The 69,826-nt window shown below is 54.8% G+C and overlaps 3 protein-coding genes across 4 annotated transcripts in view; 1 reads left to right on the top strand and 2 right to left on the bottom strand.

Moving 5' to 3' along the window:
• Positions 1 to 18,175: 18,175 nt before the first annotated feature.
• CDC42 (cell division cycle 42) lies at positions 18,176 to 48,973 on the bottom strand. Its single transcript, XM_080358744.1, has 7 exons — positions 48,909 to 48,973; positions 35,770 to 35,911; positions 29,808 to 29,880; positions 26,501 to 26,610; positions 26,215 to 26,412; positions 20,892 to 20,965; positions 18,176 to 18,292 (listed from the first exon to the last, which is right to left on the bottom strand). Exons 2-7 carry the CDS (start codon positions 35,872 to 35,874, stop codon positions 18,274 to 18,276), a joined length of 579 nt encoding a protein of 192 aa, XP_080214870.1. The 5' UTR covers positions 35,875 to 35,911; positions 48,909 to 48,973; the 3' UTR covers positions 18,176 to 18,273.
• A 10,653-nt stretch (positions 48,974 to 59,626) lies between these two features.
• On the bottom strand, positions 59,627 to 64,044 carry LOC308049205 (uncharacterized protein C1orf50 homolog; the record flags this gene model as incomplete). The annotated part of the gene is made up of 4 exons (XM_080358743.1): positions 59,627 to 60,198; positions 61,407 to 61,538; positions 62,886 to 62,972; positions 63,907 to 64,044. 4 exons carry the CDS (start codon positions 64,042 to 64,044, stop codon positions 60,016 to 60,018), a joined length of 540 nt encoding a protein of 179 aa, XP_080214869.1. The 3' UTR covers positions 59,627 to 60,015.
• Positions 64,045 to 64,249: 205 nt separating this feature from the next.
• The window catches only part of P3H1 (prolyl 3-hydroxylase 1), a 7,693-nt gene continuing 2,116 nt past the window's right edge, over positions 64,250 to 69,826 (top strand). For both annotated transcript variants that reach the window (XM_080358720.1, XM_080358719.1), the window contains exons 1-9: positions 64,250 to 64,709; positions 65,145 to 65,297; positions 65,487 to 65,676; positions 66,095 to 66,226; positions 68,055 to 68,194; positions 68,881 to 68,970; positions 69,078 to 69,130; positions 69,487 to 69,608; positions 69,758 to 69,826. The exon at positions 69,758 to 69,826 is cut by the window's right edge and continues 59 nt beyond it. In XM_080358720.1, coding sequence (XP_080214846.1) covers positions 64,263 to 64,709; positions 65,145 to 65,297; positions 65,487 to 65,676; positions 66,095 to 66,226; positions 68,055 to 68,194; positions 68,881 to 68,970; positions 69,078 to 69,130; positions 69,487 to 69,608; positions 69,758 to 69,826 — 1,396 coding nt within the window. In that variant the 5' untranslated portion in view covers positions 64,250 to 64,262. The remainder of the gene's footprint in view (positions 64,710 to 65,144; positions 65,298 to 65,486; positions 65,677 to 66,094; positions 66,227 to 68,054; positions 68,195 to 68,880; positions 68,971 to 69,077; positions 69,131 to 69,486; positions 69,609 to 69,757) is intronic.

Below are 69,826 nucleotides of genomic sequence, written 5' to 3'. Positions count from 1 at the left end.
GCAGGACAGGTCTGACCCACCTCAAACCCTGGGGCAGTTTTGGGCCCCTCATGCCAAGAAAGGCCTTGAGGTGCTGGAGCGAGTGGAGAGAAGGGAACGGAGCTGGTGAGGGGCTGGAGCACAATGTGATGGAGCGGCTGAGGGACCTGGGGGTTCAGCTGGAGAACAGGAGCTGAGGGGAGACCTTCTGATCTCTGAACTGCCTGAAAGGAGCTTGGAGCCAGGGGGGTCGGGCTCTGCTCCCCAGGAACAAGCGCCAGGAGCAGAGGAAACGGCCTCAAGTTGCGCCAGGGGAGGTTGAGGTTGGATGTGGGAACAATTTCTTCTCCAAAGGGCTGTGGGGCATTGGAACAGGCTGCCCAGGGCAGTGCTGGAGTCACCATCCCTGGAGGGCTGGACAGACGGACATGAGGTTCTCAGGACATGGGGCAGTGCCAGGGCTGCGTAACAGTGGGACTCGATGGTCTTGAGGGTCTTTTCCAACCACAATGATTCTGTGATTCTGCAAGCCCTGACACTGAGACAGCCCTGGGGCAGCCGCCCAGCACCCTCCAGGGTGTCGGGAACAGGGTGGGGGAGCAGCCGGCCGGGTCACGGCAGCACCGAGCACCGTGTCTCAGCAGGTACAGGGGATCCCCAGTGGCCTCACAGAGTCTGCGACCCCATGTGCCAGCTCAATGGTCACAGCTCATGGAGATGGGGACGTGTTTCTCCCACCCAGGACATGTCTGCGGTCACGCTGGGAGCACCCTCTGGAGGAGAGGAGGTGACAGCTGCGCCACTGAGCTTCCACTCCAAGCCCACAGCTCCCATGTGTGGCCAAACCGTGGGTCCCTTCAGGTGCACTGGGACAGGCAGGGACTTGGTTGCCCATCCTGCCCATACCTGCCCAACCAGCCCCACAACCCAGCAGAGGGGTAACCACATGCCACCTGTGGAAACCAGGCTCGCACAGCCTGTCCAGGCAGGGGGACGGACATCCAGAGTCACAGCGCACACACAAACCCCTGGCTCGGTCCCCTGCTGTGAGTGGACGTCTGTCCGGTCCCTGGTCCAACGCATGGCCGAAGACCCCCCAGGGAGCAACGCCTGGCCCGGACACGTTCCCACATGCGCTGCCAAATCCCAGCACTGCCCTGAGCAGGCGATGGAGAGGTCTTGGGGTCAAGCCATTAAGCCTCCGATCTGTTTAAACCCTTAAGCTGCGCTGTGATCTCGGCCAGGCAGCCCCATGCGGGAGCCCGTGGTGGGGTGAGCACTCAACCAGCGACAGCTCCTGCACCCCTCCAGGATGGTGACTCCAGCACTGCCCTGGGCAGCCTGTTCCAATGCCCCACAGCCCTTTGGGGAAGAAATTGTTCCCACATCCAACCTCAACCTCCCCTGGTGCAACTTGAGGCCGTTTCCTCTGCTCCTGGCGCTTGTTCCTGGGGAGCAGAGCCCGACCCCCCTGGCTCCAAGCTCCTTTCAGGCAGGTCAGAGATCAGAAGGTCTCCCCTCAGCTCCTGTTCTCCAGCTGAACCCCCAGGTCCCTCAGCCGCTCCATCACACTTGTGCTCCAGCCCCGCACCAGCCTTCTCAGCTGCTGCCACGTCCCCAGGGCCTCACGCTCAGCAGGGTGGGCAGGAGGAGGAAAGGCGCAGCCATAAAGCGTGAAGCACCCCCTGAGACAGGCCATACAGAGGCCACACCAGTGCTGGCTCAATTTGGGAACGTTGTGGGGGCAGGAGAACTCCAGGGAGAACTCCGACCAGATGTCCACCCTACCCACACAGCATCTTCAGGGAGAAATAAAGAGTCAGGCCAAACCTCCAAAGGCCATGAATGAGCAGAGCCTGACCAGAGCTCCAGCCCCGCTGGGCCTGACCCAGCACCCTGTGCCAACAGCGCTGCGGCCGAGCAGACTGACCCCCAGCACCGCCCAGCCTGCAGACACACACACCGAGTGTATTGTCATCCACTGATGTCCCTTGAAACCAGGGACCTGTCACAACCACTATGCAGGCCCAGGAAAGCTTGGATATACCCAGCCTTCCATTTAGTCTTGGCTTCCGAGCTGCCAGCACTTCTCCAGAACAGCAGAGACCTCCCCAGATGGTCCTTTGCGAACCCAACTCGCCAGGTCTGAGCCTCCAGTGGTAGCCATGATGTGCATCTCTGGTCCTCCAAGCTCTGACAGCACCCAGAGTGACCAAAACGACTGTTTTCCCTTGCAGCGACATCATGACAGATGCAAGCACTCGCTCTGCCCCATCCGTGCCTTCTCCCAGCCCTCGGGAGGGACGCGGGCCAGGAGCCAGCGCGGGCACGCTACGCCAGCAGGTTTAGGGGCTTTTTGGATGGGACACTGTCAAAAGACTGACAGACCCAGCTGCGTACCAGAGCCCAGGTTCTCCAACCTGCTCCCACGAGTGAAAACACGGTGACAAAGACCTTCCCAAAACAGCACCTTGGCCCCAAGATGTCCCCATGGGTCACCAGAGCCAGCAGAAGCTCCTTCAGTGTGTTTGCTTTCATGTTCTGCTCTTCATCCTCATTCTCCAAGACTCCAGGTCCCAGTGCTGGACACACACATCACCCATGGGAAGCTGCAGGATGGCCTGGACACCCGGGGAGCAGCCCTGGTGCCCCCGGCTCTCCTGGGGTCCCACACAGAGCCTTGACACAGCTCCAGCCGAGGCGGGACCCGCAGGGTGCACCGAGCTCCCTCCAGCCCAACATTTGCTGACTCCACCCGACACGGTAATAAAACGCATCTGGCACAGATGGGAAATAACACGGCTGCAGCTCTTGGGCTTCACTATCTGCACGCGATTAGATCTCCCTCCTTGAAGGCGGCTGAGGAAGGGGCTGACTTTGCTCACGACGCCTGCGCAGAATGAGCCTGGAGCAAGTCCTGGCTCTGGGGTTGGGCTGGGACTCTGGCTGGGCTCAGCAAGGCGGGAGCCAGGGTCACCTGCACCTCAAGGACCAACAGCTGCCCAAGCACCACTGCATCGGCTACGCACACGGGCAAGTCCTCGTGCAGATGGGAAAGGTGCTGAATGCCCCCTCCCCTCACAGCAACGGCACCGCTGAGTGACCCAAAGTGATCACGGAGACTGCCCAGAGCTCCGCGGGACAGACACTCTGTCCCCCTTCCCACCCGCCACCCTGGGGCTCTGCACTTTGGGAGGAGTGTCCAAAACCTGAGCTGAGCCCCGCACCGTGCCCCGCAGACCCCGTGTCCAGCCCCGTGGTCCCTGCACCCCTTCGCAGGCAAATCCCGCGGGATTCGAGCAGCAGGTTGAACAAGCAACATGCATTTTGCAGGGTCCTGTGCTAATTTTTAAACACCGTGATAGCAAACTGAATTATTAGCAGGGCGGGAGCCTACCCCGTAAACTCAGTTATCTTCAGCAACCAAACCTGCAATCTCCGCAGAGAATGAAATCAGGTCTGTCAGACCAGGACTATTGTTTTCGAACCCAAATTGCCGTGGGTCGCAGGAGGGGAGAGGAGGCAGAGATCCGAGATCACTCATTGTCTGAGCGTGTTTGTTAAAAAGAGTTTGACAGACTAACCTGTCCTGGAGCCAGAGCAAAACCAGGAGGGAGCAGAGTAAGGGGCAAACACTTAAAAGGAGGGAGGTGGAGGCAGAATGGCGATGCAGAGGCGCCGTGCGCAGGGCAGGGACCTGCCGCAGAGGTCCAGGAAGGACCTGGGCATAAAGGGGATGCCCACAGCACGGGCTGAGGCTTTCCTGCAGTCACGGCCAAGTTCAGCAGCGCACACCAGCGCTGCATGCAGTGCAGGCACGTCCTGCTGTCACCGTGGGCACATCACTCGGCCCAGAGCCTTCCCCGCTCCTCCTGGGGGGAGCAGGGACATGGACACCCACTGCGTGGCAGCAGGCAGCCCCGGGGCGAATCGCCCCCATCACATCTCCAGACGGGGCTCAGGAGCAGGACAGGCTTGGTCAGGGCACGGGGTCAGAGCTCACATTTCCAAAAGCTGCCTCGAGCAACACAGTCCTGTCTCCAAAAGCCACGCTGCTTTCTAGGCACGGCGGCTGAGCCCTGGACAGACACCATGGCCAGATTTACCAAGATATTTCAGCCTCTCAAGATACAGATTAAAGCCTTGGAGGGGTTTTCGGAGGCACCTCAGCACCTGCATCCATCAAGCTCCTGTATTATTGGGGCACCTGGGAAAAGTCTCCTTGGGCGGCCACGTCCCCAGGTTCTCTGTGCTGCTGGGGCGGCTCTTCCACACCCACGAGACACGTCGGCCCAGCAGGTTCGAGCTCCCTCGCTCTCAGGACACAAAAGACACTCCCATCGTTTCACTGAACCCCCAAAAGAGAAGCCCCAGCGCACAAACCTGAGCAGCATCTTCCCTTAAAACAGAAGGTGAAAAGGTCCAGCAGCCAAACCTGGGCAGAGGCAGCAGCGGTGGTTGTGTCCTCCCTGGGACAGGCTTGTCACATCCGCCTCCGCAGCTTCTTTCACCAAAGAGCCACAGAATAATTTTGGTTGGAAAAGCCCTTTAAGATCATCAAGTCCAACCATTAACAATCTCGCTATGCAGCTGCTGGAAGGATGATGCCTGATCTCAGCAGAAAACGGTGGCTTTTGTCTGGAAAGCTTTTCACAACATTTTACACAAATTTAAATTCAATGTTTGCATGCCCACTAGTATGACATTTTAGAGCCACTATTACACAGAATATTTAAATTGCTTTTAACTTCACGATGCCAAGAACATTTAGAAGCGAGTATATTCATTAATATGAACTTCAGGATAGGCGAAACTACTTCATTTATCCACATTCAAATTGGAATTAAATCAGTAAAAGGAGACTCATAGGGACGTCATGCTAACAAAGAAGCGAAACCAACTGAGGTTCCCCAAGGCTGAGAGGTTGAGGGACACAGAGCAGCACTGAGGGGACATGGACAAAGCAGGATGGGGCATCTGGGCAGCGTTGTGCTTGGTTCTGGCTGCCCCAAAACCCAGAGCCAGGCACTGAGGGGCTCAGCGCTTCCCTGTGCAGGGACAGCTCAGGGCGCTTGGGCTGAGCTCAACCCTGAGCCAGGGACACGCAGGGAACCCCAGCACAGCCCGGCGGAGCAAACAAGCCCCACGAGCGCCCTCGCCTCGCTCTGGTTCAGCCGGAGAAGCCAGACCCGCAGAGCCGGGAGCTCCGGCAGCCCAGCTGGACGTGGCTCATCCAGCCGTAAACAGCTCTGCAGTTTCTACACTCCCCGGTACCGATGTTATACAAAGGACCTGGAAATGTAAATGATCGCGCTGGACCTCCAGCCGGTGGCTGCTGGTGCAGACGGGCCCGGCAAATAAAAAACACGCTCTTTCCAGCCCACTCCTTGGCATGGAAACAAGGCCTGGCTCAGCCCTGAGCCGAGCAGCAAAGCTTTTACGTGTTTGCCATCTAGTGGGCTTGGGAAAGGCTGCAGAGAGGAGCTGCCCCATAACCCACAGCCTCGCCAGGACCCGCACCAGACCCCTGCGGTTCACAGAAGCCCAGGCTGTTGGGCTGCAGGAGCTCTGCAGATCCCCAGCCCAGCCCTGCCAGCGCAGGTCACAGAGCAGATCACACAGGATCCCAGGGGGTTTGAATGTCTCAGAGCAGGAGACTCCACACCCGCTCTGGGCAGCCTGGGCCAGGCTCTGGCACCTCCCAGCAAACAAGTTTCTGCTCATGTCCAGATGGAGCCTCCTGTGCTTCAGTCTGTGCCCGTTGCCCCTCACCCTGGCGTTGGGCACCATGAACAGAGTCTGGTCCATCCTCTGACACCCACCCTGAGCTATTGATCCATTGATCAGACCTCTCTCAGCTTCTCTTCTCCAGCTCAACAGCCCCAGCTCTCTCAGTGTCTCCTCATCACAAAGATGCTCCAGAGCCCTCAGCATCTTTGTAGCTCTCGCTGGTTCTTCTCACCAGCCCAGCCTGGCCAGGTCCCTGATGGCAGCGCAGCCTCTGCTGTGTCAGCCCTTCCTCCCAGCTTGTTACCATCAGCAAACTGGCTGAGGGTTCACTCAGTCTCTTCATCCAGGTCACGACTCATCTCACCATGCACTCATCCAGCCCAAACGGGTCTGTGTGCTCACCCTGCACCCCACGGATGCTCTGCCACGGTGCCGAGGCCGTGGGGCTGGACTGGGACCTTGCGAATCACCTGCTGCTGAGAGACAAGACAACATCCATGGGGGCGAGGGGTCGGTACCTACATGGAGCCTGGAAATGCACCCCAGGACACATCACGCAAAGGCAACGATACCGCCTGCGTTACATCTGCTTCGTCTGTTCACGGAAGAGGCTAAATACTATTTTTAGGAATAATATTTTCGTTTTGAAAATCAGCGGTTTCAAGGGAAAAGAGCTTAACGTTTCCAGCATGCTCCCAGCCAGCTTGGCTGCTGGCTCCATTAAAAACCATTCGGGCTGCGTGGACCCACACGGGCCCGCTGCCCCATAGCCCACTCGAGCGTCTTTAGGATTGTAAAGAACAGGGGACATAGAAAGAAAGAAAAACACACGACACCGTGTAATGGCACTTACAAGTAAACTGTTTGAATTTTCACCCGAATAATAATTCCTAAAGAGGGAAAACAAAGTTTGTTCAGCTGTAGTTAAGGTTGAGCAAACATAACACTAATCACTTTTGCTTCGCCTCTTGGAAAAGGCTCTACAAGAGCAAAAACACAACAGTACCAGCGCTCAGCCCCTGGGAAAGCCCCGGAGAACCGGTGCCCTTCGCTCCCCGGGTTTAAGCAGAGCCCACGGCCAGCTCTCCCCACACCCGCCCGGGAGCCTGCAGCACATTTTCACCCTCCAAAAGGCTCCAACCACCCGAGAACCCACAGGAATGGGGCGCACGACTGTTGGCCGAACCCATGGCACACCGAGACTGGTTGAGAAGGCTGGAGCACACGGGATCTGCTGCCTGGCCACGTCCTGATGGGACTCGCCAGCATCTCTCCACGTTGCTCCATCAAACAGGTCTCTCTGGGGACGGGTAGAGCCGGGAAGAGGCAGCTCAAAGGGACCGAAGGCAAAATGAGGGAAGAGGAGGGAAGGAAGCTGTGGTGGGAGGGATTGATGGAAAGGGAGCAATTGCAGAGGGTATGAGATGGATGGAAGGGGTTAGAGGTGCAACGGAACAGGAACAGGGTCAGAGGATACTGGGAAGACACATGAGGAACCACAACCTCAGTGATTTCACAGACGACACCAAGTTGGGTGGGAGTGTTGATCTGCTCAAGGGTGAAAGGCCAAACAGAGGGGTCTGGACCAGCTGGATCAAAGCACTGAGGCCACTTGTCTGAGGTCCAACAAGGATGAGTGCCGGGTCCTGCACGTGGGTCACAACAACCCCATGAACGCTGCAGGTTTGTAGAGGAGCGGCTGGAAAAGGACCTGGGGGTGTTGGTGACAGCGGCTGAACATGAGCCAGTGTGTGCGCACGTGGCCAAAAAGGCCACCAGCATCCTGGCTGGTACCAGCACTGGTGTGGCCAGCAGGGCCAGGGCAGCGACTGTCCCTGTGCTGGGCACAGTGAGGCCAAACCGCCAACCCTGGGGGCAGTTTTGGGCCCTTCACGCCAAGAAAGGCCTTGAGGTGCTTGAGCGAGTGGAGAGAAGGGACCGGAGCTGGTGAGGGGCTGGAGCACAAGTGTGATGGAGCGGCTGAGGGACCTGGGGGTTCAGCTGGAGAACAGGAGCTGAGGGGAGACCTTCTGATCTCTGACCTGCCTGAAAGGAGCTTGGAGCCAGGGGGGTCGGGCTCTGCTCCCCAGGAACAAGCGCCAGGAGCAGAGGAAACGGCCTCAAGTTGCGCCAGGGGAGGTTGAGGTTGGATGTGGGAACAATTTCTTCCCCAAAGGGCTGTGGGGCATTGGAACAGGCTGCCCAGGGCAGTGCTGGAGTCACCATCCCTGGAGGGCTGGACAGACGGACATGAGGTTCTCAGGACATGGGGCAGTGCCGGGGTGGGGAATGGTTGGACTCAATCTTGAGGGTCTTTTCCAACCAAGATGATTCTGTGATTCTGTGACACAGGAGCAGGGAAGGCAGAGGGAGACCAGGAGGAGCTTTTCCCTCCTCCAGCCTCGCAGGGACCTCACACAGCGCTGTGCTCCCTGGGGACGAACCAGAGCAGTGACCCCTCCTCAGAAACACCAGACTGGGCCTAAACCGCAGCCCACAAGGCACAGGTGATGAGCATCCACAGAACGGGGGGAACCTTGCCCACCCCTGCCCCGTAACTACCCCAGATATAACACCCCGTGGTTTATCCCCAGAGCACCCAGCCCCACTGGAGGCCGGGTCTGCACCACCACCCTGGGACCCCACTGCCCCGAGCCCCTTCCAGCTTCACCCCCAGCTCTGGTGACGGTGCCGCAGCCACCCCGCACACAACAGAACGTGAACAAGCATTAAAATGGAAAAGCTCCATCCCAGATGCTGGATTTGACCCCAGGGAAAGTGATGAACAGGGGCAGGGGACAGTGCGGGGGCTTTGCTGCATGACCCCTGCGCTGAGCACCAGTGAGAAAACCCAGATTGGTTCCTGCAGCCAACTCCATCCCCGCGTGTTCCCCCATCGCACGCAGGTGACAAATCACCAGCTTTGTTATTCGAGCACATACCAAATCAGGGTGATCAGTATTTGTCAAATAAAGGGAAGAAAAATATATTGCACAAAACATTTCAAGGTTTATTTTAACAGGGCTTTAAATATCAGTCAGTGCCAGGTTCATAAGCACCTCTTGGGATGGTTGGCTCTGGTTTGCCAGAAGAGACTTATTTTTCTTCTTTTTTTTGTTTTTTCTTTTTTTTCCCCTTCCCTTTTATTTCCTTCGAGTTAATGGAAAGAAAAAGGCCTGTTTCCTCCAGGGGCACGGGCGAGGACGCCTGTCCCGCGGGAGGACAACTCTGTGCTCAGCACCGCGGGGACGAGGCGGCACAGCCCGCGCTGCCCCACGAGCCCGACATGGCAGCTGCAGCTCAGTCCTGCGCACACAGACAGCAGCACCCCTGAACCCCAACCGCAGCACCCCTGAACCCCAACCACAGCACCCCTGAACCCCAACCACAGCACCCCTGAACCACAATCACAGCACTGCTGAACCCCAACCGCAGCATCCCTGAACCCCAACCACAGCACCACTGAACCCCAACCACAGCACCTCTGAACCCAAACCACAGCACCCCTGAACCCCAACCACAGCACCCCTGAACCACAACCACAGCACCCCTGAACCCCAACCACAGCACTGCTGAACCCCAACCACAGCGCCCCTGAACCCCAACCACAGCACCACTGAACCCCAACCACAGCACCTCTGAACCCAAACCACAGCACCCCTGAACCCCAACCACAGCACCCCTGAACCACAACCACAGCACTGCTGAACCCCAACCGCAGCATCCCTGAACCCCAACCACAGCACCACTGAACCCCAACCACAGCGCCCCTGAACCCCAACCACAGCACCCCTGAATGCCAACCACAGCACCGCTGAACCCCAACCACAGCACCCCTGAACCCCAACCACAGCACCGCTGAACCCCAACCACAGCACCTCTGAACCCCAATCACAGCACCTCTGAACCCAAACCACAGCACCTCTGAACCCAAACCAACCACAGCACCGCTGAACCCCAACCACAGCACCTCTGAACCCAAACCACAGCACCTCTGAACCCAAACCAACCACAGCACCGCTGAATCCCAACCGCAGCACTGCTGAACCCCAACCGCAGCACCCCTGAACCCCAACCCCTGCTCACATGCCGCGGGCAGAGCTCCCGGAGGTGCTGTGCCGGATGTGCCGTGCGCCCCGCGGACGCTCACCATGCCCGGCAGAGCCGGCACCCGCGGTCGCCGTCACGGCCACTGGTGTCGGGCGGACTCGCAGCGTCCCTGGAGCTCGGGGACCGACCGCAGACCCAGCACAGCCCCGGATTTATCTGCCCAGGACAAGCGCACGGCTGGTCGTCCTAAGAAGAGGTTGGTGGGCTTGTTTCTTTGCTCTAAAATCAAAAAACCACCTTAAGTGCTCCCCGGTGCTGTAAAACCGCAACACTTGCCTGGTTTCGCCCCCAAGCCCCGCTCCTGATGTGGAACACGTGCAGAGGAATACGGCATCATGGAAAAGGCTTTTCCTTGTGCTTCAGAGCCAGATGTCTGGGTGCTGGAAGCTGCGATTGCTGCTCCACACTCTGGTGAGTTAAGATTGAAGGCAACGCACCATGGGCCAGGCTTCAGAGCCACCCACAGGCAAACCCTGCGGTGAGAAGAGGGTGTGGTGTGTCCCAGCGCCACAGCAGCTGTGCCCACGGTGTCTCTGATTGACTCTAGAGGAGCCACCGAGTCCCTGTCACACAGCGATGCCCATGCCTGCAGAGCTCGGCAGACCCCATCCTCCCCGCCATCTGAGCCAGGACCTGCAGCTGGATTGATCCTCGTTCACTCGCTGTTTGCTGGCACAGGAGGCTCCAGCTCGGGCGCAGGGCTCAACGTCTCCAGGGAGCTGCCACAACCCCTCCTGGGTCACCATCACCCGCCGCTCGGTGGGGACCTCAGCTGCCACCTGCGCGTCCCAGTATCTCCACCACTTGGGATGAAGCCGGGGACGTTGTGCTCCAAGCCAGGCCAAACCAAACTGGATAAAAACAGAGAGTGGTGACCAGGCAACCGTATCACAGCCCGTCCTGCCCACCAGCCCTTCTGCCTCCTCCTGCTTCTTGATTTCAGCAAGCGGAGCGGCTTTTCCTCTGCAGCCACATTGCTCGGGCACGGCCAGAGCTCCTGTCAGCGTAGGGGCACACCGGGGATCCGGCGCTCGCGTCTCCCTGCAGGGAACCAGCAGCAGCTCTTGGCTGCCAGGACGATGCCTCAGCAGTTTCTAAAAGCGGTGCCCGAGTCAGACACTCCCCAGGGGAGAGGAAGAAGCCAGAGTGTGTTTAGAGGATGAGCCTTTCTCATGCTGTGAAAGCATCATATTCCCCCATGCCTGAGGGACAGGATGCATCCAGAGGGACCTGGACAAGCTGGAGAAGTGGTGCCACATGAACCCTCTGAGGTTCAACAAGGCCAAGTGCAAGGTCCTGCACCCCCAGCATCCATCTGGGGATGGAGGGATGTGGAGCAGCCCTGTGGGGAAGGACTCGGAGGTGCTGGGGGCCGTGAGCCACCATATGCGCTCACAGCCCAGAAGCCAGGGGTGCCCTGGGCTGCATCCTCAGCCCCGTGGGCAGCAGGTTTGGGGGGAATCTGCCCCTCTGCCCCGCTCTGGTGAGACCCCTGCAGTGCTGCTCCAGCTCTGGGTCCTCAGCACAGACACACATGGAGCTGCTGCAGAGGGGCTGGAGGAGCCACAGGAATGACCCGAGGCTGGAACAGCTCTGCTGGGGACAGGTGAGAGAGTTGGGGGGTTCGGAAGAGAAGCTCTGGGGAGACCTTAGTGTGGCCTTTCTGGACTTAAAAAGGGCTCATAAGAAAGATGGGGCAGACTTTAAGCAGGGCCCGTTGTGATAGGACAAGAGGTGATGGTTTTAAACTAAAGGAGGGAGATTCAGGCTGGACATGGGGAGGTCCCAGTTGGCTGGAAGTTGGTGAATGTGATGCTCATCTACAGGAAGGATCAGGATGAGGATCTGGAAAATTACAGGCCTGTCTGTCTGACCTCTGAGAGGAGGTTGGAGGATGGAGGGTGCTGGGCTCTGCTCCCCAGGAACAAGCGTCAGGAGCAGAGGAAACGGCCTCAAGTTGCGCCAGGGGAGGTTGAGGGTGGATGTGGGAACAATTTCTTCCCCAAAGGGCTGTGGGGCATTGGAACAGGCTGCCCAGGGCAGTGCTGGAGTCACCATCCCTGGAGGGATGGACAGACGGACATGAGGTTCTCAGGACATGGGGCAGGGACAGGAGTGGGGAACGGCTGGACTCCATGATCTTGAGGGGCTTTTCCAACCAAAACGATTCTATGATTTGTGGATAAGTCAGTACGGTACTTGCAGTTGTCCCATATTTTCACACAGCTCACGCACTACAACAGCTCCCAGGGGAATACCAGCCCATCAGACGTCTCTGTGGTCACCCTGGCAGGAATAAACCACACAAACCTGCCCAGTGCCAGTCCAGCTCCAACCAGCGTCCCTAGTGCCTGTGCAGACAGGACCGGCTCCTTGTGCTGTGGGGTTCGGGCTTTTTCCTCACTCGTGCACACCCTTCCCACGGGGTGTCTCTGCCCAAGAGGCGCGGCAGCGGCACGGCAGCGAGCGGACGTGCGCACACACGCTCCCCATGTGTGCCGGCAGGAACCCCGGCTGCCCGGCACAACCCTCAGCAGGCTCCCGGCTTCTTCAAAACAAAGGAAAAGCTGGAAACTCAAAACTGATAGAGGAATAAAGCCTAAAAGTCAGGAATTTAATAAATATCTAGCTCATTTTTATGCTTATGTACAGGGTGTTACTGATGGTGAGGGATTAAAGGTGCCACTAAAGCTGTGCTCAGAGCTCGGGCCTTTCTCTTACCAGAGACGGTGCAGAAGTTCCTATGAGGCATTTACCCGCGTTTCCCTGCTCCACCACCTCACCCTGACATGTCCCATCACCCCCCATGCAGATGGTCTGTGTGACCTTTACAGCCCATTCATTTAGTCCTAATCAGGCTTAATTAGCAGCAACATGGCCCCAGCACCACTGCAGGTCACCCAGGACCCACCAGGAGCCACCGTGTCCCACCCCACAGCTCGCCATGTCACCCACCGTGTCCCACCCTGTCACTCACCATGTGGAGCATCTCCCGTGTGAGGAAAGGCTGAGGGAGCTGGGGCTCTGGAGCTGGACAAGAGGACACTGAGGGGGGACTCATTCCTGGGGATCAATATGGAAAGGGGCAGTGTCAGGAGGATGGAGCCAGGCTCTGCTGGTGACAACCAGGGACAGGACAAGGGGTAATGGGTGCAAACTGGAACACAGGAGGTTCCACTTAAACATGAGAAGAAGCTTGTTCCTGGTGAGGGTGTCAGAGCCTGGCCCAGGCTGCCCAGGGGGGTTGTGGAGTCTCCTTCTGTGCAGACATTCCAACCCGCCTGGACACCTTCCTGTGTAACCTCATCTGGGTGTTCCTGCTCCATGGGGGGATTGCACTGGATGAGCTTTCCAGGTCTCTTCCAACCCCTGTGACTCTGTGATGTCCCATTCCACTGCTCACCGTGTCCCGTCCTGTGACTCGTCACGTCCCACCCGCCGCTCTCACGTCACTCAGCTCCAGCTCTCGGGTGCGATGCTGAGGGCGCTTGGTCTGTGATTTTCCGCAGAGTCTCTACGGAGCGGGTGACGTCAGTGACACCGGATTCTCATCTCGGTCCTTCTGTCCCAAACCACCAGAGGGCAGCTTGAAACGCAACCATTTATGGCTTTCACCCTGGTAAATATTCAGTTTCTGGATGCCAAACCTGCCTGCCCAGCTACTGCCCCCGGGGAAGGTAAAAGCCACCCCACCACCTGCCCTCTGCCCTTTAAATGGGCTTCGAGCGTGACGAGCTGAGCGTTACGGGCACAGGGCAGCCCTTGTCCCTCCTGCCAAGCGGTCCCAGCTGCCCCTGCACACAGCACGAGGCCCTGGGGGGATCTGGTGCTCGGCTGTCATGTTGACCTTGACAATTCAGGCTCCTTGGGGTAAGGAACAGACTTGACTGATCTCCAAGGAGCACTGGATGAGGGGTGATAAGACAAATGCACCGTCTTTGTTGCTCCGGAGCCCTCGCAACGCTGAGGAGCAGGCAGAGGGCAGCAGCATCAGCCCAGACCTAAAAACAACATACAGAATCTGTACCCAAGAGAGTCCCCAAAATCAGCCAGGAAGCAGCTGCAGCATCGGGAGTCCCCCCCGTGCTCATCGGCTCCCCCGGCTGAGCTAAAGCTCAGATGGCACCGTTAGCATGAAATCCCTATGAGCCTCCTTTCTGGTACTGATGTAATTCCAGCTTGAATGTGGATAAATGTAGTTTCACCAATGCTGACGTTCATATTAATGAATATACCCGCTTCCAAACATTCTCAGCATCATTAAACTGAAAGCAAATCAAATATTCTGTGTAGTAGGGGCTCTGAAATTTAATACTAGTGCCCACACGAAGATGGAACTTAAATTTGCATTAAATGTTGTGAAAAGCTTTCCAGACAAAAGCCACCACGTTTTGTTGACATGAGGCATCATCCTTCCAGCAGCTGGATATGAAGACTGGTAACGGCTGGACTCGATTAGAGGAAAGGTCTTTTCCAACCAAAATGATTCTACAGTTCTTTTTTATCCTGGTCTAAGCCCACAATAAGCGGTATTTTTATCCTGCGGTCAGGAGGTGGTTGGCTGGCTCGGCTCACCCGGGGCAGCGGCAGGTCCTGGGCTCTGTGTCGGTGCTGGGCAGCAGATCTCAGTTATCTCTGGAGCAATAACCTGGCGCTGAGCTCCAGCCCGGCCCAGCTCCTCTTGCGCAACCCTGGACGAGTCATTTGGGGCCAGAGTTCACCGCAGTTTCTTTCTTCCCAGGCTGGGTTTCAGGAACTGATTCAGCTCCTCAGAGGGACAAATCATCACCGGGACCGAGGTGACAAACCCGGCAGAAACGCGCTGCTGGGAGCAGGGGCTGCTCCCTTCACCAGCTAGAACTCAGTTAGTCTTAGTTTAACCACTTCACAGAATCACAGAATCCCGGAGTGTCAGGGGTTGAAGGGCCCTGGAAAGCTCATCCAGTGCAACCCCCCATGGAGCAGGAACACCCAGATGAGGTTAAACAGGAAGGTGTCCAGGCGGGTTGGAATGTCTGCAGAGAAGGAGACTCCACAACCCCCCTGGGCAGCCTGGGCCAGGCTCTGACACCCTCACCCCAAACAAGTTTCTTCTCATCTTTAAGTGGAACCTCCTGTGTTCCAGTTTGCACCCATTGCCCCTTGTCCTGTCCCTGGTTGTCACCAGCAGAGCCTGGCTCCATCCTCCTGACACTCCCCCTTTCCATATTGATCCCCAGGAATGAGTCCCCCCTCAGTGTCCTCTTGTCCAGCTCCAGAGCCCCAGCTCCCTCAGCCTTTCCTCACACGGGAGATGCTCCACTCCCTGCAGCATCTTGGTGGCTGCGCTGGACTCTCTGCAGCAGTTCCCTGTCCTGCTGGAACTGAGGGGCCACAACTGGACACGATATTCCAGATGTTCAAAATTCCTTCTTAGTTTGTGAAGCAGCGCTTTTATCTTTCCTGCTTGATCTTCTTGATTTGTTTAGGTCTCCAGGCACCCGAATGGTGACTCACGGTCCTCAGCCAGGGAGTTGGAGAGGAGCAAAGGGAGCAGAAGCAGCAGTTTGTGCAGCGAGGGAAGGCGAAGCAGCGTCCGTCCCCAGCGCAGGACGCCAGGAACACCCCACAGAAAACAGCTGCATGGCGAGAGAGGCCGGTTGGTGTCAGCCGGGCAGCGCTGACCCCCAGCTCCAGCAAAACCCAAGGCTGGTTTTTAAAAGGAGGCAGCTGCTCCCAGGTGCAAAATGAGACCGGGATGGTGGCTGAGTACCAGAGGACATCGCTGCCTCTTGGGAACAGGCCAAAATCATCAGGCTGTTTTTAGCAACCAGCAGGAGAGGATCTGCCAAGTGAAACCAGACCCAGAGCAACACCGCGAGCTCCCAGGGGCCCTTCGGACCAACTCCAGCTGCGTCCGATGCCCCAAACTCCACCAGCTGCTGGAGAAGAATCTCCATTGAAGTTTTACCTATCCAACTTCAGAAATCCAACCAGCACACACCTAAAACCTTCCGAGTTGCGAAATAGAGCACGTCGACTATGGACAACTTGGAGACTTGCACATTGATCCGACCTAAAAATGAAGTAAATTGTCAAATCTCCTTTCTGGGAGTCTCGGAGGGAAGAGCAAGCAGGGAGACACAACCCAGGCAGAGGGAGCGAATGGTGCTGAGGACCATGCCTGGGTCCGATGAGATGGCACACAGCCTGGAAAGCCTTTCAGCGACAGGCAGAGTTTGCCTGGGGCTGTACCACAGTTTGGGCAATGCCACGGAACAGCCTGGTGGCTCAGTGGTGCTGGTGAAGATGCTGTTGCTCCAAAACACTCCTTTTTCTTACCAAACATGCTCTTCTTTCCTTATCCGTGTTTTAATAAGGGCCACACGTAGAGAAGTATAAAGCGCAGCACTGATGGGAAGAACAAGCACGTTATTAGGAAGGAGAGGGGTGAAGAACACGGCTGAGCAAACGCAGCCCGTCCCGGGACAGCCGCAGAGCTCAGCGTGTCCCACGGGGCTCCCAAATGCTCAGTGCGACCCACCTGCGTCTGCTGTTCAGCAGCACCATTTCTTCCAAGGTGTAGCTGTTTCCCATCACCCCACAGGGAAACAGGCGAGGGAGAGCAGGAAAACATCCCGTCCACAACATGTTCCCCATGGCACAGCACAGGAAAGCTTGGAGAGAGAAAACAGCCGTCTCAGCACCAGTCTGAGACCATGCCAGGGGCAACAGAAACTGCAGGGTGGGTTAGATCAGCTTATCCACACTGGGAAATTTCCACTTAAATTAAATTAGCAAGGGAGGGACTGAGCAAGAGAGTGTGAAGTTCTCTCCTACTCCTGCCCATCAGCAATCAGCCCTGGAGCCCAACCCCTTGGTTTGCATTTCTGACACAAGTACAACCCTTACCAGAGAGACAGGACTTTTCTTCACATGAAGCACTCATCTGTTTAGTTGACAGTCCTCCACTTCCACATTTCAGCTCTGTTGACAACAGCGCAGTGGGAAAACACACTGATTCATGCTATTTGTCATCCGTGAGTTTAGCTGATACAGCTGAACTGGTCAGGCTGCGCCTGCTCCCACCTCCTCCCGCAGCCTCCTGCCTCCTCCCTTGTGGGCATTTTGGCCATAGCTTGGCCACAAAGAACAGGCGGCAGAGTCCACCGGTTCAGCAGGAAAGCGTCATGCCAGAGCTCACATTTCCATGCAATGAGTGAATGCAAACGTCTCCCTGCAGAGCGATGGTGAAGGGTGGTGTGGGAACACGCAGCCAAGGCAGGAACGCGGATGGTCACATCAGGGACCACATCAGCTCATAGATACACGGAGCCACTTGTTCAGAGCAGCCGGAGGCTCCGCTCACTACCTGCTTTTAAGCAAAACTGATTTAGTTTGAGAACTGGAGGTTCGCACAAGAGCCGACCAAAACTCAGATATCCCCTATTCCTTGTGCAGGAAGAAGCAGCTGTAGAAGAGTCACGTGAATAACTGCATTAAGACATCGCTCTGCATCCCAGCCGTTAAACAAGCAGTTGCTCTTTAGTTTCCACGTGGCCTTCAGGCCTTGGAGCAGTTTTAAGGTTCTCCTCAGCTGCCTTCCCAAAGGAGATTTTTGGCCCTTCGGGTGAGACCCCATTGACACGTGTAGCTGTTGGCAGCGCCTGCAGCCAGGCGAGTCCTCGGGTGCACAATAAAAGCAGGAACACAAGGCAGCCCCAGCTCAACCACATGCTAGGGAAGTGCCAACTATTCCCACCTGCCTCTAAGCCCTTTCCTTGCAAACCTGCCATTTGATACGGGCAGGCCAGAAGGGGAAAAAGCCACATTTCTCCCTGCTTTTGCCCGTTTTGCATGTCTTCACACAGGGAAACAGTCACCGGGGACCTCTGATAACCTGGAAATATCTCACACATCTGGCCTTAGAGATCCCTCACCACCGAGCTCCAGAGAAAAGAGGCATGATGTGGAAAAGTCAACACTTACAGAAGCCCAGGCTGTTGGGCTGCAGGAGCTCTGCAGATCCCCAGCCCAGCCCTGCCAGCGCAGGTCACAGAGCAGATCACACAGGATCCCAGGGGGTTTGAATGTCTCAGAGCAGGAGACTCCACACCCGCTCTGGGCAGCCTGGGCCAGGCTCTGGCACCTCCCAGCAAACAAGTTTCTGCTCATGTCCAGATGGAGCCTCCTGTGCTTCAGTCTGTGCCCGTTGCCCCTCACCCTGGCGCTGGGCACCACTGAACAGAGTCTGGTCCATCCTCTGACACCCACCCTGACATATTGATCCATTGATCAGATCCCTCTCAGCTTCTCTTCTCCAGCTCAACAGCCCCAGCTCTCTCAGTGTCTCCTCATCACAAAGATGCTCCAGAGCCCTCAGCATCTTCGTAGCCCGTTGCTGGTTTCAGGTTGTTTAACGAGTTCCAGTATCTTCTCCTCTCTCCAGACTGGCACATCCACGTCCCAGCAGGTTCACAGAGCTATCGGACTTCTGTAAAGTGAATGCACCATTCCTTGAAAAGGATGGTTTTCCGTCATCCAGCACCTCCAGGATTCCCCCTCCAAAGCTGAGTTTAACCTTGTGGCACGGATTTAATAGAAAAGACTTTCTTGCTTGGCCAAATGGACCCATGTGAAGGGCTGGCACAAATCACTGCTGTAAAAATGTGTGTGTAGGGAGCAGACAGCTCTAGGCAACCCCACATAAGGATGTAGCCAAGACAGCGCTTGACAGGGTAACCTTGGTACCTGAAGCACAAGTCCTGAAGGTTCTCCCTCCACTTCAGAGGCAGTTTTCCTGCCTCATTTCATGTAGGAAATCCCTTGGTCTCCTGTCACGCTGCTGGCTTTACACACACGGATCAGGTTCAGCTTGGCACAGAAGGTCAGTCATAGAATAACAGAACGGTTTGGGGTGGAAAGGACCTTACAGCTCCCCCAGTGCCCCCCCTGCCATGACAGGGACATCTTCACCAGCTCAGGGTGCTCAGAGCCCCGTCCAGCCTGGCCTGGGATGTCTCCAGGGATGGTTCATCCACCATGTCTCTGGGGACCTGGGCCAGGCTCTCACCACCCTCAGGGGACACGGAGCAGCCACCAAGGCCCAGCTGTCACCAAACGTCACAAGCACCAGCAGGACTTTCAACTGCAAATCACAGACCTGCAGCCAAACCCCCCACAGAGCCATTAGAAACTGAACCACAAACCTGAGCAGCAGCACTAATCGCTATGAAAAGCGACAAAGTGGACATTTTACCCTGAGCTTTTGCGTTACAGCACCCACAAAGCAGCTTCTTCAAATAAAAATGACCTTTAATGAGCCTCTTTGGAATGTGCTTTAATAATTAATACAAGTTATGCATCGACTTCACCATTTCTTTGGATAATTAACAAATCCTGTGCGTTTTCGGGATGGAGACAGGTATGATGTCATTTGGCCCTTCAGGGTTTTTCTATCTGCCCGTAAACATGGAGCAACAGGAAACCCCCTCGAAGATTCAGTTCTTGACAGAAGAGGTGCAAGAGCCCAATAACCCCCAAAAGTCAACCTTTAATATTTGGGAAGGTGCACAATGCCGAGTATTTCGTTAAGAACCAAACTCCAGCGCTGGGTGTGACAGCGAAGATCAGAGCGATCCCAAGAGAACAGAGGGGACGACACGAACTGACAGGATTAAGCATTAAGACCCAAACTAACTTGCAAGGAGCAGAGTGGGACTCGCAGGGGATAAAAGGCGTATTTACAAGTGCTTCACGCTCCAGAGAAAGGCAGGGGAAATAACTACCCTCAGGCAGGCTTGTGAAGATACTTTATGTTTAATACATCTGAAAAGAATGCATATACAAAGAACTTAGACATGAAAAAGCATTGGTTCAACACTAATGAGTCTACAAGAAATCGGAATTTTGGAAGATGGAGAAGATTCCTTAAAAAACAAAAAAAAAAAAAACAAAACCCCTTTGAATTTGCAAGCCAAACTGTATTTTTGGTAAAACCCCTACGACGCTGCAGCCGGTCCACGTACAGATGCTGCGCATGATCCTCGGCGGCCGGAACCCACCTCCCAGGTTCAAGGTTACTTAAGGAGCAAAATGCAGAAGAAAGGGGATTCCCTCAGCTGGTTCCTCCGTGGGGCCAAACTCAAGGCCAGAAACCCCTCCTGCCGCAGGTCTGGCTTTCCACCCCATCCAGAGGAGACTGCACCACCAGGGCCAGCGCGGCGCTCAGCTCAACCCCCGCCAGGGCCCTGCGGCGTCCGAGCGGCAGCGGCCGCGCGGGTCGTTGTAAGTGTTTCTCTGTTAATTAAGGATTGGCAGTTGGTTAAGAGCCGACTGCATCGTGCTTTAAAAGGTGCGGTTATTTCTACAACACGTAACAAAAGCTGACGATGTCAAGATTCAAGAGAGCGGCGAGCTAGTTTCAAGTCTGATGGTGCATCCAGAGAAAAGGATTCTCCTGTTTCTAAGGCTTCATAACTTAGAGGATGGGGTAGAAATTTCTGACCTGCGCAGCAGAAAGCCAGGGGAAGAAACAAGGCAACTTCGGAGGAGGTGCAGATCCATGTTCTACACTCCTCCTTTGAGGAGCACCAGCTTGGGACATTTTGCTTTCCTGTATTTGCCTGCTCACAGCCAGGCTGCGTCTGGCTGCACAACAGCCCCACAAGCTCTTGAAACCAGAACCAAGTCTTGCCAGACTGGCCTAAGGGACAAGGCTTGAGTAAAACAGCCTCGAATTAGTCTGTTACAGAAAGAGTCATCACAAGCATGCCTGGATTTTAAACAAAAAATTAGAAACAGTAAACAAAATAAAAAACAACTAGTACTGATCAGTGTTTTCTGGTAATACATAATTACTCAAAATTAACTAGCTTAACTGAATTGAGGGGGCACCGGGGAATAAACGCTAACATTCTCATCTCACACAGGGGTCGTGTGGGGGAGACGGGAGTGCAGGGCATTCGTCATTATTGCAAAAACAAATTTTAAACTTTGTATCTTTAGTTTGATTTAAACATTGCTTTTTAGTACGACACCAAACACCAGCTTTGCAGAAGGGGCTCTGGAGGGACGTTCATAGCAGCACACACCTGCGAGTCTTCTTCGGCTCCGGGGGCTCCAGGGCGGCCAATATCGCTTCGTCAAATACATTCTTTAGGCCTTTCTGAAAAGGGGCAAAGAGAGAGAGGGGCGGTCTCATTTTTGAGTTTGCACACAAAGAAAAGCACAGCAAACCAAGCGGCTGACGAACCCCGGGCCGGCGGGGCCGCCTTTGCCAGCGCCTCCTCACACCGCGTCTCGTTCTCCGAGCAGGATCCTTTGAGACCACACCGGTCTAATCCACAAGAAGCACAAGACACGTACCCAAGTCATTTCCTTACAGTATCTTTTGGCTATTAAGACATTTCACATGCTAACGACGAAGCGGAAAGTGCTGCGTTCATTCCAGGGTCTGGAGCAGGTGTGTCAGGAGAGACAAGGCCAAGCATGCAACAAGAAATCCAGTTTATGGCCTGGTCAGGCTGCTGGTCCCGAGCGCCCGAGGGTTAAAGCAGCCGTGGGGTCAGAGAAGTGGGACCAAGCGGGAACCGCACATCGCGCGGAGGGTTAAAGTGAAGCAGATGCAAATCGGAATAAAGCTTCATCAGTCGTTTATACAAACAACCGCAATTTTTAATTTCCAAATGTAAAGACAAGCTACAATTGATGTTTTCTCCTTGAAACAATAAAAATCAGAAGCATGAGAGTAAGAAGCAGCTTTACATCTTACAGTAACAGGCTTTACGGATCCATCATCGAAATGAAGAGCTCTACCATGTTAGCGAAAGCAGGAATTTTAACAGTTCATAAAGCAATAGCAAGTACATCGATATTTCCTTCCCCCCGACGACTGACAAATACTCCACCACAGCACAGACAGCCAAAGCAACAGCGACAGAACAACATCTCACTGCACAAAGGAGAACCAGAAAACCCTTCACGTTACAGCGTCACTTGCAGGTCACCGTTCCATGTACTTTTTGTCATGCAAATACAGTTCACAAGAGTCACAAGTAGAAATTGCAAACAAAACGCACATCGTTTCTTCCAGTCGGATTCTGGAAGATCAAACATCACGTCTTATTCTTTCCATCTTTCTTTAAATAGTGATGTAAGCAGCTCCTTTCCCCCATCAGCCTGAATTATAAAACTACCCGCATCTGGCAACCCAAGCAGCAGAGAGTTAAGCGAGTCCAGTTGGTGTTCCACGGTCACAACATTTTACTAAAGATCTTAAGTATCGTTTTCAGTCCAAGAGCTAATACAGAGGTTGCTCTAAGGTGGTAAGCAGACACAACAGCTTTCAGTCAAGGTTTTATTCATTTTATAACCAGGTTTCTACAGTAGTGGGACAGAGGAAGCAGCAGCGAGAGGGGAAGGAGAGAGTTTAGAATATACAGCATTTCCTTTTGGGCTGAGTTTCCGGAGGCTCGAGGGCAGCTAGGATAGCCTCATCAAACACATTCTTCAGACCTCTCTACAAGACAGAGGGGAGAGGAAAAAACAGCAGCCAGGTTAGAGGATTAGAGCAAAAACAAGCAGATACAAAGAGCATTCAGGATAGAGCAGGCTGAATTCACAGAGGCAGCAAACAGATTTACTTTGCAAAGAAGAAAAACAAAGTAGATCCCGGGAGGAAATGTCATTGAGATGACCCAGAAGTCAATGGCAGAGACAGAACACGTGACGGAGCGAGTCGGACAAAACGAACACTCAGGAGGGCAGAGGCACAAACACAGAGGCAAGAACACGGGGGCGAGAGGGGCCACGCTAACGGCGGCGGTTCTCAATTTAACATTAACGGGGGAACAAACCCAGCAGAGAGCAGCTCACCCACCACAGGGATCCAAAAGGCCAGGGGGACCTTTTTAGTCACCTGCTGTGGATAAGCGGCCAACTCCGTGTGCAGACTCAGCGCAGAACAAGCAGCCCCTGTGCCCTGTGAATTCAGCCCTGAATAACTGAACATCTCCAGAAACCAGCAGCTGGGATGGACGCAGCGCCGCTCGGGAAGGTGCGGCCATCGGCATCTCCACACATCGGCCACCGGTCGATAAGCAGCGATGTGGCACCTTAACCAGCCAGGCGGCACCTTAACCGGCACCGAGCAGCACGCTTCAGTTATTCAGTTTGGTTCCCAAAGCGAACAGAACCGCTCACGGGGGAACAGAAACAGCGTCGGGGGGGAATCACTGAGCTGTGGGATCACAGAGGGGCAGGGTCGTGGTGCCGTGAGTGCCGGGGGGGCAGTGTCACCAGTGTCACCAGTGTCACCGCTCCCCGGCACAGCCACGTCACACCTGGACACTGGGGACACCCACCCGGGTTTCTGTGACTGGACTCGCCTAAATCTACTGTCGTGAGCACAACCTCCCTGCAGTCAGAACTGCTTGATCCCCACCAAAGAGAAAAACTGGAACTATTTCTTGTAAACAAGTGTAGCCTTTGCCATTTCTCCCTCCCAGGTTAGGCTGGATTTATCCCTTTTCAAAAGCCTTTGAACTTGTTTTGCTGAAACACACACATGGGAGATCTCTAAAGCAATTCCACCTGGAAGCATTTAAGTCCATCATGTTACACGCAAGATTATACTGGAAAGAACAGAAGTGATGGAAATTACCACGTACAATTATTCTGTACACCCTCCCTTCATTTTTTTAAATGAGTTGCAGCCCAGACTGACAAAAGAGCAAGAGACTTCAAATAAATAATGCCTATGTGAAGGCTGGGTACTAATTAGATTGTCTTTATCTGCAAGAATAAGGCTGTAGAATAAACTCAATTATGCAGTGTTAGATTAAGAACCCAGGCAGGGCGCGAATCAAGAAAACATGTCTCCTTAATTCTCCTGCTTGAGGACTCCTCTTTTGTCTTCCTGTTGCACAGGAGAAATTCATTTAAGAGAATGGAATTTAGGATTTGTTTTGAAGGATCTGGCAAAAAATTGGGATATGAGGAGAAGAAATAGGAGATGGACAAAATTGTTGTGAAAATGGGACTGGGGCTGAAGGCCAGGATGATCCAAGAGCAACCACGCGAAGGGAGATGGGTTGGATACCACTGGCACACGGGCCTTGATATTCTGGATAAAGTAACTCGTCTCCCGTGCTGACGCTCCATTCACACGCAGTTTAATGCGCTTTATAGATCTGTGTCAAAACTGTCGACGCCGCGGCAGGGGGGAAAAGGACCTGAATTCGAAGCTCTCCCTTGTGTTAGGTACTAACGCTCAACTTCAGAAAGTCCACTAAGACTTGCAACTCCTAAGTGTAACCGAAGCAACGCGCGTTTTACTTGTCATCTGTCTGCCGGTCACCCTTTACTAACAGCAAAGGAAAGGCATTAAAAGTGTTTTTGTCACAAAACAGCCTGAGGAAAGGAGGGACAGAAACAACTCCTCACAGTGCAGAGCCACCCGGATCGGGAGGAGCAGATACTCTGTATGGAAAAAACTCAAACTCATCCTCTTAGGACTCACCAGGTACCTTCAGAGCATCAGCTCTTCCAAATGGACAAGCAAATTCTGCCTCTCAGGGGAAAAACAACCACGCTCTCGCCCTGTGATTTAGTGCTTACTTGCTACCGCGGTGTCAAAGTCATTTGTAAATTATTTGGAAAGGAAAAACAACACACCCTGGATCGCTGAGATGAACTGAGCAGACAGAAGCCACGGCAAAAAGAGACTGAAGCACCCAGCTGAGCCCAGCTTTAGCTGAAACCGGCCCCTACAACAGGGCTTTGCAGGCAGGAAAACAACACTCGTGGTGAGGAACAGCAGCCAGAAACTTCCAACAGTCCCCTGCAGATCATGTGTTTCTGTCGGGCAGCTACAACAGGCTGAGAAAAGGGGTTTGTGAGGGGAGTCACCAGCAAAAGGAGAACAGAGCAGATACAAAGCGACCGGTCTTGCAGGTGAGGAGGCGTCAGAACCCCCGGCCCAGGTTACTCGGTTCCTAAAACCACCCACGTGTATGTACAAGCACTAGTGCCATGGTCAGGCCGAGCTTCCAAGTACCTCGAGCTGTTCTCTGCAACAGATACAGTTCAGGCTGTCTGGAAATAAGAAGGATAAACACTGACATTCTTAATCATATCAGCTCTTACTCTGGTGACACTGAGTGTTTCCACACCATCTGAGCAGACTAAATACAGCAAGTTTCAAGCTACAGAGGAAAGGGTCTCAGGACAAAAAGTCCTGGGATGTGTTTATCCAACAGCAGGTTCTGCAGCATTCAGGATGTGCCAGACACCACCTAAAGTGGTATTTTGGGGCTGAAGGGACCTAAGAGAATTAGAGCTCAAACACAAACAACCCTCAGCTTGCGTGTGGGCAGCAGGAAGCACAGCCGAGAGCACCTTTGGACAGGGATGCCCAGCGCAGCTCCAGTGCTGGGGTCCTGCACAAGCCCATCCAAAGCCTTTTCCTGCTCAGCAAACACACGGCAAAGCTTCATTACGACATTTTAAAAAAGGCCTCAGGATCCCAAGTAGAAGAGTCAACACGCAGTCTGGGCCAAAGCTGCAAGATATCAGCAGAACTTCAGGCTTGATGAAGCTTAGCAAGAAAGCTTTGTGCTCCAGATACAAGAGATGAATGCGCGACAGAACTGAAAAGAGCGCGGGACTTGACACTGTGCACATGAGGTGAGGGACAAACGCTTTACAGAGCAGCATGAAGGAAACTGTTGAAGGAGTCGCAGTCAGTTCTGCGAGATGAAGCTCCCAGGGCACCCAAAGCGAAGGCGACGCACCGGCCGATGGCTCCCACCCTCGGATTCCTGCCTTCAAGGGAAAGGAAACCCGGTTTCCTGGCCTCAAATCAGCTATTTTAGTTGGCTTCAGACTCACGTTCACAAGTAAGTCCACACAACATCACCACGTTTATGTCTTAAGAACTATTTCATTGTTATTTTCTGCTTCAACAGAACTTCCATCTTCAGGCGGACACAGGAAACATTACCACCAATGGCGCCGGAAGAGAAAGAAGCTTCTCAACTATAAAAACTTTAAGTCTTACGAGTACCAGAATTGATTTCTCTGAGGTTTTTTTGTCCCTTTTCCTGCTCTCTTTAGTAGTGAGCTGCATTCTGTGTCCCAGCCCTAACACACCTTCCAAGTCTCCAATAGCTGCCTTTCCTCCAACATGAAAGCAAACACAGCGATCCCGTCCTCCTCCATCACCTCTCTATGTCTAATCTTCACCAGCTGATTCTCTTTGTACTACTGCCAAGTCCTTGTGCCTTACAACAGGAAAAAGTTACATTGCCAACAGCAGGAACACACCTTATACCCTTCAACATCCATAGTGAGCCGGTTGTCCCTGTAACTGCAAAGAATATAAGCGAACAAAAATGGTCAAAGACCAACCCTCACCTGCGTGAGCGCAGAGCATTCCACGTATTTGACGGCCTTCAGGTCCCGGGCCAGTTTTTCAGCCGTCTCTGGAGTTATGGGCTTCTGCTTGTTCTTGGCAAGTTTCTCAATTGTTGAGGGATCATCCCTTAGATCGATTTGGGTCCCAACAAGCAGGAAAGGAGTCTTTGGACAGTGGTGAGTAATTTCAGGTACCCACTAAAGACAGAGAAGACACAATACTTGTTACTAAGCACCTAAGGTAAGTCCTGATGCATTTCCAGAAGCACTGCAGAGGCCAACCAACCTTTTCTTTCACATTTTCAAATGAAGAAGGAGACACCACTGAAAAACAGACCAGAAATACATCTGTCTGTGGATAGCTGAGGGGTCGTAATCTATCATAGTCTTCCTGACCTAGAATAGGAGAAAATCAACACAGTATTAGACCCAGACCATTAAATACTGCCCTTTACGGGGGGTTAGAATGCTTATCCCAGCACAGCAGCATTGTTGTGACTAATCCTCACTCTTAAGCAAATACACATGCCCTGAACCCAAACATTTGAAGATCTGAGCTTTCAAATCCAGAATTCACTCGGTTGCTACGTAACAATGAGCTGCTTAAACCACAGAGAGCTGGGAAGTCTGACAGGAGTATGCTCTAATATATTTTTAGATTAAACACCTTCAGACTGCGTAACACTCTCCTCAATTCTGATGAAAGTTGCAGAACAGGGGTCTGGTTATAGATGAGGTCTTCTGTACCTAGTCCGTTTATTAAAAGTATTATGCCATCAAATTCTATCACCAGGTGAAAGGTTTGGAGAATAACAGAGCAGTTTTGTTCACCAGAATGTTCTGACTTAGGCTTGTGAACGCTGTTAGCACTGACCCACCAGCCCAACTCTGCCTGAGCTCATTCTTAAACCTCCTCCTCTTCAATTCAACTCTAGAAAGCAAACCTGGCACTAAAGGAGCTGCTGTACTTATGGCATAGAATCGTAGAATCATAGGATTGTTTCAGCTGGAAGAGACCCTCAGGATCATTGAGTCCAACCATAACTAACTCCAGCACTAGATCATGTCCATGAGAATGTCTAAACGTCTTTTAAACCCCTCCAGGGATGGCGACGCCACCGCTGCCCTGGGCAGCCACAGAAACGCATGTTCAAAAAGCAGATTTCAACAGATGCTCCCACACCTGCCGTAAAGGGCAAAGGCCTCTGAGATCTTGAAGGAAACAACTCAACACCTGGGACACATCAGCAGCGGAAGATCGACAGTTTGCAGATGGAGCTCTGACCCGCTTGCTGCGGCTCTCACGCTTGGCTGGACACAGAGGAGACAGCCCTGCCCAACACACCTTGTTGGGATTAACAGGCTGCTCCAAAAAGCTTTGTCTTCACAGGACAAGTTCAAAACAAATCCTCAAATCTGTTTTTTTTTGTTAATTTTGCAGTTAGTAACAGGGGCTTTAATCATTGTAAAGTCTGTCACTTGTGCTGCCTACTATTTAGCAAAAAACCTTTAAAGAACAAAAGCTGCCACTTGGGGAGCGCAGCTCTGACAGCAAAGCCTTGGTACCCACAAGCGTGGTGTCACCGACACACACTGACCCTCTTGGGAATGTCTTGGCACTTCTGCTGGGTTACTGAACCCACACTGATGGACGGCACCTGGATACTCGTATCTACACACACAGCAGCTTCCAGAGGCCTGAGCCCTTCGCCAGTTTGCTGATGATACTGGGAGGAAGGGCTGACACAGCACAGGCTGCGCTGCCACCCAGACACCTGCCCAGGCTGGACTGGGCGAGAAGAACCTGATGAAGTTCAACAAGGCAAGTGCAGGGTCCTGCACCTGGGCAGGAACAACCCCCGGCACCAGCACAGGTTGGGGGACCTGCTGAAAGCAGCTCTGCAGAGAAGGACCTGGGAGTTCTGGGGAACAACAGGGTGACCGTGAGTCACCAATGTGCCCGTGTGGCCAAGAGGCCAATGGGACCTGGGGTGTGTGAGGAACAGTATGAGCAGCAGGTCAGGGAGGTTGTTCCTCCCCCTCTGCTCTGCCCTGGGGAGGCCCCATCTGCACAACTGGGGCCAGGCCTGGGCTCCCCAGTTTCAGAAGGACAAGGAATTACTGGAGAGAGTCCAGCGAGAGCTACAAAGATGCTGAGGGCTCTGGAGCATCTTTGTGATGAGGAGACACTGAGAGAGCTGGGGCTGTTGAGTTTGAGAAGAGAAGCTGAGAGGGGTCTGATCAGTGGATCAATAGCTCAGGGTGGGTGTCAGAGGATGGACCAGACTCTGTTCAGTGGTGCCCAACGCCAGGGTGAGGGGCAACGAGCACAGACTGAAGTACAGGAAGCTCCATCTGGACATGAGCAGAAACTTGTTTGCTGGGAGGTGCCAGAGCCTGGCCCAGGCTGCCTAGAGCGGGTGTGGAATCTCCTGCTCTGAGACATTCAAACCCCCTGGGATCCTGTGTGATCTGCTCTGTGACCTGCGCTGGCAGGGCTGGGCTGGGGATCTGCAGAGCTCCTGCAGCCCAACAGCCTGGGCTTCTGTGGACCCAAAAGACCTCGGGCAGACAAGGACCTAATGCAGCTTCTACCCACACATCAAATGGTACCAGAAGGTCAGAGCTGAGAACCATCTCCACACTGGTGCCTCCAGCAGCTCCCCAGTGTCAGGAAGGAACCTCTATTCCACACTTAACTGCTGATGAACTAAGAAGTTTGCAATAACTGATACACAAAACACATTTGGGAGAAGAACATGAAGAGCTAATTGAAGCTATAGTGTTTAACTGGAAGTGTAAGATCATTTCATTAAACAAGACACTAATAATGCGTCTGTAAAAACAGAGGAGGAAAGAGCCAGACTAAGTTCCATTGAGAAAATCTTAGGCAGCAGCTTAACTAAGTTCTCCAGGAGAGCTGACAATACCAGAGGCTGCCACACGACTTCGGTGTCATTCCAGGCTGGGGACGGGGTGACTGGCAGTTGAAGCAGTTTCTACCCTTTCTTGCTGAATTTTCCCATGTGCAAAGCAACGTGTGCAGCTGTTAATCACTGTGCACTTCTCCAACCAGCAACTGAGACACAGTCTAATAACCATCAACAAAGCAGCCTGCATGTTAAGAATGCAGAGACGTGCATCCGATATGCTCAAATGTTAGTCATTCTATCTTGAGATTTGGTCAAAATCCAGGCTATTTACTAAACCAAAACCACACGCAATCCACGTTTTATTCAACACAATTTTCTCCTTCGTTTAAAAACACAGAAACCTCTTCTCTTTCAAGTATCGCTTAGATTAGAGGTGAAAGTTTGAAAGTTGTCACCTGGCGTCACAAAAATCAAACAGCTCTACAAGAATTGGAAGGTTTTCTTGGTTTGGTTTTGTGGGTTTCGGTGTGGAGTTATTTTGGGTTTTGTTATGTTGTTGTTGTTTAGTTTTGTTTAAAATAAACTCAATTTAGCAACTCCCCAAAGCTCAGAAAAGAAGAATCAAGAAAGATTTATTTTAAAATAAGATAACCAACTGTGTACCTTCACGTTCAACGTCATCTCAACTAAATCTTGAAATACAAATGCTCTATTTCTCACCTGCGGTATCAAAGAGGCCCAGGGTGTAAGGCTCTCCTCCGATCATCACCGTTACAGCATAGTTATCGAAAACCTGGTAAGAAAAGAGAAATGTGTTTCAGAGGATGTGAATAAACCATCTTTCAAACCATTGTCCTGCTCGCCTTGCCAGGTCACCTCCAATTTGTGTGAGAGTCACCAGCACGGCATCACAGAAACCATTAGGGTTACAAAGGCTGTTAACGGGAAAATGCAGCTTGGAACAGGGATGCAAGAGCTGTTTCCAGGACAATTCCATTCGGAATAGGGACACAAGAGCTGCTTACAGAGGTACCCAGAGCACAGATACACGACCACATCCAACAGGGTAAAGCCACTGAGCAAAACACCTGCAGCAGCTCCTGCCTGTAATTGCAAAGAGGTTTCCCACATTGCCACAGGAATTCCAGCCTTCACAGCTGGTGTGACACAGTCACCCCATCCCCACAGAGACAGAACTGACCAGGTTCAGCCCTGCCCCGAGCTGCTGCACACAGGACCGGACTCCTCTCAAGTTCATCTTTCTGGACACCTGGGGAATTCAATAGAGTCCATCTTTTCAATGGGAATTTATCCTCCATCTCGGGAGGAAACAGTAGAGTTGGTCAACATCAGTCTGGGTCAAATTCACTCTCTGTCTAAATGGAGAATCCAGCTCCAGAGGACCAAGTTATATTGTACAGCACCAGGCACAACAGCCCTGGCCTCAAGGGCAGAGCCGCTACAAAGCTCAAGGGCCAACGCTACCAAAAACGCTTCCCCAGGAACTTGTTTATGAGACAACTGAGCCCAAGGCCCTGCCCCAAACCCGCTCCTTCAACAGCCGCACGCTCAGCATTAAGGACTGTGCTGTCTGGGGTTGGTATCCATCATTTCCATAACCATTTTATCATCTTCAGAACCGCAACAGATGGTAGTTCAGAAAGCACCTTTGCAAAAGAAAAAAGTCCTCCCCACTGCCAAAGAACAAAGCAGCTGTCCCTGCAGAGCGTGCTGCGCGTTACCAGGGCGGCTGGACCCGTAAATAAGGACACAGAAGCTGCTCCAACACAAAACCGGGGTCTGAGCAGCTCCCCCACTGAAATAAACTGCAATATGAGAGAGCCAGCAGTCGTCTCAAAAGCTTTCATGGGGTGAAGAAGGAGGGACACAAAGAAATAAGCTGTCACATGCACCTATTAACAGGGCTTTAGTGGGAGCTCAGGTCCTTGGAAAAAATCCCTCTAAAAACTGAGGTAAGACCAGCGGGACAGCACTTCAAAGCTGAACTACCAGCAGTCCAGACTGGTCATTTCCACCTGACTGGAAAAAGGCAACACCTGACAGCACACTCATTTTTTCAACCTGTCAAAACTCCGGTATCTAAGAAAGCAGCTATGGCCACAACATGCTGCATATATATCCCCAGGAGCATGAGCTAACAGCAGAAGTCTCCTTCATACTACTTCAGATTAGCATTCAAGATGTTCAGAGAGGCCCAGGCTGTTGGGCTGCAGGAGCTCTGCAGATCCCCAGCCCAGCCCTGCCAGCGCAGGTCACAGAGCAGATCACACAGGATCCCAGGGGGTTTGAATGTCTCAGAGCAGGAGACTCCACACCCGCTCTGGGCAGCCTGGGCCAGGCTCTGGCACCTCCAGCAAACAAGTTTCTGCTCATGTCCAGATGGAGCCTCCTGTGCTTCAGTCTGTGCCCGTTGCCCCTCACCCTGGCGCTGGGCACCACTGAACAGAGTCTGGTCCATCCTCTGACACCCACCCTGACATATTGATCCATTGATCAGATCCCTCTCAGCTTCTCTTCTCCAGCTCAACAGCCCCAGCTCTCTCAGTGTCTCCTCATCACAAAGATGCTCCAGAGCCCTCAGCACCTTTGTAGCTCTCGCTGGACTCTCTCCAGTAATTCCTTGTCCTTCTGAAACTGGGGAGCCCAGGCCTGGCCCCAGTTGTGCAGATGGGGCCTCCCCAGGGCAGAGCAGAGGGGGAGGAACAACCTCCCTGACCTGCTGCTCACACTGTTCCTCACACACCCCAGGTACCACCGGCCTTGCTGAACACCCCAGAAAGTGTCCGGCTGTTATACAAGTAAGATCTTCGGGCTGAAGGATGGTGGGAGGCATTTCAATTTGTGTATCAATACGCAACGACTACAACTTCAAGACTCCAAAGGACAGGTCAGTATGAGAACTCATCCATTGCGAGGTACAGGGCAGGAAACTGAACGCTCCGTGTTGAAGGTCAGAGTGTTCACTCTGTCAGATGTTGGCAGTTTAATCCCCCAAGGACATCCCTTCATTTTCACCCAGTGGACAAGAAGTCGATGACACCACTTGCAGCTGCCCTTTGGGAGGATTAGCACGTGTTCTGCCTCATCACAAGTTGTTTTTTCAAGCTATCTGCTAAATGGGATTTTTTTAAATCAGGTATAGGCACTAGTGGAAGGCTCAGGCCTAAGGAGTTACATGGACAGCCTTCAGATAGACCTGGCAGCTACAGTCCCACAGCGTGATCCACAGACAATTTCAGCCTCAGTTGTGCCAAACGGGCTGAAAACCAGAGCAACAATTAAGCCGAGTTTCAATTCCTGGCAGTGCCGGACAGCCCGTTACAGCAGATGGCACGAGCCTGACTCACACCTGCTCTGCCACTGCCCAAATGTCACCAGTGCCCTTCCACCGACGTGCTGCTTTTATTTGAGAATAGCAATGACATCAAAAACACGCAGGTGACAAACCAAGCGCAGTACCAGTATGAAACCCATCTCCCACTGGGAAATATCCTCAAAAAAAAGAGAAAGAGCTGCCAAACACAGAGCCAAGTGAAAGAAACTGATCTATGACTCTGATCCGGTGTGTTCTCATGGATGTTTCAGCCGCTGCTGCAATCGTGGTGCACAAGCACAGCTACGCCAGGAGCAGCACAGCCCGTGTACAGCAGCCCCTGCGCTGCCTGCGCACGCGGAGCAGCCCAGTGTGAGACCAGACGGGGACTGGTTTGCTAACACACCCCCACCTTCTGCTGACTGCTCCATGCCGCTGGGTCCCTGAGAAGGATGAAGATGCTGAGGGGTCTGGAGCATCTTTGTGATGAGGAGACACTGAGAGAGCTGGGGCTGTGGAGCTGGAGAAGAGAAGCTGAGAGAGATCTGATCAATGGATCAATAGCTCAGGGTGGGTGTCAGAGGATGGACCAGACTCTGTTCATGGTGCCCAACGCCAGGGTGAGGGGCAACGGGCACAGATTGAAGCACAGGAGGCTCCATCTGAACATGAGCAGAAACTTCTGTACCTTGAGGGTGTTGGTCTCTGCTCCCAAGCAACAAGAAACAGGATGAGAGGAAACGGCCTCAAGTTGCGCCAGGGGAGGTTGAGGTTGGATTTAGGAACAATTTCTTCCCTAAAGGGCTGTGGGGCATTGGAACAGGCTGCCCAGGGCAGTGCTGAAGTCACCATCCCTGGAGGGTTGGACAGACAGACATGAGGTTCTCAGGGACATGGTTTGGTGCTTGATTTAGGTTAAGGTTGGACTTAATGATCTTAAGGGTCTCTTCCAACCAAAATATTCCTGTGACTCCATGGCCCAGGCTGCCCAGAGCGGGTGTGGAGTCTCCTGCTCTGAGACATTCAAACCCCCTGGGATCCTGTGTGATCTGCTCTGTGACCCTGCGCTGGCAGGGCTGGGCTGGGGATCTGCAGAGCTCCTGCAGCCCAGCCGGGCTGGGATTTTGTTAAGCCAGGTGCCACCTTCCTCTCCAGAGACACTTTGCAGCAGCTGCTGCAGCTGGACTCTGGTGTTTGTGGGTACGCTGGCCTAGAGTGGGTACACTGGCCAGTATTGACCAGGTTCTCAAAATCCAACGTTTACCTCCAGGTTCTTTTCCTGCTTAAATATTTTTGTTAAGCAGTCGGAGTCCTGCCCATTTTTCTCTGGGTTCCTTACTCAGCAACAGACATTCTGGGGATATTAAGACTTGTTGACTCCCAGACAGCTCACTTGCATTTTGGGAACAATGCTGTGTTCTGTTTCTTTGCTGTTTGTCACTAGAAGCATTAGCCAGAATATCAGACCTTACTCATCAGTTTCCAGAGCTTGAAATACACCTCTAGTCCATACACAGAATTAGGAACAGGCCTGTGATATCCCCAGAACAGCAAGTTCCTCAAGCCACGAAGCTGAGAGGTAAATAATAACCCAGAGATGTGGCACAGTTTTAAAAGGCACTGTAATAAGTCTCAGCACACCCTGAATGCACTTTACTGGCAAGTAACTTCTTTGAGTAGCTTTTCCATATTAGTTGTTAGCAGAGATTTACAGACAGTGCTACCACCTGCAGGACAGCAGACAACGACACGAGGTTTCAAAATACACATTTTATAACATTTTTCAACATAATCCAGGGTCACTTCACTAAGGCTGAGTATAGAAACCCACTGCATGAACTCACTGACCACTTGTTTCATCCTGACCGTCAAGAACAGCTTCGGGAGGACAAGCAGACGGCCACAGGATGTGGCTGTGCCAGGAGCGTCACAGCAGGACACACGGCACTGCCCTCAAAAACCCCAAAGTAGCAAAACACCATTTCAAACACCATTTTCTACCAGCCCATAGCGAGAGGGGCTGTGGGACATGAACTCAGGTCTCCACACCCACAGTACAACCCTCAGGTTCCCAACGGGGGTCACCTCCTCACACCTGAATGCTGGCGGGTTCAGGGGTCCCTTCACCTTTAGCTCCCCCTCTACAAGCAAACACCACCATTGGCATTTTGTGGAAGTCTGTCCCACTCTGAACAAACCTCCAAGGTGGTAAGCTGAAGATCTGGGCCTCAAAAGAAGCCCTGAAGCTCCCTGCAACTTCTTTTCCACAAAAATGAGCAATTTTTATAAAGAAGTAGCTATTCCAAAAGAGCCATCGGCTATCCTGGTATCTCACATGAGCTCTCTGTTCCTTTTAAGTTGCTTTATAATAATAGAAATGATCAGTGGCCCTTTCACCAACAGGCATTCAACCTCTCTGCGATGCATTTGTGCATCCAAATTTGTTTGAGGTACCAAGGTAACCTCTTCAATTCGGGTATTAGTAGCTGATGGCCTTTTTGGGTCACTAAGAGAGCAAACGAGTAAAAAGAGCATCCAGATGTCAAAGTCTCCTGCAGGAACCTCACTAAAAACTGAACCCCCTCAACTCATCATATGCAATATTATCAAGAAAAGCACTTTTCTGTTACAAAGAAACCCAATGCTTCCCACCGGCAGTCAGCAAACTGCTCCCAGCTTGACCTTCAGATAAGCCAAGGGATTCAGTATCTCAGAAAACTGAGCCTGTAAAACTCAACAAGGTTACTGGGAATTACTCAAACCCTACACACAAAGCTGGCGAGTGTTTGCAAGTACAAATGAATGAAACCGCGCAGTCTAAATCCAAATGTGTTTCTCACACTTAGCTAAGTTAACTAGTCACACCGCACAGTTCACTGCACGGCCTCTGCATCTTCGAGCTGCAAAGCGAAAATGAGCATCAGAAAACGTTAACAGTAGTCACAGACCATTCTAGCAACATAAAATACCACTCTCCCTACAAATGAAGATGTAGCAAGAACACAGAGCAGGCCGGAGAGCAGGTGTTCCTGCTGTTTGCTCTCCACTCGCAGTCCAAACAACTGCAAATGATTGTATTTACAGAATCCAGCCAGTGGCCACCAACAACCAGAGCAGAGCGGACGCAGGAACAGCGTCCCAGCGCTGCCACGTGTTCCAGAGCGGTACGAGCCGTGTCCCAAACACACCGATCATCGCCGCTCCACCATGTTAATCTGTCTCCAACGGGAAAGCAGGACATAAGGATGAGTACAAGGCGTGCCGGCCACAAAGGTTCGTTCGGAAGGGAACTCGTGCTGTCCTGCCCCACCGTGCCCAAAGAACAACCGGAACCGTCCTCTCACTTACCGTTGGTACGTATTCCGATGGGAATTTATTTGTTGTGTACGAAATTAAGAGACAGGTTTTACCAACAGCACCATCACCCACGACTACACACTTGATCGTCTGCATAGCTGAAGTCTACTGGAATATCAACTCCAATGAGGACCTAGAAGAAAAAAAACAAGAGAGATAGACACATTTAGATGTTTCCGTTCTCATTAGATAGCAGTACGTGTCATTGATGAGCCTTGGTTGGAGCCCAAACCACTAACAGCGCGTATGGGATCTGAAAACAAGCCATTCCAGATGGGTCGGTAGATCTGTCTCTCCAGCACACGCAAGACAGGAAGCTGCTCATTTTCATAAATGCAAATACATCCCACTGCACCTGATTGCTAAACACCAGCAAAGAGGGTTTGCCACGGTCGCTTTGCCACGCTGGGAAGGACTGGGTGAATTCAGTCACTAACACACAGGGCGATTTTGTCCTGGTTACCTAGAGGTGGGCAAGACATTTTTAGGCTTTTCCAGACTGATTTTAATGTGCGGAAGCATCAAAGCTTAAATGAGCTGAAAGTGTAAGCTCAGGTCTGAGAGCTGCTCAGTGCCATTCGCTCATCCCAAGAGACGTGCCCTGCGGAGAACAGCTCAGCACAGAACGCTCAGCGCGACGCGCGGCGGTGGGAGCTCTGAAAGTAGTTTATGGGATAAAAATAAGTAGGTACAGAGAGAAATAAACATGATTAATTCCTCCTCCCCTTGCCTTCTTGGTTGGTTTGGGTTCGGGTTTTTTTCTGGAAGCCTACGCACAGTTCTATGATCTTTTGGTTCAAGTTGCTTATCCCCATTTTGAAGTGGTGAGCAGGGCACCCGCTCCGGGCAACCCAATCATTACAAAATCACAATGCACCAGCTGCTTTACCACTGACCCAGCACATGAACCAAATCAATACTTGCCATCAACTCCTCCTCCAAACGCTCCTTAGCAACCTCCAGTGCTGCACACAGCTGCTCTTCATTAATATATTGCTTTAATTAGAAAAGTACAAGACCTCTAGCCATTCATTCCCATGCAGGTGTGAAATCCTGACCCCAGCAACTGGTTCCAGCTCTCACTGGTTTTCAACATTTCTATATTACTGGAAGTACTTTTATTTACAGCAAAGAGTTTGCAGGAGGCCCAGACACCTATCGCAGCGGATTTACCCTCGAAACGGTGGCAACGCTTCAGCCTCACAAGGATGTCACCCCGGCACCCAGTTCTGCATAACTGCATGAAAAGAACAAATTGATCCCTACCGAACTACGCAATTGGGCACCTCCTGGGGATTTCGCTTCTCAGGGTGATGTGGAAGAAACACAAGGCAATCGCAGGGTTTTGAGCTGCCAACGTGATTTGATACCGCACATCGCATGGCCATGTCGCTGCTGGCGACTCAAAACAAACCTGTAGCTTTGCTTTGGATGTCGCTAGGATGCTCCGGGATGGAGCCAGAGCCAGACACCTGGATAACAAACATCCTCAAAAGTCTCCAAAATTGTGGGGGAATAATAATCCCCAGTGTTCCCACAGGCCACAGATTCACAAGCCATTTTAGTAAATGAAAAAGACTCTTTCTCAGAGCAGGACATCAGCCGGAGTCTGGTACATCACACAGGCCGGACACGGCTATATATACATCTTCATTCAACGTATACACAGATGGTGTAGGATTTGCACAGGCATCAGGAATAATCACGAATCCTCTATTTGGTGCTGTATTTTAACATCAAAAGCTCTGAAATTTGACCCTGAAGCAAACACACATTTACTCAGAAGGACAAAGCAATAGTTTCCATTTCAAAAGCAATTCTCTGTATTCGGGTCAGCTCAATTTTTTAATATCTAAGGGATATTAGTCAATACTGCCTCAATCGCTAAGGCGCTCACACAGCTCTGCCTTGCCAGGCTGTGCCACCATCACAGGGAAAGCGTCACATTCACCAGGATGAAAGCAGGAGATGGAACAGAGCAGCTCGGGCCCAAATTAAGAAAAGCTTCGTGCTCAAAAGCAAAGGTGGAAAGGGATGAGTCACTTGGTAAGTAGATTTTAAAAGGAAAACACATCAAAAGTGTGTTTGTGTCAGGCCTAGCTAGCCAACGCAAGCACACTCCAGCCTAAATCACCTCACTAGCTTGCCAGCCCTACCCATCAAATAAGGCACCATCACCTGCCTTTTGTTCAGGGATTGACCCAAACAGCCACCACACAGGTAGCAGCCCTAATCAATTCCTTTCAGAGCTACGAAATCATAGAGCCACAGAATCATTTTGGTTGGAAAAGACCCTCAAGATCATCAAGCCCAACCATAACCCAGCCCCATGTCCTGAGAACCTCCTGTCCGTCTGTCCAGCCCTCCAGGGATGGTGACTCCAGCACTGCCCTGGGCAGCCTGTTCCAATGCCCCACAGCCCTTTGGGGAAGAAATTGTTCCCACATCCAACCTCAACCTCCCCTGGTGCAACTTGAGGCCGTTTCCTCTGCTCCTGGCGCTTGTTCCTGGGGAGCAGAGCCCGACCCCCCTGGCTCCAAGCTCCTTTCAGGCAGTTCAGAGATCAGAAGGTCTCCCCTCAGCTCCTGTTCTCCAGCTGAACCCCCAGGTCCCTCAGCCGCTCCATCACACTTGTGCTCCAGCCCCTCACCAGCTCCGTTCCCTTCTCTCCACTCGCTCCGGCACCTCAAGGCCCTTCTTGGTGTGAGGTGATCCCGCCACCCCTCTGGCCGCCATTTTGTGCCCTGAGGTGATCTCAGTGCCGCCATTTTGAGCCCTGGGCTGAGGGGCCCAAAACTGCCCCTAGGATTCGCGGTTTGTCCTCCTCAGTGCCGACTACAAGAGGATGCTCACTTCCCTAGTCCTGCTGGCTACAGAACTCTCCACACTGGCTTTCCCAGCCACTTGTTGTGCACCCTTCCAGTTCCAACTAGAATTGACGGCACTGCCCAGCCAGACTCAGGAATCCCTGCTCCAGCCATCCAAGTGCTGTCGCAAGAGGAGGATCCCGCCCACCTCCAGCAGCCCCTTCGGAGAATCCCACCCCGGCTCACACCTCCTCCTCCAGATTCCTCCCCTCCCTTCCTGCTCTCCCTCCCCTTCCACTCTCCTGCCCCAATTAGTTGGATTTCCTTGTTTACCTGTAATCTGGAGGTTATACATCTGCTGCAAGGCAGCCTTTCCAGAACCAGGAAAGCAAATGAGAGGAAAAATCCAGACTCTGAAGCACTTCCTATGCATTGCAACACACCAATCTGTACCTGGAGATCTTACAATTCTCCATATGTAATTCTTCCCATGAGAGTCTGCAAACCTTTGCCGTTTTCCTGTTCCCTCCTCTGGGAGAGAAGCTGCTGTACGTGCTGGGAAGGGCTCAGGTCAGAGACTCCAGCTAAGACAAAGCACAACGTGTGCACACACAACATCATTCCCATAAAAGCAATTCTGCCTCTTGCAGCGAACAATCAACTCGATCTACATCATTACTCTCGGAGCACAGCGAACACCAGCAGCTCTAATTCGGAGTATTCGTTATCAAAGCGCTGCTGGCTCTCACTCTACACCTCAAATTCACTCCTGAAGAGCCGGTGCGGCGCACATCACCAACTCAAACATGAACGTGTGGACGCGGGAGGCAAAGCCATGAACTCAAACCGCACGTCACCTTTTCCCACCCGCCAAGATTATCCTTTTAACCTTCTGGCAGCAGGAACAAAACAGCACAAACAACCTGGGGCCTCACTCTGAAGCACAAAGCAGAACCCAAATCAGACCTGGAAAACACAGAGAGGTTGTCAGGTTTTCTTAATTACTTCTAAAGCAATTAAAAAAATTCACCACGAAAAATCCATTAGAAGGTCCCAATGTAACAAGCGACCACCAGGTCTCACACACTTGTTTAATTGCCCCCGCCCCATCAGACACTGCAAAATGACACCTTTAAAGGACCAAAACGCATTCAAGCACATCTTTAGGTAAAGGCATTCCTTCACTTTTTTTTTTGTTTTAAATAGATGTATAACTTTATCTTTAAATACTGAGACAGTCTGAGTTAAACAGACTCAGAGTCTTAAGCACAGGTCTCCAAAGTCTTACCAGTGGGAACGTGGAGCTGTTGAATAAGTTATTTTGCTGGGATTAGCAGCCTCTCTAGATTAGCTGGCTGAACTACTTTATGTTTGCCACTTCTAAGAGGTCCAGAGCACACAGCCGAGAACAAGCTCATTTTCAGCGAGCTCAGATGCACCATCCTGGGACCTAATCTGCCACAGGAAAAGCTTTAGAGACGCATTCATCACTGACTTGTGGTTTAAAAGTAATTAGTCCAATATGAGATACAACTGGAGAATAACTCATCCCCAGAGTTAAACACTGAGGGAGGGAGAAACAGAAGAGGTTTGGGTTTGTTCCTGCTCCAAAGCAGCCTAATAAAAGGAAGTCTACGTATACAACACCCAGCAGGACTGGAAAACGCTCCAAGTAGTTTTAAATATCTGACGGAATGAAAATGGACTGGAAAACGCTGAAGTCAGCCCATTTTGAGTGCGGTGAGTGCTTTCTGAGCCATGTAACCATGAGAGGCCAGAGAGGAGAGCTGATAACAACTGGGCACATCCTGCAAGTCACTGGGATTTGGTTCTGTCCTAAAGACCTAAAGACGACTTAAACAAAACCCACCACAATACAGCATTGATTTAGTTTCTCAAATCCCTCTGTATTGCAATCAAAAACTTCAGTGCTTCAGCAAAGTGTGAAAGTGCATGTTAACCTGCTGACCTGCGTTTAGGATTCATCCCAAAAAGCGGTAACAGAGATGCAAGTGTTGCGATGAACCGCAGTCTCCAGTGGGATGTTGGGGAGATCAATAATCCTTCCTAGCATACAAAAATATTCGGAATTCCGCATGTTCTGTACGCACAGCAAAAGGCACCGACAGAGCACGGGAGGCTGAGGAAATCCACAGTACCCACAGCAGGTTCCCACTCACTAAGCACAACTTACAAGCAATCCTGTCCCAAACACAGCCCGACACCGAGGGCCACAACCCCCTTGGAAAAGTCGCATTTTCCCATCTTAATGGCGAGCGCATGAAACGTGGTTTAAAAACTGCTCGTAATGCAATTGTAGCAGCAAGATCAACTACTGACCGTGAAGATTTGTATGTCAAACCAAGAGGTAAGAACCTGCCTTATCTCGCCTTCGCTCTCGCTGTCCGTGCGATCTCAAGTACAAAACGTAAGCCTTCAAGCTTAAGATTCCTCCTCTTTTTCAGCCTGTTTTCAGGTTAAAACGGGTTCGTTCTCCTCGCCAAAGGAAACGGAGCTGTCAAACCTGTCTACACATCCTGCCCCGGTTTCCTGCCCAGCCCCGGCAGCACCGCGGGTTCCTCTTTCCGGCGGCACCGAAACCGCTGCCATTTCAGCGCAGGTACGGCCGAGCGCGGCGCGTGAGGAGCCGCCGCCTGCCCGCCAAGAACCATTTTGCAATGCTCTTCTCCGCACCGTTAATTCACCCATCGAAGCTTAACCAGCCCCTCACAGCCTCCAGATCCCGCTCCAGAGTCTGTTCCACAGTGCAAGAAGAAAAAAGCCATTTCTGAAAACTAAGAATAAACCTTTTTTCCCCCCTCCTCCCCCATAAACAATGTAATTTTACAGTAAACAGGTTCCTCACCTAATTCCTGTGGGGTCAAAGCGCTCAGGAGTCCAAAATGACAATATTCACAGGATTTTAGCCATGATCTCTGTTAACCACTTTTGCCCTTCCACATTGCTGCCATTTCATATCTTATAAAAACATACATTTCTAAACAAAGCATTTGGGTTTGCTATTTTTTCCTAGATTAACTGCATCCATTTCAAGGCCCTTGTCCTCTGCCACCTCCTCTACCCCTACTATAAACTCACACTTTTGCTTTTCAAAGCAACAAATCTCCCAAATCAGGGGCAGCCAAGAGACATAATCAGCTACTAGACCCAAGGAATCAGGTTTTTCCCCACCAGAGATAGAACCAGCATTAAATGGAGTCTGTAATCCAGGCCTGCAATTATTAACAGGATCTTATGATTCTCTAAGACCCTATTAAGAACTGCAGGCCTGGGTTCCAACGCTGGCGCGGCAAACACCCCGTCGCAAAAATCCCTGTGTACATGGCTCCGGTTCTCTACCAACACAAACAACGAAGAGACCGCATGAATCCGAGTGTCAACCGGAGACTTAAAAGACCTCGGACCTCTTGGTACAGCGATATTGTCACAAACCAGTGATGCAGAATAACAGAAGCCGCTCTCTGGTTGAGTGTAACTCCAGAAAGACGAACTGGCCCACAAGGCAAAACTGGTTTCAAGAGTGGTCTTCTCCTTAATCTTCCACCAAAGCCCACCTTCCAGGAAATGGTTTTATCACGGACATCCCACCGCAGCACTAAACACATCTGCCGTTTCTACGCTAGTCAGGTGGTAAATGACATTTTAAAGAATATATTACGCTCTTGGTGCCCAAGGTCACCCGCCTGCCCTCTGCTGCAGGCACACGAGGCATGTACAGCAACGCTTGTGTTCCCAAAGGTTCTGAGTTGAGCTTACAGCTAGGTATTTAATGGCTTAAACTTGGCTTTATAAGGCTGTTAAGCTACAAAGCAGCACAGGAGCTGCACTGCCTTAGAACAGGACAAATCATAAAGTTCAAGGCAAAATCTGCAAAAAGCAAAGGGGGTATATTCAAGAAACAATCCTGCACCACAGCAGTTCAGGATCTCACAAATTATATCTTTTTGAAACATTAGGTGTTTTGTTTTGGTTTTTTAACTGTCACTACCAAGCCAGAGAACCCTTTAAACCCTGTTTCAGAATTTGTGCTCACAACAGAGAATTATCTTTGAAAACCACCATTGCTATTTAGTTTATATGAAAGGTGTCTAATTATGAGACAAATTTGGCTTTTATTATGGGCCTCTCTGTTCAAGATAGAGTTGATGTGTGGGATCCTGGAGCAGCCCTAGGCCTGGCCTAGACAGAGCCTGAGGATCCCAACACCGCACGGCTTCTGAAACCCCCATTTCTGGACAAGTTACTGTGAATGACCAAGGAAGAAGTAACAGACCTCAAAACGCAACTGAGATCAACTATACTTAACGAAACTTGCTTTTTCTAATTATGTTAGAATTGAAAGTTACTTCGCACATATTCACAAAGGCTTTTCACAACAAACTGGTCAAGCACAGACATAAATAAGACGGGAGGTGAATACAGCTGGGTGGGGGAATTTTAAAAGCCTGAGCCTAAACTACCGGCATGTTTCAAGTTCTAGAACTTCAAAAAAAGAAGGAGAAAGCCATGACATCCCATTTGAGCGCTACATTCAAAGCAAGAAGCGGCCCATGCAGCCTGGTCGGATAAACTACAGCTCTGTGGGCTGGCACTTCAGCACAAGTTCAACAGAGAGAAGCAAAAGTGTTGAAATCCCTGTTATCGCCCTGGTTAAGGTTCCACTGTCAAACCAGCATTGGGAAAACAGCCCCAGATTAAACACTGGGAAGCATGTGGGCTTACACTGAGTCCTCTTCATCTTATACTGCTATTCTGCGCTGTCGTGCTCTCCAGGAAGCTGTTCTATTCTGCCTTAACACAACCCTCTTCAGTATTTTAACATCACATTTTAAAACCTATTTTTATTAGCTTTGTTTCATACTGTTAGTATTTAAAAATATGATCTATACTCCTATTCACACACACTACCAAATCAGCACACACCAGCTGTGATACTTCTCTGCTCAGACCCATGGCCAAATACATTGACCAGGGGTAAAACCAACACTGGCAGAAGTTCCTCTATTTTCAGGCTCATTTTTGCATATGCGGAAGCACCCTGGGTGCACATGAGCTGCAACGGAACCTCCCTCGCTCCAATGTGCTCAGGGATCAGGACGGCTGCGGATGCTCCACGCACAGCCTGATGGGTGCCCTGAGGTTTGGGTGGGACAGCTCAGAAGCAACATATTGTCTGGGAGGAAGGGCTGACACAGCACAGGCTGCGCTGCCATCAGACACCTGCCCAGGCTGGACTGGGCGAGAAGAACCTGATGAAGTTCAACAAGGCAAGTGCAGGGTCCTGCATCTGGGCAGGAACAACCCCCGGCACCAGCACAGGTTGGGGGACCTGCTGAAAGCAGCTCTGCAGAGAAGGACCTGGGAGTTCTGGGGAACAACAGGGTGACCGTGAGTCACCAATGTGCCCGTGTGGCCAAGAGGCCAATGAGACCTGGGGTGTGTGAGGAACAGTGTGAGCAGCAGGTCAGGGAGGTTGTTCCTCCCCCTCTGCTCTGCCCTGGGGAGGCCCCATCTGCACAACTGGGGCCAGGCCTGGGCTCCTCAGTTTCAGAAGGACAAGGAATTACTGGAGAGAGTCCAGCGAGAGCTACAAAGATGCTGAGGGCTCTGGAGCATCTTTGTCATGAGGAGACACTGAGAGAGCTGGGGCTGTTGAGTTTGAGAAGAGAAGCTGAGAGGGGTCTGATCAATGGATCAATATCTCAGGGTGGGTATCAGAGGATGGACCAGACTCTGTTCAGTGGTGCCCAGCGCCAGGGTGAGGGGCAACGGGCACAGACGGCTCCATCTGGACATGAGCAGAAACTTGTTTGCTGGGAGGTGCCAGAGCCTGGCCCAGGCTGCCCAGAGCGGATGTGGAGTCTCCTTCTCTGAGACATTCAAACCCCCTGGGCCCACCTGTGTGATCTCCTCTGGGACCCTGCGCTGGCAGGGCTGGGCTGGGGATCTGCAGAGCTCCTGCAGCCCAACAGCCTGGGCTTCTGTGACTGAAGAGACAAAGCTTTGTTAAAAAAAAAAAAACATTGCAAAAGTGACTTTTCCCAGCCACTGAGCTACCTCAGCGTTTCAATTAATACTAACAAACCTGCTGGAAAGCTCGCTAACGCCAGGACTGAAGCAGGAGAGGTTGTCCTGCATCTCTCTAATCTGAAGAAGGGACCAGAGTGGCCGGAGCCACTTTCCTCGCCCGGCAGAGGACAAGCCGCCCGTGGCACCATGAGCACAAACGGGGCAGCAGCACCAAGTTGGGCAATTGGCAGTTTCTCAGCAGTGGGTAAATGCAGAAGACGCTCAAGAAGAAGTAACAGCACCGTGTCTTCCAGTCCAGGACATGGAAGAGGATCCTTCCGAGAGGAACTAAGCCTTTAGCTCAGCAACACTTCACAAGCACTAACCTTGAGCTAACTGCTCAAACACACCAAGGTGAACCACAACCTGAGCACACCAACAAAAACCCAAGCCCAGCACACACCCCCCACAACAACCCTTTTCCATCCAGCTGTTCACCAACCTCAGCCGCCCAACACAAATGGCCACAGCAGATCATGAAGTGCCAGATGCCGCATTCCTCCCATCCAAAGCTGCAGGAGCATCTTTGTCATTTCCCCCCCCATCCCCAAATAAACAGAACACTCAGCATTGGCCAAAAACACAGCACAGCATCTTTCAATTTGCAATGAGCTGAGTAATTCAAAACAGCTCATTGCAAAGCAGGACAATTCTGGCAGCCTTAGGCTGAGCCTGGTACCGTGGTGACAGCGACCGTCCCGCCGCACCCCCACAACCAGCTTAAATTTTGCTCCCAGGCTGTGTTAGCTCAGTAAAAACCTTCACCCCGCCAAGTCTGATCTACACTTAGAAACCACACATCGATACCGCACAGTCTGAGCGCAGAAGCCTGGATAAAGATGGGCTGCTATCTGCACAGCACCTCCAGATAGAACGGCTCAAATGAAGCCCCTGTGTTACTACTTTAGAGGTTCTGATTTGCTTTTTCACAAGGCAAGAGAACAGTGCACAGAGCTCTCATGGTAGGAATTACGCCATAACATTCAGAAGCAATGGGGTGAATTAACAACACAAGAGCTTAAAATGGAACAACGTTTTTTAAAAGATGCTGCAAAACTAACTCTTTGTTTTCCCTTCATAAAACGTCGCTCGTTTGGAAGTCACTCCATCTCAAGAAAAGGACAACTGCTTTACCCAGGAGAAAACACGCCAAACGGTATTTTTAAGTTTTATAACTCTTTAAAACAGAAGCCAATAACTGAAACTCAAAAGGGAGACTACCAAGATTAATTACACAACACTGAAACTCTGCTTCTCGTACTCATTATTTTAAGTTCATTGCACACCCAGGGCTGGACAAACAAACCCAGTTCTCTCACCCAACAAGGACCCAGCTGATCCACCACTAGAAGCTGAGAATATTTGTCCTAACACCACTTTTGTCACTTTTCTCAGGCACTTACCTGCACAGCATTGCCAGCGAGCTCCTGCGGATGGATGGACAGACACACTCAGGGAGGGCGACCACTTTGTGCCAGCTTAAACCCCAGGAGACACCCGGAGAAAGGCTCTGACCTGTCATTTCTAGGGGGAATTCTTTCCAATGGACACCCTCAGCAGTGCGGTGTAAGCTCTTTTAAATCGCGCTTAATTAAATGATAGGTTGTAGAAATGTAAAGATACTTTATTTGAAACTTCAGCATAAAAGTTCATTCAGTCAATTCGCTTTCTGTCCATATTAAATACTAAAAATAGGGGGTTTTTCACCTGCATTTAGCACAATGGGGTGAGAGGAGCCGAGGCAGCAGTCTGCAATACATCAAGTTCTATCCGGAGTATGAGAAACCGATTTTACATCCATTTAATTTGACAGCACCTTAATATTCTACAAAAATAAAAAAGGAATGAATCCTCAAGAGCCAAGGTAACTACACTCCCTCACAATTCCTCCTCACAGGCTCTTATTCTAGAAGCTCAGACCATTGAAATTCATGTGATCAAGCCTAAGGACAGGGTGAAGCTCAGTCGACCACAGGCACAGCAAAGAGAGGCCAAAAACGCACAGGCCCGCAGAAGACTATTCAAAGTTGCGAGCGTAAAACAGATTCCACACGCCCAAACTGCAACGGCACATCTTCATTTACCGTACAAGTTCTCAGGAGCAAGAAGCGGCGCTGGAACCCAGCTACACCAATATATTAAGATTAAATTTGAAGCTTGTAGGGTGACGGCTATCCAAGAGATTTTAATTAAGATGTCTGGCTGTCTACGCTCATAAGACTTGGAAATTTTTTAGAAGTACAGCTGCATTTTAACCAGGAGGAACTTTTAGATCAGGATTAGCGGCCAACTGGGTGCTGCACATCGGCCTTTCATACGCTTTACAGGAAAGTAAGAAAAGCCCATCTGCACACTCAGCAGGGACATCCTGAGGAGCTGCACACGGGCTCCATTGCTGTTTACTATTGTTCCTTTAGTTGAAGATCTACGTGTTCCATTTTAGATGCTCCAGACACTCTAAAACTTCAAGAACATTTCTATTAAACATCATAAACTTCCCAAAACTGGCCATCAGGTGCAGGCAAACAAACAGCTACACAGCGGGTATATAACGAACCCAAAACATCAGTTGCAGGTCATGAATAACCGGGTTCAAAGTATGCAAATGTAATGATTAAAATTTCTGCCTAGAACACGTTACCAAACTGCAAACATGTTTTATCTTGCATCGCAATAGTTTTTATTCCTTGCCAAGACTTAAAAAATCCTTTTCCTCATTGCTACTGAAACGCACTGAACAGTTTAAACACTTCTACAGCCAGCAATATACTGATTCAGGCCTTACATGTGCCCATAAAACCTGTTTCAAATATACATTTGCCCATACTGCCTTCCCCATAAACCCACACTAACAAGAGGGAACAGTTTACAAAGCAGAACAACAGATTCTCCCCATACAGCCAGCTGAATACAAAGGCTTTCTATGTCAAGTTGGTTTTGCATAAGACCCTTTTGCTCACTGAAAGCAAGAAGCTTTAAGTGCTTCACTGAGTTACTCCAATTAGCAATATGAGGGGCTTGATCCGGGTTTTAAATACCCTTCCAAAAACAAAAAGAAGGACGTTGGGGGCACTGTGATTTAATGCTTTGGATACAGACAGCTAGCACATCCTTTCCTAGGAGAGAAGCACAGATGAACACAAGACAAAGACAATCACAGATGGCCGGACTGAACTCCTTCTGACTACCCAGTTGTCATCTGACACGGCCTCCCCGGTACGGCCTCATCTGCCCGGGGCTTTTGTCAAAACAGGAGAGTAAAGCCACCCGGGCTCCCCCGGCTGCAGTGCCCGCATGGACAGGGCAACAGCGAGCCCGAGCGTTTTGCCATTCTTCATTAAGCACAGGTTTCACAACACCGGTTGTTATGTTTGCATTTACCTGGTTATACGAGCGTCTCCCACTGTTGCCAGCAGCTGCAAGTTCTACCCGCTTAGAGGAAAAAGCCCTAGATCACCAAAACGTTTAAAACACAGCGAGATGACATGCAGCTGCAGTATACACCTCTTGGTGAGGTTTCAAAGGAGAAAAAGAATGTGTCAACACCAACCACCAAAGCAGCACTGGCCCCTGTCCCAGCCAGACCAGTGACAACACTGGTCCCATGTATCGAGAGCAACGGGACGGGCTTCAAGCAACCTCGCACCTCGGGAGGCAAAAGCCAAGAAGCGCCTCCCAACTCCTCCTGGTTCAGGACCGGAGTCTGTGCAGCACACCCGGCTCCATCCCGACCCGCCACCCCACGAACTGACCCGGGGGGTCCCCGCAGCCCCCGGAGCAGCAGAAACCGCGGGCAGGGCCGGGCCGCCCGGCGGGTTGCGAGGCCCCGGCCCCGCCACGGCCGGTGCCGCCGCCCCCCGCGCCGAGGGTCCGGCCGCGCCCCGCGACGGGAAGCGGGGGAGGGGAGGGAGGCTGCGCCCGGCACCGCCGCCCCCCGCCAGCCCCGGCCCCACGAAGGCCGGGCCCCCCACAGCAGCCCCCGCGGCGGCTCCGCGCAGCCCGCGCCCCCCGCCCCGGGAAGGGCCCCCCGCACCCCGCTGCCCGGGGAGGCCCCGCACACACACCGCGGGCCCCGGAAGGGCGGATCCCGCACGGCGGAGACACCGGCCGGCGGTGCGGAACCGGACAGCGGGGAGAGGCAGGGGTGTGTCGGCGGCGGAGGCCACCCGAGGGTCACCCCGGTGCACTCCCGGAGCGGCCCCGGTGCCGGCCCCGCCGCGGGGCCGCGCTCACCTCAGAGTCTCCGCCGGGCGTTGGCAGCTGCGGGGTCTCCTCGGCTGAGGCGCAGGGGCACGCCGCCGGTGACGTCAGCACGCAGCGGCCGGCGGGCGGGGCGGGGAGGAGAGGCGCGGCCGGCAGGGGCGGGGCGGGGCGGCCGGCAGGGGGCGCTGGTGCGGCTGGCCCGTCCCGCCCCCGGCACGGCAGCGCGCGGCGCCCCCTGCAGGACGGAGCGGGGCGGGGCGGCGGGAGCGCGGCGGGACCGGGGGCACGGCTGCCGGGCTCCGGCTCCGGGGAGCGCCCGGAACGCGGGGGGACCCTCCGTGCCAAGCACGGACCGCCCTGCGTGCACTCAGGAACTGCGGGACCCTGCACCCCTGCGTGCACCCAGGAACTGCGGGACTCTGCACCCCCTGCGTGCACCCTGGAACTGTGGGACCCTGCACCCCCTGCGTGCACCCAGGAACTGTGGGACCCTGCACCCCCTGCGTGCACCCAGGGGCTGTGGGACCTCACGCCTGAACCCCTCTGCGTGTACCCAGGGACTGTAGGACCCTGTACCTGCACCCCAGGCAAGCACCCCAGAAACTGTGGGATGCCACATCCTGCAAGCACCCCAGGAGCTACAGGACCCCCCCACTCTGCACCGCACCTCATTGAATGCACCCCAGGCTGTAGGACCCCCTACCCTGCACCCCCCTGCATGCACCCTGGGGTTGCAGGAGCACACGAGGGGCATAAAGTCTTCCGTACACCCCACACGCTGCTTGTGCATATCTGTGTCACCATTTCCAGATTCCATTCATTTATTCTTTCATTTATTTTTTCCCTGAAACTGAAATAAAAAGGGCCCAAGAGCCACCGGTGCTGTTGGGAGATGACCCCGTGGTGCTGTGGGCACTCATGGGGTGTTACAACCAAATCTCCTTAGCCACCACAAATAAAATAAGATCACCCCGTGAGGAACAAGAGCACAGGAAGAAAATCTGCAGGCGCCGTCTATTTGAAAAGCAGGAGCCAAAATCTGGCCTGAAACGGAGAACTTGTATAGAGTCATTCAGCTGTTAAAAGCCAGGAAGAGCTGTGAGTTGGCAAACGTCGTCTGGGGAGCAGCCAGGGGATGTTAGGGGCACTTCTGAATGAGCTGGTTTTATCTGCACATCCACAGATGGAGCAAAACTGGGGCCGGTATTATTCAATATATTCATCAATTATTTGGACGAGGGAATAGAGTGACTGTCAGCAGGTTTGCTGCTGACACCAAGCTGGGAGCAGTGGTGACACTGGAAGCTGTGCTGCCATCAGAGACCTGGACAGGCTGGAGAGCTGGGCAGGGAGAAATTTAGTGAAATATAACAAGGGCAAGTGTAGAGTCTTGAATCTGGGCAGGAACAACCCCAGGTTCAGTGTAAGTTGGGGAATGACCTGTTAGAGAGCAGCATAGGGGAAAGGGAGCTGGGGGTCCTGGGGACAGCAGGGTGACCATGAGCCAGCACTGGGCCCTTGTGGCCAGGAAGCCAATGGTATCTGGGGTGGGTTAGAAGGGGGTGGTCAGTAGGTCAGAGAGGTTCTCCTGCCCCTCTGCTCTGCCCTGGGGAGACCACACCTGGAATCTTGTGTCCAGCTGTGGCCCCTCAGTTCCAGCAGGACAGGGAACTGCTGCAGAGAGTCCAGCGCAGCCACCAAGATGCTGCAGGGAGTGGAGCATCTCCCGTGTGAGGAAAGGCTGAGGGAGCTGGGGCTCTGGAGCTGGACAAGAGGACACTGAGGGGGGACTCATTCCTGGGGATCAAGATGGAAAGGGGCAGTGTCAGGAGGATGGAGCCAGGCTCTGCTGGTGACAACCAGGGACAGGACAAGGGGCAATGGGTGCAAACTGGAACACAGGAGGTTCCACTTAAAGATGAGAAGAACCTTGTTGGGGTGAGGGTGGCAGAGCCTGGCCCAGGCTGCCCAGGGGGTTGTGGAGTCTCCTTCTGTGCAGACATTCCAACCCGCCTGGACACCTTCCTGTGTAACCTCATCTGGGTGTTCCTGCTCCATGGGGGGATTGCACTGGATGAGCTTTCCAGGGCCCTTCAACCCCTGACACTCTGGGGTTCTGTGATAAGAGACAAAGGATCCTCTGGTAAAACAAGGTGCTACCAGCACCCCAAACCCTCTGGCATGGCCAGCCCAGGCTGGACGGGGCTCTGAGCACCCTGAGCTGGTGAAGATGTCCCTGCTCATGGCAGGGGGGGCACTGGGGAGCTGGGAAGGGCCCTTCAACACAAACCATTTGCTGATTTTATGAAGCCTCCAGAGCAACTTGGGGTGCAAAGAAAGACACACCCAGGGGCTGTGGTTGCACCAGAAGGAACATGGAGGGGTCTGGGCTGTCCCAGAGGCACTTCATTGAGACCAAGGTGCCCCTAAAGGTACAAAAAGGTCCCAGGGCACCCCAAAAGCCTCAGAGAGGGTTCCAGGAGCCTCCAAGAAGCACACCAAGGGGGTCAGGATACCCCAGAAAGCAGAGCAGTGGGATCAAGAAGGGGTCCAGGGCATGACAAAGGGTGCAGAGAGGCGGGGTGTGGGGGGGCACTGGGAAAAGGGACACCCCAAAAAAGCACCGCGATGGCCCTGGGGCAGGGACAGGCACAGCGAGGAACATGGGGGCAGGAGAAGGGACAGCGAGGGCCTGGAGATGCGCCCAGAGTCAGAGCCGGGGGCTGGGGGAGCCCAAAGCGCAGAAGGGCCTTGGGTGCTCAGAGCAGCTCCTGAGGGGCTTGTAGCACCCTGACCTGCACCCCAGTGCCCTGGAGAGATGGGAGCTCACCCACAGGGACTGCGGCACCCGAAAGAGAGAACACAGGTTGAGGGAGCATCAATGGGCAGAGGGACACGGGCTGGGGAGCCGCAAAGGGCTGAACAAGGGTGTCAGAGCACCTTAAAATGTGCACGAGTGCTGTGGGGGCCACTGACAGACACACAGATCTGCAACTGCACCAAAGGGCACCTGAGGGCTTTCAGGGGCACTGACAGGCACATTGAGGGGGGCCCTGCACCCCAAAGGCACAGCAGAAAGCAAACGAAGGGCTGGGGACATCCCAAAATGGGCCCTAGTCTAGGGGTGCCATACTGGGGACATCGGGTCTCAAGGGGTGTATAGGGGGCACAGTGAGCACTGCAGGGGCCCCAAAGCACAGGACAGAGCCTGAGGGAACAACCAGGGCAGGGGGTGTCCAGCCCCGGCCGTGGTGCTGCCAGGAGCCGCCTTGGCCAGAGCCGGCCCTGCCCGGCCCCTGTCCCCTCTGTCCCCTCTGTCCCCTCTGCCCACAGCCGGATGTCCCCATGCCGGGGGACCCCAGGCCCTGTCCCGGGCGGGGGGTCCCGGAGGCTCTGCCTGGGGCTGGACACGGCCGGGGCACCAGGGGCTGTGACACTCATTTCCAAACCCAGCGGCTTCCCGGGCTGAAGCAGCCAGAGCAGGATTCCAGCTCTGAGCTGATCCGCACGTTGGGTTGAGTCTCGCAGGGGTTTTACAGGCAGGAAAAGCCGCTGCCACGGGGCGTCTGACGGGGCTCTGGGAGCAGCTGTGGGGTCTGTGCAGCTCACGGCACCTGGTGCTGCGGCATTTGCTGGGGCTTCAACAAGAGCCCTGAGCAGCGGCTGCGAGCGACACCCTGGAGCCCACACCCCCTGCCTGGCCCGTGTGCGCAGGGAGGTGCTGAGCACGGGGACCCCCCGCCGGCCCCTGCCCCCCAGCACCTGTGACGTCACTGAGCCGCCCATGACGTCAGCAAACGCCGTCACTATAACGGAGGCGCTGGCCGGGCCCCGCACACACAGCGCTGGTGCAGCTGGCGGAGCTGGTGCTACTGGTGCTACTGGTGCTACTGGTGCTACTGGTGCTACTAGTGGAGCTGGTGCTGCTGGTGGAGCTGGTGCTGCTGGTGCTGCCAGTCCTATTGGTTGCTGGTGGTGCAGGTGCTCTCAGTGAAGCTGGTGCTGGTCATACTGGTGGAGCTGGTGCTACTGGTGGAGCTCGTGCCGCTGGTGGAGCTGGTGCTGCTGGTGCTGGTCGTACTGGTGAAGCTGGTGCTGCTGGTGCTAGTGTAGCTGGTTATACTGGTGAAGCTGGTGGAGCTGGTTCTGCTGCTGCTGGTGGAGCTGGTGGAGCTGGTGGAGCTGGTGGAGCTGGTGGTGCTGCTGCAGGTCCCCCCAGCGCCTGTGACGTCACTGAGCCGCCCATGACGTCAGCAAACGCCGTCACTATAGCGGGGGCGCCGGCCGGGCCCCTCACACACAGCGCTGGTGCAGCTGGTGCAGCTGGTGGAGCTGGTGGAGTTGGTGCTACTGGTGCTACTGGTGCTACTGGTGCTACTGGTGGAGCTGGTGCTGCCAGTCCTATTGGTTGCTGGTGGTGCAGGTGCTCTCAGTGGAGCTGGTGCTACTGGTGGAGCTCATGCCGCTGGTGGAACTGGTGCTGCTGGTGCTGGTCATACTGGTGAAGCTGGTGGAGCTGCTGCTGGTGAAGCTGGTGGAGCTGGTGCTGCTGGTGCTCGTTGTACTGGTGAAGCTGGTGGAGCTGGTGGTGCTGCTGCAGGTCCTTCCAGTGGTGCTGCTACAGCTGGTGCTGGTGCTGCTGGTGCAGCCTGTGCCGGTGGTTGCTGGTGCAGCTGGTGCAGCTGGTGCTGCTGTGGTCGGTGCTGGTGGAGCAGCGTCCCAGCGCCATGGAAAGGCTCTTGCGGTTCCTGCGGCGCAGGACGGCGCGGGGGACGCGCCCGACGCCCGGGAGCAGCCGTGGCTACGAGTCCCAGCCGCGGGTTCGGGACGAGCTGTGGCTGCGAGGAGCCGCCAACCAGAGCGACGGCGCTGGGCCGCAGGTGAGTGAAACCAGGGATGGCGGAGGGGAGTCTTGGCTCTCGGGCCGTATTGCACGCGGATGCAAATCAGACTTTTCCAGGAGCGATGTCGAACCCAGAGCTGTGGAAAACTCTTTTAGAACCTGGCGTCCAGTTGGTGACAGTTCCTCCTCTGCGAGTCGAAATGCTGCCGCTCTCTCCTCTTTTGAGCTGCTCTCCTGAGCTCTGTCCCTTTGTGTCCTTTGGCTTTGAACAGGCACAAGATGCCAGAGCCCCAAAACCGACGGCGGGTTCGGGTTCGTCCTCTTTCTGCTGGGTCCATGGAAGGTTTCACGCGTCAGAAAGTGCTGAAGTGAAGCAGTTTATCGGAGACCTGGAGCAACAGCTCCTCATGGAATTGAACCCGGCTGAGGCGCTGGAAGCCAACAGGCGCTTGGAAGAGGCTTTAACCAGAGCCGAAAGAAAAGCTGCTCGGCTGGAGATGGAAGCGACCCTGCTGAAAAAGAACATCGGGAGGAAGACAACGGCGTTACAAACCACAGCAGAAGAACTACGGCACGCCCGGCAGCGGATTGAGCGGTACCAGGCTCTGTACAGCCAGGTGGATCAGGAGAGGAAAGACGCCGTGCAGAGGGCAGAAGAGCTGCGGGAACAAGTGGCCGAGCTGCGGGGTGAAAACCTTTGGCTGCGTCAGCAGCTGCGGGACGCGCAGAACAAGGCCGCCCCGGAGCCCGTGGTGAGTGACGCCTTCCCGCGCCCGCGACACGGCAGAGCAGGAGGCGAGGGCAGCGCTGGCCCAGAACGGGCAGAGGAGAGCGGCTCCGCGGCTCTCGGGCGCTTCTGTCGACCAGCGGGTAGAAGCTCCACGCCGGGGACTCCGTCACGGGGCTGGGTTCTTTGTCCTGGTTTTGTTGGATTGCGGAAGGTTCTGGCAAGCCGTGACACACGCTCATAGACACATCTGTGAGCAGAAGCGCTCGGGCTTGCCTCGGTTTTCGTTCGTGTAGCAGAAGAACAGCGGAAAGGTTGATACGCAGAGTTGGCCGTGGGGACCCTCACCCCCATCTCTGGAGAAAGGGCTGCAGCCCAACCGCAGCACTTGCGTTGGCATCCGATTCGATTTCGGCGTGATTTTAAGAACAGAGCGAAAGCCCAAAGGCCCCGTCTCAGCATCTGCTGAGAAGAACGTGCTGGAAACATCTTCACGAAGAGATGCCATGTCCTTAGTTGTCTTCCCTGGCCAAGGATGGCTGGAGATCATCCGCTGAGCAGATGTCGTAGTAGAGGAGATTTCTCCACTTTGCAATGACCTTAGAAAAGAGATTTTGGTAGATTAACCTGTAACTGAAAGTAAAAATGCCCGTTTTGCCTTCTCATCTTTATCTTCACACTCCTCTGGGTTTGTTTCCTTAGAGAGAAATGGGACGGCCAGAAGAGACGTCAGTGGCAGCTGGGACACAGCACCACGATGGGCTGACGCGAGAGAACCCCCGGGTGCCAGAGGACTTGGACAAGGTCAAGGCCAAGGTACAGAGAGTCTGTGAAGGTGCTCGCAGGTCTGAGCTGTTCTTGTCCTTCAGTGACCAGAAGAGAAGAAAATCTTCTGGGAACAGGCCCAGCAGAGATTTGCCTGAGGTCGTTCTGAGCTTCAATGTCACTAACAGTTGTTTTCCGGCTGTTGTGACGGCTGTGACCTCCATCCAAACATCTGATGGGGTTTCACAGAGATTTCAGACAGATGTTTTTCCCCACATCCAGGTGTGTGAACTCTCGGCACAGCTGGAGCTGCACTCCCAGCTCTCTCTGCAGCTCAAAGCCTCAATCCAGGGGCTGCAGGAGCTGGTGGCTCTTGTGCCACGTGGCTTGGCCACTGCTGGGGGGGCTCACGGCCCAGCAGCGCTTCGTGGACAAGGCTGCGAGCAGCCAAGGGAGGAGCAGCCGGAGCCGAGGGGCAGAGACCTGGATCCCAACGTGCAGACATCACGGAGCCCGCGGGACCTGAGCCGCTCCGCACAGCCCGGCCTTTCTGCCGGGGCCGGCGCGGCGCCGGCAGCAGCCGCTGCCCAGAGCCCGCAGGAGCCGCGGCGCAGACGCTTCCGTCGCCCGGCAAAGACTCTGGGCCAGAGCCGGGGCCGCAGCGGGAGCCCGTCGGGCTCAGGTGAGCAGCTCCGGACGCGGTTCTGCAGCGCCCCGGGGGGCAGGGGCGGCCTTGGGTTGTGCTGGGGAGCCAGAGAGCGCAAGTCTCGTCTGTGCAGTCCTGGGCAGCTGCAGCCGGGACAAAGACCTCACTGGCCCGTCCCGCAGAGCGCAGAGCAGGCGCTGGTACCTGGGACCGACTGACACGGGCTCTCGCTGCTTCTCTCCCAGGCGCCGCTGAGCGTGGGGCTGGATCTGCTGGGGACTCTCCCCGGGTGTCTCCTGCTCCTCTGCCGAATGCAGATGACGTCCAGGATCCCCCGGCCAGGGCAACACCGGCCGACCTCAGTGATTTGGAAGAGGAGCTGTTGCAATAGTTAGCAAGCAGGATTAAACTCGTGAAGGTTCGTTCCTGTGCCCGCCTGCTGTGCTTTCCCGTGGCGTCCCCTCCTGGCCCCGCAGCGCTGGCTGAGCCGGGGGCAGCGGCTGGGACAGCAAAGCCCCTGGAGCCCCCGCTGCCCTGCTCCCCGGTGCTCGGGGCTGTGGGGCCGCAGGGGCCGGCCCGGCTCTGGGGGGGCTGCCCAGGCCCTGGACCCCTCGCACCGGGGGTGCTGGGAGCTGCAGTCCCTCGCCTCACAGCACCGTTCTTCCGAGAACACTGTTTAATACCATGTGAGACGCGTGTACATTTGTGACAACGTTTGTCTCCTCTGATCCTGCCGTGTTTTCCCATCACCACCCCTCGTGTCCCCAAGCCGGGGGTCCCGGGGGCTCTGCCTGGGGCTGGACACGGCCGGGGCACCAGGGGCTGTGACACTCATTTCCAAACCCAGCGACTTCCCGGGCTGAAGCAGCCAGAGCAGGATTCCAGCTCTGAGCTGATCCGCACGTTGGGTTGAGTCTCGCAGGGGTTTTACAGGCAGGAAAAGCCGCTGCCACGGGGCGTCTGACGGGGCTCTGGGAGCAGCTGTGGGGTCTGTGCAGCTCACGGCACCTGGTGCTGCGGCATTTGCTGGGGCTTCAACAAGAGCCGTGAGCAGAGGGGCCACAGGACTACCAGAGCCAGGCCTGCAGATGTGAACCTGTCAGCCTTGCCATGGGGAGAGCAGGGATACAAGAATCACAGAATCACAGACCAGTTTGGGTTGAAGGACCTTCCCAGCCCCCCAGTGCCCCCCCTGCCATGACAGGGACATCTGCACCAGCTCAGGGTGCTCAGAGCCCCGTCCAGCCTGGCCTGGGGTGTCTCCAGGGATGGTTCAGCCACCACCTCTCTGGCCAACCTGGGCCAGGCTCTCACCACCCTCAGGGACAACAATTTCTTCTTCATGTCCAGCCTGAATCTCCCTCCTTTAGTTTAAACCATCACCCCTTGTCCTATCACAACAGGCCCTGCTCAAAAGTCTGTCCCCATGTTTCTTATCGGCCCCTTTTAAGCACTGAAAGGCCACACTAAGGTCTCCCCGGAGCTTCTCTTCTCCATCCGAACCCCCCAACTCTCTCACCTGTCCCCAGCAGAGCTGTTCCAGCCTCGAGTCATTCCTGTGGCTCCTCCGGCCCCTCTGCAGCAGCTCCATGTGTGTCTGTGCTGAGGACCCAGAGCTGGACCAGCACTGCAGGGGTCTCACCAGAGCGGGGCAGAGTGCTCTTTGTGACCCCCAGACCCCAGGCTGTGGCTCTGAGGACACTCCAGGCCCCCAGCTGTGTCTCTCCGGTCCCCCCAGTGCAATCCGTGTGCATCCCAGCAGTGCCCAGACCCTTTGCCTTCCCCTCAGACCTCGGAGGCCGCGGTTGCCCCGGAGGGTACAGCCAGGAGCTCTGATCCCCCGGGAGCACTCGCAGCGCCCCCATTCCCCACCGTGTCCGTCACGGCTCCTGTGGGACCCTGGACGAGGCTCTGAGCCTCTTCTGTCCCCGCAGTGCATGGCACATTCCCTGCAGCCCCTCCAGGTGCCCTCCTCTCCCCTGCCTGGGGGCTCAGGGTCACGTCTGTCCCTCCAGCCACACTGAGATCACGGAAGAACCATTTGGGTTGGAAAAGCCCCTCAAGACCAGCGAGTCCAACCGTTACCCAGCCCTGTGATACCGAAAAGTTGGCAAAAAGAGTCTTTAACACAGTTTGGAAAGTATTAAAAAGTAGCACTTTTATTACAACGCATGGGACACTTGGAGGATCGATCGCTGCTGTTCTGCCCGAGAGTCTGACAATGCGTCACGGTCAAAGGGACCCGTGAGGATCATCCAGTCCTGCTCCTCACGGGACTCCGCACCCTGAGCCCAGATGCTCCTTGGACGAGGGTGGGTGTTTGGAGCTGCAGCTGAGGGTGCTGGAGAGCAGCTGAATTGGCCCTTGGGTTGGGAAGGAAGGGGCTCCAAACACATTGGGATGGTTCTGTGGTGAGGAGGGACTTTGTGGGGAGCGGGAAGCTCGATACGCTTGTCCTACCGCTCCATCCTCGAGCTGCTGTGCCGTGAGAACCTTTGTTAGCACAAGAAAAGGGGTGATGGTTTAAAATGAAAGGAGGGCAGACATGAGGGTGGTGAGAGCCTGGCCCGGGTACCCAGAGAGGGGGTGGATGAACCATCCCTGGAGACATCCCAGGCCAGGCTGGATGGGGCTCTGAGCACCCTGAGCTGGTGCAGATGTCCCTGTCATGGCAGGGGGGCACTAGGGGGCTGGGAAGGTCCTTCAACACAAACCATCTGTGATTCTACGATACAGAGATTATTTTGAGAGTGTTTGCATGACCCAAACAAAGCCTGACACAAAAATTGAGCCCCGAATCACATCAGGTGTCACCCAGAGCTGGGGCAGCAGCATCTTCCTCAGCAGTGGGTAAGGAGAGATGGGGCAACACCTGGGAAGGTCACTTGGACCTGAGTGACCAACTGGAACAAGCAAGACCCAGGAAGGTGAGTGGCCACCGCAGCCAAGGCCATGCCGAGGACACCGCTCTGTCACCACCACCAGCCGGGAGTCAGGAGAGCCCAACCGCAAGGGCTCCACCAAGAAGTGCCACCTCCGCCCTTGGGCCCAGGCCCCAAAGTCACAATTCTCCTTCCACACACGGTCCCGAACCCTCACACGTCACCAGCGGAGGAGGCGGCTGTGGCCAGCGTTGCACATGCAACACCTTGAGTGGCACGTAAGGTCACACTTTTCATCTCGGGGAGGTGACCGAGGCATGGGGGAATCTGAGCATCTGATCCAACCTGGACATCTCTTTCTCCATCTCCTTGCCACCTCGGCTTGCGGCAGAGGAGCAGGTGAGCTCTGGGTGAGCTCCTGCACGGCTGGGCAGCGGGAGGACAGCTCAGCAGCTCTGACCCTTCCCTCAGCCCAGCTCTTGGTGGAAAAACATGCTGGAGATGTCCCACCAGTCCCATGTGCCACAGAGTCCACCTGGTAAAGCCAAAGGGATGTTTGCTGTGCAGCAGGACACCAAACTTGTCTCAGAGCTACAGCTGAGATCAAGATTGATCCGTTTGATTTTCTCCTCTGCTGTGGCTCTGCCCGTTCCTGTCTCACCCTGGGTGCTCATCCCCTCAGATCCAAGGGGAAGGCGCGAGGACTATGGAACCTTCTGAAGAGTTCCCGGAGCCCACACGGCACTTTGGAGGATGCTCTTCTCTGACAAGGCAGCTCCCGCTCACCCCGTGGGTTCGGATCAGCTGGGACAGAGACCAACAGACTCCAGTCACAACAGACCCTTGTGTGCGGGGTTTCCACCACTCTCCCCAGCCCACAGGGTTTCCCAGATACACGCGTTTTAACCAGGGGCAAAATCCAGCCCTGAAATCATCACCGTCACGGTGACGTACACCAGAGCCAGACAGGCAGGACACGTTTTATGGCATTACCACATCTCCCCAAGCACTTTTGCTTTTGCCCCAAGCCCTCTGGGAATCGACTCCACCTGCCATCATTTGCCTCTTGCTGCAGCTTTGGCACAAGTCAGAGAAAATAATCACTCAACTACTAGAAAATCCAGTAAGACTGAATGCAGAATTAGTCTTGTTAAAGCACAGAGCAACGGCGGCATCAGCGTTTCTGTTTATTGGTCCCTCTCCTTGCGCAGCCCGGCAGCGCGCAGGCTCCGCGTGTCCTCAGGCAGGGACTCAGCTCAGCGGGTCCCGTGTTGTCACTTGGTGAGGCCCTGGAAATTGGGCTCTGTGCACGGGGACAGCGCTGCCTGACGGCTCAGCAGCCTGTCCAGGAGGTTAAATTCAGCATCTCGTCTCTCAACGTCCTCCAACGGGATCCAAGACATGTCATGCTGGAGTTTATAGGCACCGAGAAATTCGTGGGGACTGGTTCCCCATTCCTGGAGGAGAAAGGAGAGATTTGCATCACAGGTCAGCCCAACCTCTGCCCGTGCTGGACAGTCCTACCACAGAATCACAGCATCATTTTGGTTGGAAAAGCCCCTCAAGATCATCAAGTCAAACATTCCCCCACCCCAGCACTGCCTCATGTCCTGAGAACCTCATGTCCGTCTGTCCAGCCCTCCAGGAATGGTGACTCCAGCACTGCCCTGGGCAGCCTGTTCCAATGCCCCACAGCCCTTTGGGGAAGAAATTGTTCCCACATCCAACCTCAACCTCCCCTGGTGCAACTTGAGGCCGTTTCCTCTGCTCCTGGTGCTTGTTCCTTGGAAGAATAAAGCAGCCCCACCTCACTCCAACCTCCTTCACCCAGATCAAGTCGCTCAGAGCCCTGTCCAGCCTGACCCTGAACATTCAGCTTCAGAGCTAATGGATGGGACGTTTGGCAGCGCAGAGGGAGCCCAGAGCTCTCCTGGTCCCAGGTGATGCCTTTGAAACAGTCCCAGCTACATGACCATCCCATTTTCTAACCTAAAAATTGGCTCAGCTTTTAGACCTGAGCCTAAGACCAGGTCAAGCTGCAGTGCTGCTAATGCAGGGGGAGCACAGGATCTCCCCGACTGGTGCTTTGCTCTGAACCTTTACCCTGTACGTACGGAAATGGGTGGCCAGGGAGGAGGACACCTCCAAGACCACCCCACCAAGCTGCAGATAAACTTACTACCAGGACAGTGATCAAGTAGCAATTGGACAACACCCTCAGACACACGGTGGGAATTTTGGGGTTGTCCTGTGCAGGAACAGGAGTTGGACTTGATGATCCTTGTGGGGCCCTTCAAACCCAGGACATTGTGTGATGCTGTGACTGAAGCCCCTGCGCAGATGGTTCTGCCCGACAGCAGAGGGGACAGGGACAGCCCAGGGCACATTTGCAGCTCCAGAGAAGGAGCCACAGGGACCGACTGGTAGAATCCAGGTCCAGGCACCAAACGTCTTCTCGCCCACCATCCACCAAACCCAAGAGAACATCACAGTGCGGCTCTCACACCAGCAGAGGAACTCAGACCGGGCACAACCACCAGTTGAGCAGAGGACAACAAGTGCTCCCATCAAGTTGGTGCTTTTGTCTGAGGTCCCAAAGTGCCCAAGCACCAGAAACGTGGGGTTTTTTCCCCTCCCAGCTTCCTCAGGTGCTGTTACCACCCACCTTAGGAGACAGGATGGAGAAGTATCGCTGGCCGCTTTCTCGCCTGTACATGTAGTAAACATTTCCCGGCTTCTTCACCAGGTTGCAGGCCACGTGGTGCAGATCTGCATCTCTCTTAGCTTCATCCAAGACCTGAGAATCAAATTTAAATTGCCACACTTCAAATAAAATGACAGCGCACTATTGCCTCTCAGCCAACGCCCCAGATACATCGCTTGGCATGAGGCTTTGTCTGCCTTGGTGCACATGTGGCTCCACATGGTACATCTTTAATGCCCCAGGAAGGAGATGTCCAAAGAGAGAAAGTTGTGGAGGGGTTTTGATAGATAAAGATCTGTTGCTGAATTAGTCAGGCTCAAAGGTATCTCAAGGCCGCTTCGAGAACAGAGTCTGCTGTGAGAAAGAGGGGCGTTCCTCAATCAGCGGGGTCCTGGCATGGCGTGAATCATCGGACGTATCATCAGTGAGACTCCAGCGCACGGACAGCCCACGATACTCATTTAACGAATCCATGCTTGGAGCGTGGACGCGTGATTAGAATATAGTTACGTATATATGGAGACTTGTTTCTGTAATAAATGGCTTAGCGTGATTCACATTGAATCGACTTGTTTTGCTGAGTCCTTATCTCGCTCTACAGAAAGTTTGCTCCATGTCTCCCCTGTCAGCCGGAGCTCAGAGCTCCTGCAGCCCTCGCAGAGGTGGAGATACCACCAAAGACTCCTTCACCACAGCGCCAGGTTCACCATGAGCCGATCACGAGCTGGATTCGTTCCTCGTCTCTGCACAGCCCCAGGGGGTTCCCTGCTGCAACCCCTGGGAAAAGGGGCAGCAAACAAAGGGGAATTCACCCCCCCGGCTCCGCCAGCTGACGGCTCCGCAGCTCCACCAGTTAACGATGACGTGAGGTAGCGGCGTTGGTGGCAGCGCGCCCGGCGCGGTGACTGGCAGATCCCTTCCCACCCAGGCTCACAGATTTCACCCCCAAGGGTGACGCCCGAATTGAAGAGGACGACCGAGCCCCGCTGGGCTGGCTGCTGGGGCCACTCGCTCCAGCAAACCAGCTGCGACAAACTGGAAAGCCAAGCCCTCCGTCAGGTCACAGCTCATCCTCTCCCCAGGGCTCAGATTCAGCCAGAGCTGCATCACCACCCTGCGGTGACAGGGGGTGTCTGCCCCAAAACCAGAGCTGTCTCTCTGTCCTTCCTGCTGCCCCAGCTGCTCCTGCCCGGCCGTCCTCGCTCCTCCACCTCACCAGAGTCCTCCCTGATGTGCAGAGGACTTGGGGAAAGCACCAAAACCCACCCTGCCCCATCCCCGGCTGATACCAGACAACAAACCCTCCTTATTTTCCCACTGAATCTTCTTTGCTTGGCTCCCGGCCACAATTCACATTCAGGCCACGGCTCCTCCCAAACATCTGGGCAGCTGAGCCAGACCCTGATGACCCTCCTGCCCAGCGTGCAGACGCGTTCTCACCTCCCGAGCCTGCTCCTGCAGGTACCGGATCTGCTCGGCGATCACAGTCAGCTTATTGCAGGCGTTTGCTCGCACGAAGTCGTCCGCCTGTGGGGAAGAACGAGGTTTGGTGAGGATGAGGAAGTCGGATCTCGCCTCACCCATGTGCGCTGGAGCGGCCGTGGCCATGGACTTGCTGGGGCGTTACTGGGGCTGCAGGAGCTGCCCCATGCATGGTTGGGGGGCAGCTGTGGCACCCCTGGGTGGGGGTGACAGCCACAGAGCAGGGACTGTGCCATGGGACTGTGCCCTGGACATGCCGGGCGGCAGTGGAACACACTGGGAGGCACTGGGGAAGGCTGAGGGTGGTGGGATGTGCTGGGAGGAGGCAGCAGGACTTACAGGGAAGCATTTGGGTGGACACAGAAGCTCTGGGGGACACACTGGTCCAGGACATAGTGCTGGAAGCAGCAGAATGTACCAGGAGGCACTGGCAGGGTAGCAGAACATACTGGGAGGCACTGGGATGGACCGGGAGGGGCAGAAGGACCCATCAGGAGGAACTGGGGTGGACTGGGAGGCACTGGGATGGAGGAGGAGCCAGTGACGGGGGCACAGGACATGTCAGGAGGTGCGGGGGGAGCGGGCAGCAGGATGAACCTGGGTACACTGGGGATGTCCTGCGGGGCGGTGGAATGTACCGGGAAGCAGTGGGGCACAGGGGTGGACTGAGAGCTCCGGGGGATGTTGTGGGAGCCACTGGGGGCAGCGGGACACGGGCAGCACCGAGGGGCGATGGGAGGTACCGGAGGCACAAACAGCGCAGCCCACGGGGGCTCAGGGGAAGGAACTGGGGGTACTGGGCTATACTGGCGAGAGGACGGGTGGTACGGTGGGAGGCACCGCGGGCCGCAGCGGGAAGCCGCCGGGGACACCAGAGAGCTGGTGCCGGGGACAGCATGGCCGGCGCCAGCTGAGGAGGCCCCGGAGAGGCCGGGGGGCAGCGGGACGGGGAGCAGCGGGACCCTGGCCCGGCCCTCACCTGCTGCAGCTGCCGGGCCAGGGCCACCAGGTCCGCGGGGTCCCCGGGGCGGCCGGCGCGGCCCGTCCCGCCCTCCACCAGCGCCAGCCCCGCGCTGCCGGGCTCCGCGCCGCCCTCCGCGCCGCCCTCCGCCGCCATCACCGGCCCGCCACGCCCCGCCCCTTCCTCCCGGCGGGGAGGTGCTTCCGCTGAAGGGCGGGGCCACCGGCGTGGCGGCTGAGGACGCTGATTGGTCGGCGGGCAGGGCGGGGCGGGGCGGGAGGGGCGGGCCGTGGGGCGCGCCGGTGCCCGGTTGGGGGCGGGGTCCCGGGAGGGGCGGGGTCCCAGTGGGGGCGGGGCGAGCGCGAGGCTCGGCCATGGCGCTGCGGGCGCTGCTGCCGCTGCTCGCGCTGCTGGCGGGAGCGGCGACGTCGCCGGGAGCGGCACCGGCCGAGCCGCCGCTGCCCGGCCAGCCCCCGGACGCGCTGTTCGCCGCCGGGGCCGAGGCGTACACGCGGGGGGACTGGCCCGCCGTGGTGCTGCACATGGAGCGGGCGCTGCGGGCCCGCGCTGCCGTGCGCTCCCGGTTGGTTCGGTGCCGCCTGCGCTGCGCCAACGCCACGGCGGGACCGGCGGAGGGAACCGAGTCCCAGCCCGAACCGGCGCTCCAGGACCTGCTGTTCTTCCGGGGGCTGCTGCGCCGCGCCGCCTGCCTGCGGGGCTGCGGGCCCGCCGAGCCCTCCCGGTACCGCCTGGGCGAGGAGCTGGAGCGGGAGTTCAGCAAACGCAGCCCCTACAACTACCTCCAAGTCGCTTATTTCAAGGTGCGGGACCGGCGGTGGGACCGGGACAGGGGGCGGGGCGGGCCGGGAGCGGCTGTACCGGCAGCGACCCCGGGAAGGGAACGGGGATGTCCCGGTGCGGCGGGAACCGGGCCGAGCGGGGTGACCGAAGCGATGGCGGGAGGAACAGAAAGGACCGAGAGAGCCGGGCGGGGCCGATCCTGGGCTGGGGTCCCGGAGCCGGGAGGGCTCCGGTTGTCCGGCCCGGTGTGGGGGGTGTCGCACGGCGGCCCCGGGCCCTGCCCGTCTCTCCCTGCCCCCCCCCCAGTGCCACGTCGGAGCTCGCCGGAGCCGCCCCCGTCACCGCCCCATCCCGCCGGCGGGACCCCCTGGTGCCCCGGGAACCGGGTCCCTCCGCACCCCCGGGGGTCCGTGCCGGGGGGGCGCCCGTCTCACCCCCACCCCCCGTCCCGCCAGATGAACCGGCCGGCGCAGGCGGCAGCGGCCGCTCACACCTTCTTCGTGGCCAACCCTGCGCACCAGGAGATGCGGCAGAACCTGGAGTACTACCAAGCCATGGCTGGCGTCCGCCAGGACGACTTCACCGACCTGGAGGCCAAACCGCACCTGGTGAGACCCCCCTGCTGCGGGCAGCCCCTCCCAAAACCCCTAGGAGGTCACAGTGCGGCTGTTGGCTCAGCAAGCCTGTGAGTTGCCACCTTGGTGCCGGAGGTCTGTCCCAGCCCATGGGGACACGGTGCCCTGGGTGCTCCGTCACCTGGAGCTGAGCCCGCCCCCCAATTTCTCACCCCTCCGCAGAGCGAGTTCCGGCTGGGTGTCCGGTTTTACACGGAGGAGCAGCCGGCTGCTGCCGTCCTGCACCTGGAGAAGGCGCTGGGGGAGTATTTTGTGGCAGATGCCGAGTGCCGCGCACTCTGCGAGGGACCCTACGACTACGAGGGCTACAACTACCTGGAGTACAACGCGGACCTTTTCCAGGCCATCACAGGTGGGAGCTGCGGGACGATCCTGGGGGGGTGATGGTCCCCAAACACCTGGAGGGTGGTGGGTCCCCATAGAGAGCAAACCCCATAGAAGGGAGTGTGGCCAGTAAGTGGCAGGAGGTGTTTGCCCACACTCAGCACTGGGGGTGATGCCTGAGAGTCCCCCAAATTCCAGAGGGATGTGGAGAAACAGGGGAGGGACCAGCAGAGGGTCACCAACACACACAAGGGTGGGGTGTGATGATGGTCACGCCTTCCCCAGACAGCAGCGCAGCTCCAGTCCCACAGAGGTGGGTGACCACCATCCTTGGGGGTTTCCACCCCAAAAGAGTTGTCAGCAGGAGGTTGGAGTGGAGACGCCCAAGGTCCTGCCCAGCACCCCTGGATGACCACGGGCAGTGACGTGGGGTTTTTCTCCCCCAGACCACTACATGCAGGTGCTGAGCTGCAAGCAGGGCTGCGTGACGGAGTTGGCCTCCGAGCCCGGCCGTGAGAAGCCCTTGGAGGATTTCCTGCCCTCGCACTTCAACTACCTGCAGTTCGCCTACTACAACAGTAAGCAGCTCGGTGCCTCGTCCCCCGGTGGCCACCAGCGCTGGACGTTGTGCTCTGCACACGGAAATCAGAGACTCTTAGAATGGGTTGGGTTGGGAAGGGACCTTCAAAGCTCATCTAGTCCAAGCCAGGGTGCAGGGGTGGGGCAGGTCCATGAGGAACAGTGTGGGCAGCAGGTCAGGGAGGTTGTTCCTCCCCCTCTGCTCTGCCCTGGGGAGGCCCCATCTGCACAACTGGGGCCAGGCCTGGGCTCCCCAGTTTCAGAAGGACAAGGAATTACTGGAGAGAGTCCAGCGAGAGCTACAAAGATGCTGAGGGCTCTGGAGCATCTTTGTGATGAGGAGACACTGAGAGAGCTGGGGCTGTTGAGCTGGAGAAGAGAAGCTGAGAGGGATCTGATCAATGGATCAATATGTCAGGGTGGGTGTCAGAGGATGGACCAGACTCTGTTCAGTGGTGCCCAGCGCCAGGGTGAGGGGCAACGGGCACAGACTGAAGCACAGGAGGCTCCATCTGGACATGAGCAGAAACTTGTTTGCTGGGAGGTGCCAGAGCCTGGCCCAGGCTGCCCAGAGCGGGTGTGGAGTCTCCTGCTCTGAGACATTCAAACCCCCTGGGATCCTGTGTGATCTGCTCTGTGACCTGCGCTGGCAGGGCTGGGCTGGGGATCTGCAGAGCTCCTGCAGCCCAACAGCCTGGGCTTCTGCGATTCTGTGACGTCTTGCACTGGATCAAGTTGCTCAAAGCCCCATCCAACCTGACCTCGAACGCTCCCAGTGATGAGGCATCCACAGCTTCTCTGGGCAGCCATTCCAGTGTCTCACCACCCTCAGCATAAAAAATTCCCTCCTTTTGGCCATCCCAAACCTGTCCTCTTTAAAACTATTGCCCCTTGTCCTGCCACTGCAAGCCTTGATGAAAAGTTGTCCCCATCTTTCTTGGGAGCCCCCATTGTATACAGAAAGTCTACAGGGTCTCCCTGGAACCTTCTCATCTCCACGCTCAACAGCCCCCACTCTCAGCCTTTCTTCACAGAGCAGTTCCTGCCATCTGGCTATTTCCATGGCCTCCTCCGGCCCCTCTCCAGCAGCTCCATGTGTGTCCTGTGCTGAGGACCCGGAGCTAGACCAGCACTGCAGGGTTCTCACCAGAGCGGAGCAGAGGGGCAGGATCCCCCAAACCTGCTGCCCACGGGGTGCAGCCCAGGACTTGGTTGGTTTCTGGGCTGCAGGTGCACTTTGCCAGGTCATGTCCAATTTTCCATCCACCAGCACCCCCAAGTTGTTCTCCCACAGCTGCTCAAACCCCTCCCCTCCCAGTCACTGGTGATGCTGGTGCAGGACCTTCCCCTTGACCTTGTTGGTCTTCAAGAGGTTCACACAGGGATGCTCCTCCAGCCTAAACTTCTTCTGTGCAAATTTCTCCAAAAGGAGGGAAAAAAAGAATCTATAAAGTCCAAGAAGATGGAAAGGCTGTGATCCTGGAGACTAAAGTAGGTCAGGGTGCTTCAGTGGCTGAAAATTGCAAGTTAGCCTGGGAATGGTTGGGTCTTGCTGTCTGTAAATAGACTTCAAGATGTTTGCCAAGCCAGAAAACTGCCCAAACAGCCACTTCGATGTCTGCTGACATGATTTTTGGAGGCAGGAGAGCTCATTGGACTCTTAATTTTGCCTTTGTGGGAGCAGATGTCTTTGCTCCAGGGTATCTGCCCTACCTGGGCGACCCTTTGAAGAACAAGGACTTTCTCTCTTGTTTCTCCTCCTTCTCCATGTTTGCTCTGTGTCTGGTTTTCCTGGATGTGCCAGAACAACCTCGTTTCTCTTCGCAGATGGGAATTACGAAAAAGCCATCGAATGCGCCAAGACGTATTTGCTCTTCTTCCCAAACGACGAGGTGATGAAGCAGAACTTGGCCTATTACACCGCGGTCCTGGGGGAGAAGCTGGCAGGAGCCGTCCAGCCCCGAGAGGTGAGTCACCGGCTGGACCAGCCGCTGCAGGGACATCCTGGGACATCCTGGGGCTCAGAACCTGCGCAGAGGTTTTTGGCTCTGCCTGCGATGGCTCTGCTCTGGTCCAGCCACCCTTTGGTGACAAGAGGGAGAGGAACAGGTGGACACAAGACCCAACAAGCTGGAGAGCAGCTGAGAGACTGTAAAACATCTCCAGGAAAATACCTTTGGCCAAGTGGAGGTTTAATGGCTTCCAGGAACAGAGCAGCTCTTGTGGGAGAGGTCTGCGAGAGGCAGATGAACAGACTCGGTAGGAGGCCCTGAGCCCATCTCTGCTCCAGGCTTCTACAGCTGAAGGGAAATTGCTTAAAAAAGGGATCTGGCCTTAAAATAGCTGGGTCAGGTGCTGCCTGGGACATGGGAGACGGGGCTGGAGGTGTCTGCCCCACGTCAGGGAGAGCAGGGAAGGGAATCGGCTTCTCAAGAGCTTCCTGCAGGAGGGACATGCCGGTGCCTCGGGTGCCCCAGGGCTCACCCCCAGGGACAGGGATGTTCTTGCAGGATAGAGGAGCCAGAGGGGCCAGGAGCCTGGGCTGGAGGGAGGAGCGTGGGAGGGATGTCACCCTGCACCCTCCTGCCCTCGCTCGGGGCCTTTTGGAGCCCCTGGCCGTCCCCTCAGCCTGTCCGTCTGTCCCTCTCCACAGGAGATCCAGGCGTACCGCCAGCGGAGCCTCATGGAGAAGGAGCTGCTCTTCTTCAGCTACGACGTCTTCGGCATCCCCTTCGTGGACCCGGTGGGTGGTGCTGGGCCAGGCTGGATGGTGGCCGGATGGGAAGGGACGAGGGGTCTGCGTCCCAGACCCTCCTCCGGCTCCTGATGATTTTGTTCTTCTGGCTGCAGGACACGTGGACACCTGAAGAGGTGATACCGAAGAGGCTGCGAGAGAAACAAAAGTGAGTGTTCTCCCAGGCTGATGGCCAAGCCCACCCAGTGGGGGGACCAACGGGGCAGAACCCCCGTCCTCCTGGGGTCCGGCCAGAGGCCATGGCGCTGCTGCCAGGGAGGGGTTTGGTGCTGGGACCGGGGGCGCTGCTGGAGGGCAGAACTTTGCTCCTCGTGGACCCTCGGAGTGGTGGGGATGGGCAGGTCATCCCGAGGACCTCAGGGTGAGGGATGCGTTGAGGTGACGCTCTCCAGCCTTGGGCTTTGTCACCGGCCCCTGGAGACAACTTGTCCTGCCCTTGTCCTGGTGCCCCTCATTCCCGACGTGGGGACAGTGGGGTGGAGCTGATGGCTGCCACATGGCCAGGGCGGAGCGGGAGACAGCGGCGCGCATCTCAGAGGAGATCGGCAACCTCATGAAGGAGATCGAGACGCTGGTGGAGGAGAAGGCCAAGGAGTCTGCCGATATGAGCAAGTTCATCCGAGAAGGTGCGGAAGGCCGGGGGGTGAGGTGGGATGGGGACCTCCGTGTCCCAGCTGCCAGCTCGCTGTCCCTCCATGTGGGTGGTGGCAGGACCACAGCTTCCAGGGGTGGTGGCACCCATCCCTGTGTCCTCATGACCCCGTTTGTGCCACAGGTGGCCCCTTGGTGTACAAAGGGGCCAGTGTCACCATGAACTCCAAAACCCTGAACGGCTCGCAGCGTG

Source organism: Nesoenas mayeri (assembly GCF_963082525.1).
Source record: "Nesoenas mayeri genome assembly, chromosome: 24".
NCBI lineage: Eukaryota > Metazoa > Chordata > Aves > Columbiformes > Columbidae > Nesoenas > Nesoenas mayeri.
This window is presented reverse-complemented; position numbering and strand designations above follow the sequence as displayed.

Bases quoted from the DNA above. Each gene is read 5' to 3' on its own strand.
- CDC42 (XM_080358744.1), bottom strand. From the start codon at position 35,874: ATGCAGACGATCAAGTGTGTAGTCGTGGGTGATGGTGCTGTTGGTAAA. The intron at 29,881-35,769 runs GTAAGTGAGAGG...TTTTCTTACCAG, and splicing joins CATCGGAATACGTACCAACG to GTTTTCGATAACTATGCTGT. The intron at 26,413-26,500 runs GTTGGTTGGCCT...CTCTGTCTTTAG, and splicing joins TTGAAAATGTGAAAGAAAAG to TGGGTACCTGAAATTACTCA.